This window comes from Petromyzon marinus, chromosome 47, assembly GCF_048934315.1.
Source record: "Petromyzon marinus isolate PM22_M1 ecotype Great Lakes invasive population chromosome 47, UKy_Petmar_22M1.pri1.0, whole genome shotgun sequence".
NCBI classification, from domain to species: Eukaryota; Metazoa; Chordata; class Hyperoartia; order Petromyzontiformes; family Petromyzontidae; genus Petromyzon; species Petromyzon marinus.
In genome coordinates, this window is record NC_133713.1 from 2,139,681 (window position 1) to 2,200,628 (window position 60,948).

At 49.6% G+C, this 60,948-nt stretch overlaps 2 protein-coding genes across 4 annotated transcripts in view; both read right to left on the reverse strand.

The window, feature by feature from the left end:
• The window catches only part of LOC116952576 (SLIT and NTRK-like protein 2), a 14,104-nt gene extending 13,467 nt beyond the window's left edge, over positions 1-637 (reverse strand). The window contains exon 1 of one of the 2 annotated variants that reach the window (XM_032972051.2): positions 1-637. This exon is cut by the window's left edge and continues 8,377 nt beyond it. The gene's annotated coding sequence lies outside the window, so the exon portion shown is untranslated. The other variant, XM_032972052.2, reaches the window with a different exon arrangement.
• Positions 638-11,969: 11,332 nt separating this feature from the next.
• Positions 11,970-56,067, reverse strand: LOC142931035 (uncharacterized). 2 transcript variants are annotated; one of them, XM_076074285.1, is made up of 3 exons: positions 55,435-56,067; positions 49,429-53,316; positions 11,970-12,170 (listed from the first exon to the last, which is right to left on the reverse strand). In XM_076074285.1, exons 1-2 carry the CDS (start codon positions 55,580-55,582, stop codon positions 52,112-52,114), a joined length of 1,353 nt encoding a protein of 450 aa, XP_075930400.1. In that variant the 5' UTR covers positions 55,583-56,067; the 3' UTR covers positions 11,970-12,170; positions 49,429-52,111. The 2 variants fall into 2 exon arrangements, with proteins under 2 accessions (XP_075930400.1, XP_075930399.1); XM_076074284.1 differs by lacking the exon at positions 11,970-12,170 and adding an exon at positions 16,746-18,231.
• Positions 56,068-60,948: the final 4,881 nt, after the last annotated feature.

Consider the following 60,948-nt stretch of genomic DNA (forward strand, 5'->3'; position numbering starts at 1 on the left):
AAGGGATGGCTCCCTATTGCTCAACCACGTTATGTATGCCGATGATTTGGTAATAGCTGCTCATTCAGAGGAGGAGTTGGAGACGCTGCTGCTGAGACTGGAGCGTGCCACGAAGAGATGGGGCCTTACCATCAGCCCCACCAAAACTAAGCACCTGCCTGGGTATTTTGTACCATCGGACACTCCACCCCCACAACTCCCAATCGGTGATGGGGCAGTTGTGGAGAGAGTGGAGAGTTTCCCATACCTGGGCAGTGTGCTTATGACCGGCTCCAGTTTAACAGCAGAGGTCTCACTCCGAATCAGTCGAGCGGCAATATCTTTTCATCGGTTACGTAACGCTGTGTGGAAGCTACCTGGCCTGTCGCTCCGCACTAAGCTTCAGGTCTTCTCGGCCACGGTCATTCCCTTCCTTCTCTATGCTTGCGAAACGTGGACCCCCCTAATGGAACATCTTCACCGGTTAGAAACATTTAGGCTGGCCTGCCTATGATCCATCCTGAGTTTAACCAGGCTGGATTGTGTGAGTAGCTCACAAATCCTTGAAAGATCTGGGCAAGGTCCCATTGGTGAGCTCCTCCGGCAGGCAAGGCTGCGTTGGCTGGGTCATGTAGCCCGCATGCCCAGCCACCGCATGCCGAAACAGCTTTTGTTCGGCCGGATCGAGGGGGCTAAACGGGCGCGGCACGGGCTAGAGAAGAGATGGAATGATGTGGTACGGGAGGACGTGGAGCTGAGTGGACTTGCCGATGGCTAGTACCAGCGGTGTCAAGATCGGCCTCTGTGGAGGAGGCTCCTGAAGGACGTTATTGGACAGTTGGAGGCAGTCGCCCTCCAACAACAACGGAGGGCGGAGGAGCGACGCTCACAACAACGGACGGAGCGCCGGGTGGCTAAAGCACAGCAGGTTGGCCTAGTAGGGGGCACAGGTGGTGGACCAGCCAGTCATCTCAGTCAGTCGACCCGTGGCACCTGGGTCTGCCCTGTGACCTCCTGCCCGCGGGCGTTCGACACTTCACGTGGCCTCAAGGTGCACATGGCCTGGCACAAGCGTCGTGGTGACGTCACCGCCACTTAGTGGCGAATGGCGGTTGTTGTTGTTGTGGTTGAGTGAGTCCGTGTGAGTGAGTTCTGTGTGTTTGAGTGGGTGTGTGTGTGGTTGAGCGAGTCCGTGTGAGTGAGTTGTGGGCGTGTGTGGTTGAGTGAGTCCGTGTGAGTGAGTTGTGGGTGTGTGTGGTTGAGCGAGTCCGTGTGAGTGAGTTGTGGGTGTGTGAGTGGGTGTGTGTGGTTGAGTGAGTCCGTGTGAGTGAGTTGTGGGTGTGTGAGTGGGTGTGTGTGGTTGAGCGAGTCCGTGTGAGTGAGTTGTGGGTGTGTGAGTGGGTGTGTGTGGTTGAGTGAGTCCGTGTGAGTGAGTTGTCGGTGTGTGAGTGGGTGTGTGGTTGAGTGAGTCCGTGTGAGTGAGTTGTGGGTGTGTGTGGTTGAGTGAGTCCGTGTGAGTGAGTTGTGGGTGTGTGTGGTTGAGCGAGTCTGTGCGAGTGTGAGTGGGTGAGCGAGCGAGCAAATGAGTGTGCGGCTCGAGTGAGCACGCAGCCGATGACAAGAGAATGCCCGCGCTCGACTTATTCCGGTGTGAAACCTCCGCTGCTTAAAACCCGGAGCTGGTCATGAGGGGGATGGAGGGGGAACTCATCCACGCTCTCTCCACAATTGCCCCCTTACACTCACATGCACATTATAAAACGAGGTCAACCGTGGAGGTCACGTGACCAGGATGGGGGTTGGGGCTGCAGGAGAGTGGGGGAGGCAGTGACCCCCCCAACCCCACGCAACTCGGTTATTGATTTTCTCCCTGCTTGGGTAGAATTCTCGGCGATTAAACACAGAGATTTAATGCCAATGGGGGAGGTGTCAGTCAGCGAGTCCGTCACTGCCCCCAACACACGCACGCCAAAAGCAAAGGGTCCCCCTCCCGGCGTAGCCTTGCACAGGATGTTGGGGCAAGTGCTGATTGCTGCTCGTGCTGCGGCGCGCTTTGCAGGTCAGCGAGGCGCAGGGTCGAGTGGGTGGTGTCGCTCAAAACCGCCGTGCCCGGCCGCCTTTGTCTCCCCAGTGCCGATGTTTACACCCAGCCCCAGCTGTTGGTTGCAGTGTGCAAGGGTGATTCGAGAGAGCGGAAATCGGACTCGCTAACCACTGCGCCACCGCTCGACGCTCACAACAACAACAATCGCTACCGCCCACCCCAAAGTGGCGGTGACGTCACCACATCGCTTGTGCCATGCTAGGTGCACGACGACGCTCATACACGCGAGTGCGTGGGCCCGTGTTTAAAACACACACACACACATCCAGAGGCACAGAGAGACACACACATCGAGTAGCGGCTACACTACAGCTCCCCACACACACACACATGCTCGCACACATTGATAGACACACTCGTACACACGCTGGAGGGCGACTGCCTCCAACTGCCCAGTAGCAGCGTCCTTCACGAGCCTCCTCCACAGAGGCCGATCTTGACACCGCTAGTACCAGTCATCGGCAAGTCCACTCACCTCCACGTCCTCCTGTACCACATCACTCCATCTCTTCTCTAGCCCGTGCCGCGCCCGTTTAGCCCCCTCTATCCGGCCGAACAAAAGCTGTTTAGGCATGCGGTGGCTGGGCATGCGGGCTACATGACCCAGCCAACGCAGCCTTGCCCGCCGGAGGAGCTCACCGATGGGACCTTGCCCAGATCTTTCAAGGATTTGTGAGCTCCTCACAATCCAGTCTGGTTAAACCTAGGATGGGTCGTAGGCAGGCCAGCTTAAATGTTTAGGCTGCCTTAAACACGCACACACACTCACGCTCACACACACGCTCATACACACACACGCTCATACACACACGCGCTCACACACACGCTCATACACACACGCTCACACACACACATGCTCACACGCACACACGCTCACACACACACGCTCTCACACACACGCTCATACACACACGCTCCCACACGCGCTCACACACACACGCTCATACACACACACGCGATCACACACACGCTCACTCACACACACGCTCACACACAAACAAACACGCTCATACACACACACGCACGCACACGCACACACACACGCTCATACACACACGCTCGCTCACACACACTCAGGCACATACACACGCTCATACACACTTGCTCACACACACACACGCTCACACACACACGCACGCACACGCACACACACACACGCTCTCACACACACGCTCACACACACACGCTCACACACACACACGCTCATACACACACACGCTCGCTCACACACACTCAGGCACATACACACGCTCATACACACTCACGCTCGCTCACACACACTCAGGCACATACACACGCTCATACACACTTGCTCACACACACGCTCACACACACGCACACACACACACGCACGCTCACTCACACACACGCTCACACACACGCACGCTCACACACACGCTCACTCACACACACGCTCACTCACACACACGCTCACACGCACGCTCACTCACACACACGCTCACACGCACGCTCACTCACACACACGCTCACACACACACGCTCACACGCACGCTCACTCACACACACGCTCACACGCACGCTCACTCACACACACGCTCACACACACACGCTCACACACACGCACACACGGCGCGCGCTGTACCCGCCGCTGGGACGCGTAGTGCCAGCTGCAGCTGCTCACGAGACTCGCGGGGAGCAGCAGCAAGAGACGCGGGGCTCCCGGCCTCCCCGCGTCTCTCTCTCTGCGTGTCCCTCTATTTCGGTGTCTCCCTGTCTGTGCGTGTGTCTGTGAGTTTGTCTTTGTGTCTCGCTCTCGCTGTGTCTGTACTCTGTACGTATTTACGTGTGTCTGTGTGTGTCTCTTTCGGTGTGTGTCCGCGTGTGCCTTTCTGTGTCTGTTTCAGAGAGACAGCACTAGGGAGACAAAGGCGGTTGGCCGTGGTGTTGGCCAACCACCCTCTCGTGTGGCGTGCCGCCCTTCGTAGGTGCGTGCTAACAGCACTTGTCCCAACAGTCTGTTAAAGGGTATATGGGGAATCTTTGTCTTTGTGTGCCTCTGCAGCTCTGTGCGTGTCTGTATGCTGTGTCTGTCTCAGTGCGTGTCTGCGTCTCTCTGTGTGCCTCTGTTTCGTAAAAGGAGAACATGTAATACGTGACGTTTTGGGCAATGTCTCTTCTTCGTAGCACATACACAGAGAGGCGGGTGGAGATTCAGCGTGGATCAGAGTTTCAGACTGACCAGCTAATCAATAGGCGTGTGAATAGCTACACTAATAAGAGCTAGTGGATAACAAAACACCTTTCAATAATAATGAGAAAGTATGCATCGCCAAATAAACTAATTCATATGCAAAGGAGAAACATATAAAATGTTGCTGGTACATTGCATTGCGGGCAGAGCTATTGCGGTGAGGTCAAAGGGGACCGCATTAGCATCATCCACTCGGCGCCGCGTTCATTACGGAGCCTCAAGAGGGTTCTCGAGAAGTGTCAGGGTCGGAGCGGCGTTCTTTATTGATCAGTGTTCTTTATTGATCAGTGCTCTTTATTGAGCAGTGTTCTCTGTTGATCAGTGTTCTTCATTGCCCATTGCTCTTTATTTATCAGTGTTCTTTATTGCGCATTGTACTTTATTGATCAGTTGTTCTTTATTGATCAGTGTTCTTTATTGATCAGTGTTCTCTAATGATCAGTATTCCTCATTGCCCATTGTTCTTTATTTATCAGTGTTCTTTATTGCGCATTGTTCATTATTGATCGGTGTTTTTCAGTGCCCAGTGTTTTTTATTGATCAGTGATCTTTATTGATCATTGTTCTTCATTGTCCAGTGTTATTGATCAGAGTTCTTCATTGGTCACTGTTCTTCATTGTCCAGTGTTATTTATTGATCGGTGTTTTTCATTGACGGTGTTCTTTATTGATCAGTGTTCTTCATTGCCAGTGTTCTTCATTGATCAGTGTTCTGCATTGATCACTGTTCTTCATTGCCCAGTGTTCTTCATTGGCCAGTGATCTTCATTGATCAGTGATCTTCATTGCCAGTGTTCTTCATTGATCAGTGTTCTGCATTAATAACTTCTTCATTGCCCAGTGATCTTTATTTCCCAGTGTTCTTCATTGATTAGTGTTCTTCATTGCCCACTGTTCGTCATTGATCGGTGTTCTTCATTGCCCAGTGTTCTTCATTGCCCAGTGTTCTTCATTGCCCAGTGTTCTTCATTGCCCAGTGTTCTTCATTGATCAGTGATCTTCATTGCCCAGTGTTCTTCATGGCCCAGTGTTTTTCATTGATCAGTGTTCTTCATTGCCCAGTGTTCTTCATTGCCCAGTGTTCTTCATTGATCAGTGTTCTTCATTGCCCAGTGTTATTGATCAGTGTTCTTCATTTGCCCACTGTTCTTAATTGATCAGTGTTCTTCATTGATCAGTGTTTTTCATTGCCCAGTGTTCTTCATTGCCCAGTGTTCTTCATTGCCCAGTGTTCTTCATTGATCAGTGTTCTTCATTGATCAGTGTTCTTCATTGATCAGTGTTCTTCATTGCTCAATGTTCTTCATTGATCAGTGTTCTTCATTGCCCGGTGTTATTGATCAGTGTTCTTCATTTGCCCACTGTTCTTAATTGATCTTTTTTCTTAATTTATCAGTGTTCTTCATTGCCCATTGTTCTTCATTGATCCGTGTTCTTCATTGATCAGTGTTCTTCATTGATCAGTGTTTTTCATTGCCCAGTGTTCTTCATTGATCAGTGTTCTTCATTGCCCAGTGTTCTTCATTGATAAGTGTTCTTCATTGCCCAGTGTTATTGATCAGTGTTCTTCATGTGCCCACTGTTCTTAATTGATCAGTGTTCTTAATTGATCATGTTCTTCATTGCCCAGTGTTCTTCATTGATCAGTGATCTTCATTGATCATTGTTCTTCATTGATCACTGTTCTTCCTTGCCCATTGTTATTGATCAGTGTTATTCATTTGCCCACTGTTCTTAATTGATCAGTGTTCTTCATTGCCCAGTGTTCTTCATTCATCAGTGTTCTTCATTTGCCCACTGTTCTTAATTGATCAGTGTTCTTCATTGATCAGTGTTCTTCATTGCCCATTGTTCTTCATTACCCACTGTTCTGCATTGCCCAGTGTTCTTCATTGCCCAGTGTTCTGCATTGCCCAGTGTTCTTCATTGTGCAGTCTTCTTCATTGATCAGTGTTCTGCATTGATCAGTGATCTTCATTGATCAGTGTTCTTCATTGCCCAGTGTTCTTCATTGCTCAGTGTTCTTCATTGATCAGTGTTCTTCATTGCCCAGTGTTATTGATCAGTGTTCTTCATTGCCCAGTGTTCTTTATTGATCAGTGTTTTCTAATGATCAGTGTCCTTCATTGCCAGTGTTCTTCATTGATCAGTGTTCTGCATTGATCAGTGTTCTTCATTGCCCAGTGTTCTTCATTGATCAGTGATTTTAATTGCCCAGTGTTCTTCATTGCCCAGTGTTCTTCATTGATCAGTGTCTTCATTGCCCAGTGTTTTTTCATTGCCCAGTGTTCTTCATTGCCAAGTGTTCTTCATTGATCAGTGTTCTGCATTGATCAGTGTTCTGCATTGATCAGTGTTCTTCATTGATCAGTGATCTTTATTGTCCACTGTTCTTCATTGCCCAGTGTTCTTCATTGATCAGTGTTCTTCATTGCCCAGTGTTCTTTATTGATCAGTGTTCTTCATTGCCCAGTGTTATTTATCAGTGTTCTTCATTTGCCCACTGTTCTTAATTGATCAGTGTTCTTAATTGATCAGTGTTCTTCATTCCCCAGTGTTCTTCATTGATCAGTGATCTTCATTGATCAGGGATATTGATCAGTGTTCTTCATTTGCCCACTGTTCTTAATTGATCCGTGTTCTTCATTGATCAATGTTCTTCATTGCCCAGTGTTCTTCATTGATCAGTGTTCTTCATTGCCCAGTGTTCTTCATTGCTCAGTGTTCTTCATTGATCAGTGTTCTTCATTGCCCAGTGTTATTGATCAGTGTTCTTCATTTGCCCACTGTTCTTAATTGATCTTTGTTCTTCATTGATCAATGTTCTTCATTGCCCAGTGTTCTTCATTGATCAGTGTTCTTCATTGCCCAGTGTTCTTCATTGCTCAGTGTTCTTCATTGATCAGTGTTCTTCATTGCCCAGTGTTATTGATCAGTGTTCTTCATTTGCCCACTGTTCTTAATTGATCTTTGTTCTTAATTTATCAGTGTTCTTCATTGCCCAGTGTTCTTCATTGCCCAGTGTTCTTCATTGATCAGTGTTCTTCATTGCCCAGTGTTCTTCATTGATCAGTGTTCTTCATTGCCCAGTGTTCTTTATTGATCAGTGTTCTCTAATGATCAGTGTTCTTCATTGATCAGTGTTCTTCATTGCCCAGTGTTCTTTATTGATCAGTGTTCTTCATTGCCCAGTGTTATTTATCAGTGTTCTTCATTTGCCCACTGTTCTTAATTGATCAGTGTTCTTAATTGATCAGTGTTCTTCATTCCCCAGTGTTCTTCATTGATCAGTGATCTTCATTGATCAGGGATATTGATCAGTGTTCTTCATTTGCCCACTGTTCTTAATTGATCCGTGTTCTTCATTGATCAATGTTCTTCATTGCCCAGTGTTCTTCATTGATCAGTGTTCTTCATTGCCCAGTGTTCTTCATTGCTCAGTGTTCTTCATTGATCAGTGTTCTTCATTGCCCAGTGTTATTGATCAGTGTTCTTCATTTGCCCACTGTTCTTAATTGATCTTTGTTCTTAATTTATCAGTGTTCTTCATTGCCCAGTGTTCTTCATTGCCCAGTGTTCTTCATTGATCAGTGTTCTTCATTGCCCAGTGTTCTTCATTGATCAGTGTTCTTCATTGCCCAGTGTTCTTTATTGATCAGTGTTCTCTAATGATCAGTGTTCTTCATTGATCAGTGTTCTTCATTGCCCAGTGTTCTTCATTGATCAGTGTTCTTCATTGATCAGTGTTCTGCATTGATCATTGTTCTTCATTGCCCAGTGTTCTTCATTGATCAGTGATTTTAATTGCCCAATGTTCTTCATTTGCCCCGGGTTCTTCACTGCCCAGTGTTCTTCATTGATCAGTGATCTTCATTGCCCAGTGTTCTTCATTGATCAGTGTCTTCATTGCCCAGTGTTTTTTCATTGCCCAGTGTTCTTCATTGCCAAGTGTTCTTCATTGGTCAGTGTTCTGCATTGATCAGTGTTCTGCATTGATCAGTGTTCTTCATTGATCAGTGTACATCATTGTCCACTGTTCTTCATTGCCCAGTGATCTTCATTGCCCAGTGTTTTTCATTGCCCAGTGTTCTTCATTGATCAGTGTTCTTCATTGCCCAGTGTTCTTCATTGATCAGTGTTCTTCATTGCCCAGTGTTACTGATCAGTGTTCTTCATTTACCCACTGTTCTTAATTGATCAGTGTTCTTAATTGATCAGTGTTCTTCATTGCCCAGTGTTCTTCATTGATCAGTGATCTTCATTGATCAGTGTTCTTCATTTATCACTGTTCTTCATTGCCCAGTGTTATTGATCAGTGTTTTTCATTTGCCCACTGTTCTTAATTGATCAATGTTCTTCATTTCCCAGTGTTCTTCATTGATCAGTGTTCTTCATTGCCCAGTGCTCTTCATTGATCAGTGTTCTTCATTGCCCAGTGTCCTTCATTGATCAGTGTTCTTTATTTGCCCACTGTTCTTAATTGATCAGTGTTCTTCATTGATCAGTGTTCTTCATTGCCCATTGTTCTTCATTACCCACTGTTCTTCATTGCCCAGTGTTCTTCATTGATCAGTGTTCTGCATTGATCAGTAATCTTCATTGATCAGTGTTCTTCATTGCCCAGTGTTCTTCATTGCTCAGTGTTCTTCATTGATCAGTGTTCTTCATTGCCGAGTGTTATTGATCAGTGTTCTTCATTGCCCAGTGTTCTTTATTGATCAGTGTTCTCTAATGATCAGTGTCTTTCATTGCCAGTGTTCTTCATTGATCAGTGTTCTGCATTGATCAGTGTTCTTCATTGCCCAGTGTTCTTCATTGCCCAGTGTTCTTCATTGCCCACTGTTCTGCATTGCCCAGTGTTGTTCATTGATCAGTGTTCTTCATTGATCAGTGTTCTTCATTGCCCAGTGATCTTCATTGATCAGTGTTCTTCATTGCCCAGTGTTCTTCATTGATCAGTGTTCTGCATTGATCAGTGATCTTCATTGATCAGTGTTCTTCATTGCTCAGTGATCTTCATTGATCAGTGTTCTTCATTGCCCAGTGTTCTTCATTGCTCAGTGTTCTTCATTGATCAGTGTTCTTCATTGCCCAGTGTTATTGATCAGTGTTCTTCATTTGCCCACTGTTCTTAATTGATCTTTGTTATTAATTTATCAGTGTTCTTCATTGCCCAGTGTTCTTTATTGCCCAGTGTTCTTCATTGATCAGTGTTCTTCATTGCCCAGTGTTCTTTATTGATCAGTGTTCTCTAATGATCAGTGTCTTTCATTGCCAGTGTTCTTCATTGATCAGTGTTCTGCATTGATCAGTGTTCTTCATTGCCCAGTGTTCTTCATTGCCCCGGGTTCTTCACTGCCCAGTGTTCTTCATTGATCAGTGTTCTTCATTGATCAGTGTTCTTCATTGCCCAGTGTTCTTCATTCATCAGTGATCTTCATTGTCCACTGTTCTTCATTGATCAGTGTCCTTCATTGCCCAGTGTTATTGATCAGTGTTCTTCATTTGCCCACTGTTCTTAATTGATCAGTGTTCTTAATTGATCAGTGTTCTTCATTGCGCAGTGTTCTTCATTGATCAGTGATCTTCATTGATCAGTGTTCTTCATTGATCACTGTTCTTCATTGCCCAGTGTTATTGATCAGTGTTCTTCATTTGACCACTGTTCTTAATTGATCATTGTTCTTCATTGCCCAGTGCTCTTCATTGATCAGTGTTCTTCATTGCCCAGTGTTCTTTATTGATCAGTGTTCTTCATTGCCCAGTGTTCTTCATTGATCAATGTTCTTCATTTGCCAACTGTTCTTTATTGATCAGTGTTCTTCATTGATCAGTGTTCTTCATTGCCCATTGTTCTTCATTACCCACTGTTCTGCATTGCCCAGTGTTCTTCATTGCCCAGTGATCTTCATTGATCAGTGTTCTGCATTGATCAGTAATCTTCATTGATCAGTGTTCTTCATTGCCCAGTGTTCTACATTGCTCAGTGTTCTTCATTGATCAGTGTTCTTCATTGCCCAGTGTTATTGATCAGTGTTCTTCATTTGCCCACTGTTCCTAATTGATCTTTGTTCTTAATTTATCAGTGTTCTTCATTGCCCAGTGTTCTTTATTGATCAGTGTTCTCTAATGATCAGTGTCTTTCATTGCCAGTGTTCTTCATTGATCAGTGTTCTGCATTGATCAGTGTTCTTCAATGCCCAGTGTTCTTCATTGCCCACTGTTCTGCATTGCCCAGTGTTCTTCATTGATCAGTGGTCTGCATTGATCAGTGTTCTTCATTGCCCAGTGATCTTCATTGATCAGTGTTCTTCATTGCCCAGTGTTCTTCATTGATCAGTGTTCTGCATTGATCAGTGATCTTCATTGATCAGTGTTCTTCATTGCTCAGTGTTCTTCATTGATCAGTGTTCTTCATTGCCCAGTGATTTTCATTGATCAGTGTTCTTCATTGCCCAGTGTTCTTCATTGATCAATGTTCTGCATTGATCAATGATCTTCATTGATCAGTGTTCTTCATTGCTCAGTGTTCTTCATTGATCAGTGTTCTTCATTGCTCAGTGTTCTTCATTGATCAGTGTTCTTCATTGCCCAGTGTTCTTCATTGCCCAGTGTTCTGCATTGATCAGTGATCTTCATTGCCCAGTGTTCTTCATTGATCAGTGATCTTCATTGCCCAGTGTTCTGCATTGATCAGTGATCTTCATTGCCCAGTGTTCTTCATTGATCAGTGTTCTTCATTGCCCAGTGTTCTTCATTGCCCAGTGTTCTGCATTGATCAGTGTTCTTCATTGCCCAGTGTTCTTCATTGATCAGTGTTCTTCATTGATCAGTGTTCTTCATTGCCCAGTGTTCTTCATTGATCAGTGTTCTTCATTGCCCAGTGTCTGTCTCTTTGTCTCTGTGTGTCTTTTTGCGTCTATGTGTGTCTGTCTCTGTGTCTGTCTCTGTGTGTCTGTCTCTGTGTCTATGTGTGTCTCTGTTTGTGTGTGTGAGCTGCTAAGCAATGACCCAAAGCGTCACGTAGCCAGACATAAACAGCATTATCAAAGTAATCTCTATCTCCTTGCTCTCCTCCCAATCTCCTCTCCCTCACGTTACGCCCTCTCTCTCCCTCCCTACCTCTCTTCTCCACCATGCTCAGAGTTCGGAAACCTGCGGCTCCGGAGCTCCGTGCGGCTCTTCAAGGACCGCTTCGTGACCATTATTAAGGACCCACCGTCTCGTATTCACCACACAGTGCATTGGCCGCTCTTCAAATATTTTACAGAATGCGAACAAATTGTCGCTTCTTGTTATTTTGGTCTGTGTGTATGTGTAACTTCTTTCGCACCATACGTAGCCCAACCGTGCTAATCGCAGCCCGGGTTGCCGTACCCCTGACCATGACCTCTCGCCTCTTGCCCTCCCGAAAGTCTCCCTCAGCTCCCGCTGTCTCGCCCCCTCGCTCTGCGGGTCACGCTCACACGAAACACGCGCACACACGCGCCGTGCATATGGGATGTGTGAGCCCTGTTGGGGCAAGTGCCGCTAGTAGCGAGTAGCAGCACCTATGAAGGCCGGCACGGCACACGAGTGGATGGGTCGCGAGCTACCACGCCTATAGAACCCCCTATAGCCTTAAAATACTTTTGTGGCAAGTGTCGTTAGCGAGCATCTATGAAGGCCGGCACGGCACACGAGGGGATGGGTGGTCAGCACGATCCCCGAACGCTTTTGTCGCCCCAGTGTTGATGTTTACAGATCGCATCAGGTACTCATCTGAGACTATCTTGACCTAGTGGAGGCCCGGAACAGGTTCAGATATTCGCCACTGTTGTTAGTCGTGAGCGGGAATCGAAATGGAGTCGCTGGGCTCGTAGCGCAGCACGCTAACTGTTACATTCCAAACACGCACACACACAAAGACAAATATCCCCCGTCAGGGATACCCGGACTGTTAGGACAAGTGGAGTTCGTGAGCACATCTTGAGGCCGGAACGGCGCACAACGGGGTTGATGTTTACACGCCTTTGGTACTCAGGCGTGTGCTAACTACGATACCACCGCTCCCTTTACATAAAGACAATGGTCATCCGTATAGCATGTAACAGACTGTTGAGGAAAGTGCTGTTAGCACTCACCGATGAAGGCCGATACGGCACACGAGGGGTTGGGTGGCCAACACCACGCCCGTCTGCCTTTGTCTCCCCAGTGCTGATGTTGGCACGCCCTACCAGGCAGTCATTTAAGGCTGAGTCGACCTAGGAGAAACCCAGGACCTGTTCAAATATTTGAACTCAGGTCGCCGGGTTAGCTAACCACTGCGCCACCGCTCCCCCCCACACACAAACACACACGGACGATGTAATCTCTTAAGTGTACTCCGCTTGACGCATTGACGTCCTGTCGCTTTATAGCAGCGCAGACTCCTATAATGGATAAACACTGATTGAGTTGGGCACGCATCCAAATGTAGGACTGTAGAGCTCGGGAAATTAACCATTGAGGCGTTGAGTATTACTGCCCCTCGGACGCGTGCGTTTTTTTCCGGGTACTCCGGTTTCTCTCCCACGTGTATAATAATAATCATGAACACTCCACGAATGGAGATGAACGCACAGACCGAGGTCGGACCACCAGAGCTCGGGAATTTTTTTTCAAAGCGTCGGTTCTGGCTGCCTTGCTTCCCAAGCGCTCATCTCTGATTATCGCCTCCGCCCCCCCCAACAGCCTCCGTGCGAAAAATTCGCGCCACGTTAAAAATCCCGCACCTCCGATTAGCACGGTTGGCTACGTGCGGTGCGAAAGAAGTTCAACGTGCATCCTGCGGCGGGAGTTTAATCAGCACTCCGCACGCATGAAGCCGTAATGTGAAAACAAGACGTGGGTATTGGTGTTGCTTAAAGTGCACTCGGAGAGAGAGAGAGAGATCGAGCGTCCCAGGCACGCGTGCGGTGCTGGCGTCATCGCGAGATGAGCACGGGAGAGACGGAATGCATTCGGCAGGCTTAGGACTGTAAACAATAGAACTCAAAACATTGACCAATAGCACACCGTGTGCGTTTGTGTGCACGGCTTTAAAGGGAAACAAATTTATAATCGGAGCCGTTTCAGGCAAGGGCCCTTCTTCATGTTAAGAGAAAGCTGAAGATTCCGCCTGTTATGTGTCTTTTATCTTAAGAAAAACTGTTGGGGCAAGTGCTGTTAGCGAGCACCTATGAAGGCCGCCACGACACTCGAGGGGGCGGGTGGCCAACACCATGCCCGGCCGCCTTTGTCTCCCCAGTGGCGGTGTTTACACCCCGCACCAGGTACTCATTTGAGGCCGAGTCCACCTAGGGGAGGCCTCAGGAACGGTTCAGATAACCGTCACTGGTGTTGGCCGTGAGCGGGAATCGAACTCGGGACGCCGGGTTCGTAGCGTTTTACGCGAACCGCTCCACTACCGCTTCCCCACCTGTCACGTTGATGCCACGTACACACGCGCAGTTTTGTCATTGACACGGAACGAGTTGAGTTGCTTTTTGTTAGCTGTGTTTGTGCACCACCGCCATTGCAACAGCAGCGGCAGCGGCATCACCAACGCAATTTGTTCAGGATTCTCGTGACTCTGCTGTGATGCCCCAGGGTTAACGCGCGTTAAGGATTACTCGGGTTCAGTAGTAATGCCCCATAGCGTTAATCCAACAGCTGGTCTCACTTGTTTGATAATAATAACGATGTGTATATAAAAAAATATATATAGAATGATATCGTCATTCTCCAAAGCACGAATTCAAAATGAAGCAGTCATTGTGATCGATGAATCAACACTCGCCGATTCACTCGCTCATTCAAAACGAAAACTATGAAACTAAACTATTTGTATTTTACCAGGTTAGGCCCACTGAGCTATATAGCTCTTTTTTAGAAGCGCCCTGGCCACAGATGATAGCTCAACGAAGTGGCTTATCATCATGTGGAGATTTTGTAGTAGCCGAATACTCTAAACGTATGTTTTAAATGTGGTCGGAAAAACCGGAGGACCCGGAGAAAAATCCAAGGGACCACACGGAGACCATGCAAATTACAAACATACAGCAGGCGTCATGGTTGGGATCGATGCCATGACCTCCTGTATACCAGTCGAGGTAGTTCACATTTCACCACCGCGGCGCCCAGTCGCATGGATTTTTCTCCCAGTCCTCCGGTTTTTCCCACCACATTTAGAAATGTGCGTATTTGGCTGCTATACATTTCCTCGTGATATGCCACTTCGTTGAGCTATCATGTGTGTCAGGTCGCTTCTGAAAAAGAGCTACATAGCTCAGTGGGCCCGACCTGGTAAAATAAAAATAGTTTAGTCAAGTATTGTTCTCGTAAATTCCTCCGCTCATGTTGAAGACTCAGTCTATGCCAGACACTGACTGTCTCGTCTCATCCACCACTGCACGACAGGTCACAACTACTCACTCACCCCCGTATAGCTTTAACAAACTGTTGTGGAAAGTGCTGTTAGTGAGCACCTATGAAGGCCGTCACAGAGCACGAGTGGGTGGGTGGCCAGAAACACGCCCGGCCGCCTTTGTCTCCTCAGTGGCGATGTTTACACACCGCACCAGGTACTCATTTGAGGCTGAGCCAACCGAGGGAAGGCCCAAGATCGGTTCAGATAATCGTCACTGGTGTTGGCCGTGAGCGGGAATCGAACTCGGTGGGCCGAGTTCGTAGCGCAACACACTTCCCACGACACTACCGCTCCCACTTACCCACCCACTCACCAACTCACCCACCCACTCACCCACCCACCAAAGCACTCACTCACCCACCCACTTACCAATTCACTGACCCACTCACTCACCCAGCCACTCACACACTGACCCACACACTCACTCACCACACTGCGTTTCTTCCTTCGCACTGTTGCACTTTATCATTCCCTCCTTCCATCACCATCGTCTTTTTGCACCCCAAGCTTTCACAATAACAATAATAGCCTCGCTCAATCAATGACAGCCGTAAACTCTTATCTATTACAGCTATCATAACGGTGCTATTTGTTGCCGGCTGCTTGACGTTTTTGACCTTTGCTTAGCAACGGTGTTAACCTCGACAGCAAACAGCAGCGGCAGCAGCATAGTAGGGGTGTGATCACCACCATCACCGATAGTATAATCATCAGCAGCAGCATCATCATCGAAGCTCAGCACCACCCATAATATATAATCACCATCATGGGCTGGGGGGGGGGGGGAAGGAGTGGTGAGGGGGTTGGTGAGGAGGGTAGGGGGTCTGGTGCGGAGGGTGAGGACGCTGGCTGTAAGCCTGAGTGATGTTTCAGAACAGCACTGATCGGGGAAGCAGAGGAGATCGAACGGCTGAGTTGTGAGCGTGTAGCGGTTCGCGCTACGAACCTGGCGACCCGAGTTCGATTCCCGCTCACGACCACACCGGTGACGATTATCTGCACTGGTTCTAGGCCTTCCCTAGGTCTACTCAGCCTCAAATGAGTACCTGGTGCGGTGCGTAAAAACATCGCCACTAGGGGAGACAAAGGCGGCTGGGCGAGGTGTTGGCCACCCACTCCCCGTTCTGGCAAGCATAGGTGCTCGCTAACAGCACCTGCCCCAAAAGTATCTGAAGGCTATAACGGGGATCTTTGTGTGTTTGTTGTTGTGCATGTGAGTCATCTCAGTCAGTCAATCCATGGAACCTGTATCTTTCCCGTGACTGGCCAGCGGGCGTTCTACACTTCACGTGGCCTTAAAGTGCACAGATTATGGCGGCAAGTGCTGTTAGCGAGCACCTATAAAGGCCGGCACTGCACAAGAGGGGGTGGGTGGCCAGCACCACGCCCGGCCGCATTTGTCTCCCCAGTGGTGATGTTTACACACCACACCGGGTACTCATTTCAGACTGAATCGACCTAGGGGAGGCTCAGGACCGGTTCAGATAATGGTCACTGATGTTGGCCGTGAGCGGGAATCGAACTTGGGTTGCCAGGTTTGTAGCGTAGCGCGCTAGCCACTACACTACCGCTCCCCACTCACGCACCCACGGACTTGATTTGCACGTGTCCCGATTTCACCCGGACAGTGCGGGGATTGGCATCAGGAATTGATTTGTACCAACATCTGGCACCCGTCTTGTGTTGAACTTTAGTTTACCGCGTGGTTGAGACTACAGACGGAGAGTGACTGAGAAATGTATGCGGGCGTTGTTTCTGTGGGGAAAAGGTGCCGACCAGAGCTAGGGCATCTCACTCCATGGCGTGCAAAGATTACACGATTTAACATAATTTTTGGTCCTGGGTAGTAAGTGTTATTTCCTAATTGCTTATGCCTCAAAAGTACAGAAAATGGCTATTATTCCCCACAACCTTTGCTTTTGGGATCAGAACATTGATATTTTGAGATGTATCTATTTCAATGAGAAAACAGGCACATTTGTGTATTTTCGTTCATATAAACTCAGAAAAAAACATGTGAATCAAAATGAACATGTATTTATACTAAAGTAATACAAAAATTACTACAAAAGATTTAGAAGTGAGTAGTTTTTTTATATATATTTACGATTATACTGTAAATCACTTTCACGAATCAGCCCCCAAATGTAGTCTCCCACATTGTTCGCGTTATACTGTCCTTGATAGCGGCGTTGAAAGTATAAGTATATCCTGATGGAAGTGCTCGCCTTGCTCCTCCGAGTACGCTTCCATGTTCTCAATTTATCAAGATGAGCATCAAGAATGTGGACTTTGAGGGACATATTACAGCCCATTGTGCCTTAGTTCTTCACCAGTGTCAACCAGCTCCACATAGTTTTAGACCTTGTGATTGCCCAGGTTTACCACGAACCACTGCGACAAAGCTGTCCCAAGCCACTTTGTGAGCTTCTTAGGGAATTAATCGCACTCCAGGATCTTCTTTATCTGTGGTTCGACCTTTGCCTCAGACAGCTTAGGGAAGAAGTCTTGAAGGTACTTGAAGGCTGCCGACTCCTTATCTACAGCTTTGACAAATTGCTTCATAAGACCCAATTTGGTGTGCAGTGGTGGCATCAGTACCTTCCGGGGATCCATCAGTGGCTCCCACTTGACGTTGTTCCTTCCCACACAGAACTCGGCCCGCTGTGGCCAGTCCCACCTGTGGCAGGGCGCCTTCGTGTCCCTGCTGTCCCAAAGGCAAAGATAGCAGGGAAACTTGATAAAAAACGCCTTGGAGACCCATCAAGAATTCCACCATTTTGAAGTCTCCGATGACCTCCCAGTCGTACTCATCATACTTCAAGGCATCCAGCAAGGTCTTGATGCTGATGTAATCCTCCTTGAGGTGCACCGCGCGAGCCAGTGGAAGTGACGGGTACTTGTTACCATTATGGAGCAGCACGGATTTGAGGCTCCTGGATGAGCTGTCAATGAAGAGGCGCCACTCATTCTGGTTACAGGCGATTCCGATTGCCTCGAACAGACTGGTCACATTGTGGCAGAAGCAGAGCCCATCTTGACGGGTGAAGAAGCTGCAAAAAGGTCGGTGACGCTTCCTCTGATCTGCGACTTGCACACTTTCATCCAACAAGTTCCACTGCTTGAGTTTAGACGTCAAAAGCTCGGCATTGGACTTGATCAAGTCGTTGAGGTATTTTTGGTTGGGGTAGTATGGGTTTCTCTCCTCAGCTCCACCTCTAAGATTATCATCTGGATCTACGTCTTCCTCGCTCTCTGACTTGCTGCTTTCTTCTAAAGATGGCTGCTCTCTCTCCGGAGGAGTGGGTACGGGGAGCTCATGGCAGTGTGGCACCGGGGCGATGGATGAAGGAAGGTCCGGATACGTGATAGCAGGTGCATTCTTGCCAGTCCAACGTTTGGAAGGGTCCACCATGCAGAAGTAGCAGTTGCTTGAGTGGTCAGTGGGTTCCCGCCAAATTCTTGGGATAGCGAACTTCATGGCTCTCTTTTCGCCTCTGTACCATCCTACAAAAATACATTTATTTCACCCATGACTAATGTGTAAGAGATACTCGCAACATTTTTAATATATGATATCTTTTTTCAATAACAGTGAAAATTGTAAAACATTTTAATATAAAAATTTTTGACAATTTTAAAATGTTAACTAATTTTATAACATAAAATTCCAAACAACAATTGTCCATCTTACCTTCCAGAGTTTTTTTTGCATTGCTCACAGGTGAAATGAGGTTCCCAGGGTTAGTCTTGATCCCTGACAGGCATGCCGAAATATGCCTTATAGGCCTCACACATCTTAGCAGATGCTTCCACAGAGTACTTTTTCGCTCTTGTCTTGATAAATTGGCCGCAGACATAGCAAAATGCACCTGCCGGATGCTTGCATCCTCTTGATGCCATCTCAGAAAAATGCAGATATGTATTCACTTAGGCAGCTGGAACTAAGCTGAACTGGTGGGCTTAAGGTCCCTTTATTTATACTACTATTTATATTACTAGAATGTTCGAGAAGTTGCTCCAATTTTACTTAGCACTGAATCTATCTGGAATGTTCTGGAAAATAGGTAAATTTCAAAATATCACTGTCCTGGTCACAATAGCAAAGTTTTTGGGGAATAATAGCCATTTTCTGTACTTTTGAGGCATAAACAATTCGGAAATAACACTTACTACCCAGGAACAAAATGTTTTGTTACACAGTGATTATTCAACATCACGTTGCCAAGGAAGCATGATGAGAGAAGCTTTACAGAGTCCCCAGAGCAGTTTCAGGCAGGGGCGGTCCTGCGCGGATGCCATATTCTCCGTCCGTCTGCTGCAGGAGAGGTGCGGGGAATTCCAACAGGGACTTTCACCTCTGATTTATTTCCCTGTCAAGGGCGACGATACCATCGCGGGGCAGGAGCTGAGGGCTATTCTTCATTCCTTCAGAGTCTCCGACTGCGGTCAAAGCCGTTCCCACAGACCAACCCCTGCACACGCGCGTGTCTCAGTCGGCACGAGGTCTGTCGAAACTGTGCGGCATCCCGCATTGAAGTTCAACCCAAATAACGGGCGCCAGATCTCGTGCACAAATACATCCTTGCTACCACCCGAACACAGATGCTAATTTCCCCGACTGTACCGGGTCAACCCTAGGCACTTGGCAACCCTATGGGGTGAGTGGGTGAGTGACTCGAGGAATTAACGAATGAATGAATGAGCGAGCGGGTCTGTGGGTGAGTAATAAAAAACTGTGCAGGTATTTAAAACTGTGCAGGAGCCTGCAATAAAGTTCAACGATGTCGGCACCAGATCTCGATACAAATCCACTCCAGCCACCCGAACACAGATGCCAATTCTCGGATTGTACTGGGTAGAACCCGGAGAGATGACCACCCTATCTCGACCAGCCGCTCATGATAATTAAGGGCCTTCATGATGGTGTGGAGGCCCAGGTTAAGCTGCGTGGCCCCGGGAGTCTGCGCCGTTTAATGTTTTTTGTTTGCATGTTCACCACAAGTTGACATGGTTAATGCAGACATGATTCCTTGTAAAAGGTTTCTGTTTGGTGTTTTAACATCTTAACATCTATTTTGTTGCCAGAAAGGGTAGACCCTATTCTCATAAGTTTTGCTGATGTCCCAGTCTGGATGGCTTCACAATATTCAAAGCAAGTGGTGAATGTTGATGCAAGTGTGGAGTGTGTTTTCTGTGTGGCTGTGGTCAACAGTGGACGAACATGCCATGAGGCGTTGCGGCAGAGTTATTGCGTGTATGTGTCTATTGAGTTGGGGATGTCGTTGTCGAGGGAGCTCGTGGAGTCCAAGTTGATACCTGGAGATTGTAAGGCGATTTGAGGAACCGAAGGTGGAGCTCGCCGTATTTCTTTCGGGGTAGTGACGCCGTTGTAAGATGCTGCCTGGCGCCTTGGAAAAGAGCCACGGATTTTGTTTTCAGGATTTAATGAGCAGGGATTTGACCAAAATCAGTGCTGGACGGCAGACGCACAATTGTCGAGGTTGACCGGGCCTTGAGTGGAGGTTAGTGAAGAGTATGATTGAGTGTGATCGGTGTAGGTGCCGTTGTGACATGATTATACTAAAAGTAAACTTTTTTTTTTACCAGGTAAGGCCCACTGACCTATGTAGCTCTTTTCTCGAAGCGACCGGGCCACAAATGATAGCTCAACGAAGTGGCTTATCATGTGGAAATTTATAGCAGCCAAATATTCTAAATGTGGAGAAAAGCCCACGCGACCACGGGGCGGGAGAGACATGCAAACACGAAATATACAGGCGTCAGGGTCGGAATCGAACCCACGACCTCCTGTATACCAGGCGAGGTAGTTAACATCTCGCCACCGTGGCATCCAATTAGGGAGAGATGTAGGCTGAAGACAGTAAAGGACCCAGGGATAGATCCCTGGGGGACACCCTGCAGTGGATGTGATGACTGTGGTTGAGGGCCTGCCGACCTTGCCGTAGGACCTTTTTGTCAGAGATGGATGACAAAAGCCACTGCACAGCTGTGCCGCTGATGGCGAAATCGGATTCTAAGGCACTTCAATAAAAAAAATCTTGAGGTTTAATGTGTCCACGGTGGCACGTATGTCGAGGCAAACCGAAGCAATGATGGAACTGGAGTCGATAAAGGCTGTGATGTCGTCGGTGATCTTGACGGGTGCAGTCTCGGTGGAGTGAGCTGCGCCATAGGCAGACTGAAGGGGGCAGAAATTAGAGGATTAAGTGAAGTGATCTTTGATCCTGACAAGGATGAGGTGCACCAGGATCTTGGATATTATTAATAAGCTGGTAATAGGGCGGTAATTCGCAAGTTTTCCATGGTTAGGGTCGGGTTTATTCAATAAAGGAGTCAATGGGCCCAAATTAAGTGATGTATAAAATAGACCCGACTGAAAGATGATATCAGCAACATGGAAAACTATGATCGCAATGTCGACGGCACAATTCTCGAAAGTACTCGCTGGTAGGAGATCCAGGGAACCGGTTTTTTTAGTTTCAAAATGAGTTTAAGAACCTTTTGAAGGTGTAACAGGTTCGGAGGGAGAAGTGCAGAGAATGGGGGTGAGAGAAGAAAGGGGGTTGGTCCATGACAGGCCATAATAGATGGACTGATGGTGGAGGCGATGCTGCTAAAGTTGTCGCTCAAAAATCGATTGAATTCTAGAGCAGCTGAAGAGTCGGAAAAGGTCACGAGTGAAGTGCCGGCCAGGTGACCGCGCAGCATCATCTCCTGGTTGTAATGGAGGGCACTGAGTGTGGTTCAGGGTTGAATCTGGTGGTTAGCTACAAAGATTGTGTTCGTATGTGTATTATTATTATTGTTGGCACGCATGTTAGATTGTATTGAGCTTGTTGGTGGCTTCACAGGTACAAGTATATGGTTTCCAGACGGTGTATGCTGAACCCTGATGCAACAGCTGCTACCAACAACTGCACAGGAATACTTATTCTAGTGCTCAGGATGCACTCTTGGTAAACAGATCACTATACGGAGCAGTATTATAGGAGGTCACTATAACATGGTTCCAATGGAGATATGTTACTGACAACACTATACGGAACAGCGCTATAGGAGGCCACTATAACACGGTTCCAATGGAGATGCGTTACTGACAGCACTATGGGAAACAGCGCTATAGGAGGTCAATGATAACACGATTCCAATGGAGATGCGTTACTGACAGCGCTATAGGAAACATCGCAATAGGAGATAACTGTAACACAGTTCCAATGGAGATGCGTTACCGACAGCGCTATAAGAAACAGCGCTAGGAGGTCACTATTACAAGGTTCCAATGGAGATTAATTACCAACAGCGCTATAGGAAACAGCGCTGTAGGACGTCACTATAACGTGGTTCCAATGGCGATGCGTTGCTGACAGCGCTATAGGAAACAGCGCTATAAGAGGTTACCATAACACGATTCCAATGGAGATGCGTTATTGATAGTGCTAATTCTTACCTGTGAGGGCTTCATTGTGGTATCAGTAACATCCTCAATGATACGATACACATGATAAATGTGTTAAAACATTCATGAATAAAAAATATGAACTTTTAATGATAATGGCGTGTGAAAAAAACACAATAAACTTACATACTCGCCAGTGCATTCGGCCAGAGCTTGCGTTAGATTAACCACCGTCTGCCATGAAATGGCGCATGTTGCGCGGGCAGGGTCTGAGATTGGCGGGCCGGAGTCGGGGTGAGGGGGCGGCCAATTGCCTCGGCGTCACTGAGCCAATCGGCCGCCCTCACTCGGTCGGGCGCCCGCACGCGCCTCGGGTGAGAGAAGAGAGGGGGGGAGTGACGCTCACCGCATGTCCGACCCCGTCGCAGTGATTTCCGAACAGCACAGAAATCTGAACTGAACGGGGGAATCTCCCGTGCAGGGATTTTGCCTCCGGGACAAAGCGAGCATGATGAGGAAATGGCAATATACATACGCTAGACTTTTTCATTTTACCAGGTGAGGCCCACTGAGCTATGTACCTCTTTTCCAGAAGCGACCTGGCCACAAAAGATAGCTCAACGAAGTGGCTTAAGTGGAAATGTATGGCAGCCAAATACTCTAAACACGTAACGTTGACTCTAAATGTGGAGGGAAAACCCGGAGGGCCCAGAGAAAAATCCACGCAACCACAGGCATCAGGGTCGGGATCGAACCCACGTCCTCCTGTATACCAGGCGAGGTAGTTAACATCTCGCCACCGTGGCAGCCCAGCACTGTAAGAGGGTACCGCGCCTGTACTCTTGACAGGCGATGTTTGGTAACATTGTCTGCCGTCGGTAGGTTGTAGGAGGTGGTGACGTCACTGAGGCAAGCGAACAAACTCAGAGTTTGCGGAGCTGGATAAATTCAAATTGTCAGCGATGATGAAGCCAACGATCGCTGCATAGGCGGGTTCTACGAGGTTGGACAATCTCAGGTCTGGTGGGCGGTACAGAATGTGTAATGAGAGACATCTGGAACCGGAGACGAACTAGCAGACTTGAAGCTCGAATGAGCTGGGACTGAGCGACAGTGCTGTATACAATTCTGACAAGATCGGCCTCTGTGGATGAAGCTTCTGAAGGACGCTGCTGGGGGGTTGGAGGCAGTCGCCCTCCAAGAACAAGGCAGGGAGGTAGAGACGACGCTCACAAGAACGAGCGGAGTACCAGACGACTAAAACACGGCGAGTTGGCACAGTGAGAAGCACAGGTCGTACATTTGACAGTCATCTCAGTCAGCCAAGCCATGGCACCTGGATGTGCCCCGTGACCTCCTGCCTAGTTGCGAGCCTTCCGCACTCAACATGATGACCTTGAGTGCACCTAGCCTGACTTAAATCTTTCGTGAATGCAGGAATTCATATTCTTTCGTTCTTTTGGTAAAATCACGTAGATAGAAAATAATGTAATAAATAATACAAAAAAATGAAATTAATAAAAACCAATAACTCACGACGTTTCGATCGCGACACAAGCGGTCGTCTCTGCCTGGTGACGACCGCTTGTGTTGCTAGCGCATCGTCATGAGTTTTTTTTATTAATTTAATTTGTTATTATTTTTATTTTATTATTTTCTATCTACGTGACTTCACCGAAAGAACCAAGAATATGTAGTGTGTGCGTACGAGAGTGCAATTGTGAGTACCGGAATGGATGCGTGAATGTGTACGAGAGTGTGTACGTGTGTGTGTATGCGTGTTCTTTTAAAGAGAGCTGCTAATGTAGATGATCCGTCACGCAGTCTCATAGATTCGTGAAGTTAACAAAGCCACAGACTCGCTCTCTCTCACTCACGCTCTCTCTCACGGTGCCTCTCTCATACTCTCTCTCTCACTCACGCTCCCTCTCACGGTGTCTCTCTCATGCTCTCTCTCTCACTCACTCTCTCTCACGGTGTCTCTCTCATGCTCTCTCTCTCACTCACGCTCTCTCTCACGGTGTCTCTCTCATGCTCTCTCTCTCACTCACGCTCTCTCTCACGGTGTCTCTCTCATGCTCTCTCACTCACGCTCTCTCTCACGGTGTCTCTCTCATGCTCTCTCTCTCACTCACGCTCTCTCTCACGGTGTCTCTCTCATGCCCTCTCACTCACGCTCTCTCTCACGGTGTCTCTCTCATGCTCTCTCTCTCACTCACGCTCTCTCTCACGGTGTCTCTCTCATGCTCTCTCTCACTCACGCTCTCTCTCACGGTGTCTCTCTCATGCTCTCTCTCTCACTCACGCTCTCTCTCACGGTGCCTCTCTCATACTCTCTCTGTCACTCACGCTCTCTCTCACGGTGTCTCTCTCATGCTCTCTCTCTCACTCACGCTATCTCTCACGGTGTCTCTCTCATGCCCTCTCACTCACGATCTCTCTCACGGTGTCTCTCTCATGCTCTCTCTCACTCACGCTCTCTCTCACGGTGTCTCTCTCATGCTCTCTCTCTCTCACTCACGCTCTCTCTCACGGTGTCTCTCTCATTCTCTCTCTCTCACTCACGCTCTCTCTCTCACGGTGTCTCTCTCATGCTCTCTCTCTCACTCACGCCCTCTCTCACGGTGTCTCTCTCATGCTCTCTCTCACTCACGCTCTCTCTCACGGTGTCTCTCTCATGCTCTCTCTCTCTCACTCACGCTCTCTCTCACGGTGTCTCTCTCATGCTCTCTCTCTCACTCACGCTCTCTCTCTCACGGTGTCTCTCTCATGCTCTCTCTCACTCACGCTCTCTCTCACGGTGTCTCTCTCATGCTCTCTCTCTCACTCACGCTCTCTCTCACGGTGTCTCTCTCATGCTCTCTCTCTCACTCACGCTCTCTCTCTCACGGTGTCTCTCTCATGCTCTCTCACTCACGCTCTCTCTCACGGTGTCTCTCTCATGCTCTCTCTCACACTCACGCTCTCTCTCACGGTGTCTCTCTCATGCTCTCTCTCTCACTCACGCTCTCTCTCTCTCACGGTGTCTCTCTCATGCTCTCTCTCACTCACGCTCTCTCTCACGGTGTCTCTCTCATGCTCTCTCACTCACGCTCTGTCTCACGCTGCTCTCGCTCTCTCTCTCTCATGCTCTCTCGCTCACGCTCTCTCACTCTCATGATCTCTCTCTCACGCTCGCTCGCTCTGCTCTGCGCCGTGAAGGAACTGCGCCTGAAGCTGGAGACGCCGGGGGACGGTAGCGGCCCTCCACCCCCCTCCTCCTCCTTCCCGGAGTTGTGCTGCTCCTGTGCGTAGCCCCCCTCGCCACAGCGACTCCGGCAAGCTACTGAAGCTCCGAGGCTGCAGGAACGTGCCCCTGAAGAGTGCCCCGAACAAAGCGCTCTACACGTGGCTGTGTCAAGGGGCTGCATTCCCGGGACCTGGCCGACCTACCGGACACAAAACGGAGAGACCATTTCTCTCCTCTCATTGCGGCCGCCCCCCAGTGGAAACAAATGTACAAGTCTCTCGTAGCCAAACGCTGCGGTGACCTCCAGTGGAGATTGGTACACTGCACGTTGCCATCGGCCGTGTGGCTCAGCCGAATCTCGCCGGGAGTAACAGACTTGTGCATTTCCTGCGGTGCCAGGGAGGATGTGCCCCACCAGTACTTATGCTGCCAGCGCCTCAAACCAATGTTCCGCCTTTTGGGGGACATCTTCAGGAAACTGGGGGTGCCCTTCTACAACAGCAGCTTCGTATATGGGGTGCCTTACCGGGCTATCAAGCGCCATGACTTCGCCAACTTCGCCTGTGCTCAGGCGAAGATGGTGGTGTACAGAACGAGGAAAAAGATGATGAGGAAAAAGATGTTGGAAGGTGACACTGACGGCTGCTCTGTGCTTCCAGTGTTCAGGGGCCTGCTCAAGGCACGCCTCCGGCTGGAGCACGCATACCACACACATGCTGGTAATGTGCGCGTATTTGTCGAACGCTGGGGGGCTGGAAAAACCCTCTGTACCAGCATGGACGGCACCCTCATGTTCACCTTCTGAAACGCTTGCTCGTCACCGTGCCACGCGCGATGACCACCACCAAGTGACTTTTATTTTCTGTTGTGCGTGCCGCATTTATCGCCACAGCGCATGGATTTATAGTGTTTGTTATTTGTTTTCTGGTGACTGTACAGTGAGGGAAAAAAAAATTTGATCCCCTGCTGATTTTGTACGTATGCCCACTGACAAAGAAATGATCAGTCTATAATTTTAATGGTAGGTTTATTTGAACAGTGAGAGACAGAATAACAATAAAAAATCCAGAAAAACGCATGTCGAAAATGTTATGAATTGACTGGCATTTTAATGAGGGAAATAAGTATTTGACCCCTCTGCAAAACATGACAAAACCCTTGTTGGCAATCACAGAGGTCAGACGTTTCTTGTAGTTGGCCACCAGGTTTGCACACATCTCAGGAGGGATTTTGTTCCACTCCTCTTTGCAGATCTTATCCAAGTCATTAAGGTTTCGAGGCTGACGTTGGCAACTCGAACCTTCAGCTCCCTCCACAGATTTTCTATGGGATTAAGGTCTGGAGACTGGCTAGGCCACTCCAGGATCTTAATGTGCTTCTTCTTGAGTCACTCCTTTGTTGCCTTGGCCGTGTGCAAGTCTTCTTCGAACACTGGGGAGCCGGAAAAGCCCTCTGTACCAGCGTGGACGGCACCCTCATGTTCACCTTCTGAAGCGCTCGCTCGTCACCGTAGGGTGCGCGTTGAACACCACCACCAATCAACTTTTCTTTCGTGTTGTGCGCGGTGCATTTAGCGCCACAGCGCGTGGATTTATAGCAGTTGTTTTGTGTTGCTGGTGACTTTGTGTATTTCGTATCAAAATCGCCTCCAGTGCTGTTGCTGCTGGCAGCAATAAAAGTTGTTTAAATGTCAAAAAAGTATCTCACGCTCTCTCTCACTCACGCTGTCTCGTGCTCTCTCACTCACGCTGTCTCACGCTCTCTCTCTCGCCCACACTCTCTCTGTGTCCCCTAAGTCTTTCACGATCTCATTCACACGCTCTCTCCCACATACAACCTCTCTCTCTCTGACTCTTTCACGCCCTCTCTATCTTTCAATCTTTTCACACTTATCAACTCTCACTCTCCTTGACAGCCTCTCACTCACTGTCTGTGGCTGCTCTCTCCCATCTCTCATGCTGCTTGCAGTTATCTTTCAGAACACGTTTACAGATTCATCGTTTTTTACTAAATATAAACTTTTTTTTACTACGCTATATAGCTATTTTTCGGAAGCGACCTGGTCACAAATGACAGCTCAACGAAGTGGCTTATCATGTGGACATTTATAGCAGCCAAATACTCTAAACGCACGTTCCTAAATGTGGAGGGAAAAACCGGAGGGGCTGGAGAAAATTCCACGCAGTCACCATGGGGAGAGAGAGACGCAAACTCCAAGTTTTCAGTAGGCGTCACGGTCGGGAACGAACCCGCGACCAGGCAACGTGGTTAACTTCTCACCACCGTCGAAACTTCCAAACGTCAAGCAGCCAGCACCAAACAGCACTATCAACGCTGCAAATAAATACGAAATTGTCGCACTTTCGTTACGTTCAGTTTTCATAGGTGGTCACCGACACGCTCTGTATAATGTACAGATGAACTCCACACCTATCTGCCGGCCTCCAAGATACTTTTTTTTTAAACAATAACGAAATATCGAAATTTCACGCGTGTGCTAGGTGATTCCCTCCACCGGTATGACTGGTCCTCCTCCTGTCATTCTTCTAGTGATACGGCAACAACCAAAGCTGCTTGCAGACGGTCACAACCAAGAGAGCTCATGGCACTGCGTGAAACGCCAGGGTCCAACCATGCCCCGAAATAACGGAAGAACAGGATCAACGGAACGCGAATATCCTACCCTGCCCCAAAGGGCACGTTTAATATATATTTAGTATAGACATGACATTCACCCTTGCCCCCCTACGCCACTACCCACGTTTGTCTTTCTCCCGCTGCCAATGTCATTCGGATACCTTATGCACAAATGGAAAATTAATAACTCTCTGGTCGCGGTGCGACTGTGGTCATCCAGAACAGACCACACACATGTATAGCAGAGCGATTTCCCCAATCCACAAATACGGAAATAACACAGCAACGATGCTACACTCCGCTGGCTCCTGACGCCATTCTCTGGCTTGACCACCTGAATGTGAGATTGCAGTTGTAGCTCTGCATCTGCATCAGCAGTCGTACAGAAGAAGAAAAAAAATACCAGCATAACTCATCCTCTGCCATTTTCGCAGTGACACGAAAACAACCAAAGCCACTTGCAGACGGCCACAACCAAGAGAGCTCATGGCAATGCGAGTAACGCCAGGGTCCGACCACGACCCGAAATAACGAAAGAACAGAATCAACGGAACGCGAAGATGCTACCCAACCCTAAAGGGCACGTTATATATACTGACATGCTATTCACCCTTGTCCCTCCCACTTCTACTCACACCCATTTGTATTTCTCCCGCTGGCAATGTCATTCAAGGCGAGACATGTTTCAAGGGTAGGCAGGAGGGATGCGGAGCGTGTAAGGTGACCCCTATGAAAACCAGATTTAACGTGAGCGCTGAGATCTGGCTTGCGGTCACTGACGCGCTCCAGGTGAGGTACAGATGAACGTGTGCCTGAGCTTTGGCGGAAGTGGGGGGGGGGGCTTCAGTGTCTACAGTGGGCCTCATGCTGGATTTCACTTCACGGCAAGATCCAGAACTTCGTAGTCACCGTGTGACCTGACCTCGCTTCATTGACCGCACAGGAACAAACCCATCGCATTAAAAAAAACTAGATATCAACCACTGGCAGTTGATGCTTATTTCATTCATATGTATCCGGATCAATGATTGTCATAATATGTGCATGAGTCGCTATAACTACTCATGCATGTGGCTAGGCTGTAGCAGGATATAAATCGTTCCATTAAGCAAAGCGTCAAGCTACGTACTAATTAGATGTTGCTTCGAGTGTTTGCGGTCACATAAATAAAGAAATCAGCCCGTATATTTTATTTATTTTTCAGATAATCTGGAATAAGCTGCACGTACGGAGAAACGTGACTTGTACATGGACACACATTGATGAATGCCAGTGGTGGTGACATCCAGAGATTCAAAGTCAGAATATGTATTTACACTGGAGGAATCCGATGAGCTTTAAAGCTCTTTTGTCACAGATGTCCAGTAGGGGCGGGTAGGAACGTTACAACAACAAACAATACAAAAAACATGATAGTATTGCAAAGTACAAGAAAGATAAACAATTCACCCAAACACATACAAATAAAAACTAAACAATCCCCATCCTATCTGGCAAATCCCACTGAGGCATTAACTTATTTTTCAGAAGCGATCTGGCCACAATTGATACCTCAACAAGTGCCTTATTATTTGGACATTTATAGCAGAAAAAAATATATATAAATAATCTCAATGCATGTTTCTAAATGTGGAGGTAAAACCGGAGGTCATGGAGAAAAAAATCCACGCAACCACGCGGAAAACATGCATACTCCAAATATACTGGTGTCAAGGTGGGGTTCGAACCCCTGACCTCCTGCATACCAGGCGAGGAAAATAACACACCACCTTAAATAAAGAAATAATCTGTATTCTAATTGCATTCTCAATTCCCAAATTTCGGGAATTCGAAGAGGCCGATTGGCACAGAGGTCAGAGCGCCGTGATGGCGCTGCTGAAATCCTGGGTTCAGATCCAGGTTTGTCGCCGTCCATGACCCTAAACTGGGTTCCTCCAGTGTAGCAAGTTTACGGCATCAGCCCGGTCACCAGTAAATCACTCAGAGACCCATAGACTTACACAGAGATCCATAAACTTACATAGAGGTCAATAGACGTATACAGAGATCTATAGACGCACATAGAGATCCATAAACGTACACAGAGATCAATAGACTTACACAGAGACCCATAGACTTACACAGAGGTCCATAAACTTACACATAAATCAATAGACGTGTACAGAGATCCATTGACTCATATAGAGATCTATAGACTCACACCGAGATCAATAGACTTATGCAGAGATCCATTGACTGAAACAGAGATCCATAAACTCACGCAGAGATCCATAGACTTACACAGAGATGAATCGACTTACACAGAGATCCATAGACTGACACAGATATCCATAGGCTGACACAGGGACCCATAGATTTACACAAAGACCCATAGACTTACGCAGAGACCTGTAGACTCACGCAGAGGCCCATACACATCCATGAACTCACATTGACTGGCCTTTTCTAAAACCAGGTTATTTTTTTACTGGACATCTGTGAAAAAAAGCTTCGCAGCTCATCGGATTTCTCCAAGATAAATAAATATTCTGTGTCCTGCAGTGGGCTGATAGTCTCAGCCCAGACACTTCGTGAATGCACAACAAAAATCCCTGATCACGTAATTTTGTATATGCGCTTATTTAGAGCTCCTTTTGACTGAAATGCCACGAACATTATTAACCGTCGCAGGGAGGGTGGATTAGAGATCAATTGAAAAGGAATCTTAGAGGCAGCTTTGTGGTATCTGATTGCTCTCGTTGGCGCAATACCGACAGCAGAATCGGTTAAACTGGGGGATTCTTGTTTGTACCAGGCTACGTGTACTTTTAAGCCACAAAATAGCCAAGTCTCGCTTACATGATGCAATGGGGCAGTCCCAGGTGTATGGCTTAAATGATTATCGAAGGCACCAACCAGCACTCCCCACTATGCTAACTCCCCCCCCCTCCCCCCTGGTTTTATCTGCTTATCCCAAGCAATCTCTGGGCATGTGGGCTACATGACCCAGCCAGTGCAGCCTCCTAGCCTGCCAGAGGAGCTCACCAATGGGACTGTATCCAGGTCACTTGCTGTGATGTCACAGATTTGCCTGATAATTCTGAAAACCATCCTGAACAAAAGGCATATATTCCCCTTGTAGCCTCCACAAGCTGTTGAGGCAAGTGCTGTTAGCGAGTAGCACCGATGAAGGTCGGGGTGGTGCACTATGCTTATGTGGCTAGGACGAAACCCGGCCGCCTTTGTCTCTCCAATGTTGATGTTTACACACCGCACTAAGGTACTCGTGTAGGGCTGAGTCGACTTACCACTCACACTCACCTACCACTCACCATTCACCTTCACCACTCGACTTTGCGCACCACTCACCTTCACTCACCTTCACTCACCACTTACTCTCACTGCTCGCTCCCACATTTGTATGTACGTATGTTGGACTTCTTTCGCACCGTGCGTAGCCAACCATGCTATTCGGATATGCGCATTTCACTCTCGCACGCCACTGACTCGCCACTCACCCTCAATCACCACCCTCACCACCCACCCAACCACCCTCACCAATCACACTCACCACCCAGTGTGCATCTGCTGCTCTCACGTCAGCTCCGACGACGCGGCGGGGATCTCCACACAACCCCAGATATCGCTCGACCCCCCTCCCAACCCACACAGGCTTTTTGGGCCACCGTCCTCTATCTGCTGCTACACACAACCTCGACCAAAACCTTTCCAGCACTACAGCAAAATTCGCGCATTCGTCACCCCTGGGTCGCCACCGTTTCCACCAGGGACGAAATCCAGGCAACGTTCTCCCCGGTCGAGTTCAATGAAGCCATCGATGGCAGTGCCAGAGAACTCGGTGAAAAAGTGACTTGCGGGATTGCCACCCAAACACCGCAAGCACCAATTCCCGGTACTGCCCCCCGTGTCGAACCCGGACGAGGGGGAAAACCCTTCTGATTGGCCACCTCGAGCAAGGGGATAGTGGTCACCGAGTGGCCCAAAGGTCTCGCGATGGCCATGCCATTAAGACCGATGAGGAAGCTGTTTTTTTTCGAATCTGGGGGGGGGGGGGGGGCAGCACGTAGTGAGGCTACGCGCGACCAATATCACTCACAGTGAAGTCTTTGTGTCATCGGGTCAGATCGCGCGGGTATAAATGTGTCGTTAACACACCGCCACCCGATACAGCCAATTAGTAAGGTTTGTCAGTAAACAAAACGTGCCGATTCGTTACTACTTCACTCTCCAACATACCGGTTTGCTGAAGTTGATCTATTTTACCAGGTAAGGCACACTGAGCTATGAAGCTCTTTTTACAGACGCGAACTGGCAACAAACGATAGTTCAATGAAGTGGCTTATCACGCGGAAATATAAAGCAGCCAAATACTCTAAACACGTGACGTTGACTCTAAATGGAGGGAAAACCCGAAGGACTCGGAGAAAAATTCAATCGAAGACAGGGAGAGAGAGACACGCAAACTACAAATATACAGCAGCCCTGAGGGTCGGCATCCAACCCCACGACCTCCTGTATACCAGGCGAAGTAGTTAACATCTAGTCACCGTGGCCTCTCCCTCCACCACCCGCCCCTGTCTGAGATGGTTTCTGTTTGCGTTGACTGTTCACAGTCTGACCGCGCACAGGAGACCAGACTCAATGATGCAAGAACCGACCCGCGTGATGCAGAGCTGCCCGCGTGCGTTGATATTTTGTCACTCGAGCGTCCGTGGGTCAGACGTTCAAGAGGTGGCGCTGCCTCTTTTTGTGCTTACTATTTGCGATGACTCGAAGGTCACGGAGGCCCTTGGGAGCGTGCATCGGGATTTGTGCCTAACGGGTCATTCGGAATATTAATTTAAAAAAGAATGAAAGATGATTTTACTTCCTTTTAAGCTGAACAGAATAATTCAATATTTGTTGGTCCTGGCTCTGTGTGTGTGTGTGTGCGCACACGGGTGAACTGTATGAGGACGAAGTGTGTATGCGTCTACTGCTACACGTGTGGCATAATAACGATGTTTGTGGGCGTGCGGTGGTGATGGGCTGCAAACGCGAAGGCGACGATCGGCTCTCCGCACGAGTGCCACTCACGCATGCGAGCGAGTGCAGCACGGGGCACCAACTACCGACGCTCGAGTCTCGAGTATATTCCGTCTGCCCACGTTCCACTGCTATTACTCTGGGGAATTGAATTCTGAGTGCACCAACCCACTCGAGCCCCACCCAATCTCAATGAGCACCAAATCCAGCCACCCAGCCACGCGCCTGGACAACCAGCCAGCCACCCAGCCACCCACGGAGCTATCCACCCAGCCATGGACCCACCCATGCACCCAACCAGCCACCCACCCAGCAAACCACCCCTCCAGTCACCCAGACACCCACCTAGCTACCCACCCAGCCAGCCACTGAACGACGCACGCAAACTGCCACCCACCCAGCCACTAAGCCACGCACCCAGCCAGCCAACAAGACACCCAGCTATGCAGACAGCCACCCACCCCACCCATGCACCGAACCACCCAGTGACCCAAGCACACACGCACCCCACCGGCCACCCGCGCATGCACCCAGCCAGCCAGCCACAAAGCTAACTAGCTAGCCCATCAGCCACCCTGCCCCCCCAACCACCCACCCAGCCATGCACTCAGCCACCCAGCCACACACCCAGCCAGCCAGCCAAATACCCAACCAGCCACCCAGTCAACCACTTACCTTGCAAGCCAGCCACACAGCCACCCTGCCTTCCCAACCACCTACCCACCCAGCCACCCAGCCAGCCATCCAATCACCCATGCACCTTGCTCCCCAATCAAACAGCCACCCAGCAAGCCATCCAACCACCCACCCTTAACCTAGCCACCCAGCTACTCAGATATCCACCCAGCCATCCAGCTACTTACCCACCCCAGTGAATATAAATACGTCCCAATCTCTGTATGTAACACATCGATCATTCGCATCGCTGTGGCGAATAAAAGAAAAACGATAACTAAGGAGACAATTCGCCTCCTCCACATATCTCGTTTCTCCACGTGGCAATTAATTTTAAAATGTACACATCCCATTAGCCACACCATTCTTCTGGGAGTGCACAATTTCCGCAGCATTAGTTCAACAAAAACTATAAACTAAACTTTTTATTCAACCAGGTGTGGCCCACTGAACTGGCCACGAATGATAGTTTAACAAAGTGGCTTATCACGTGGACATTTATAGCAGCCAACTGAGCCGCAGACGTGATCTTGGGAGCAATACTATTTATTACACATTAACACACAACACAACACGATCTACACTCGAGTCTCGAATGCCCATCTAGCCACGCTACGGCAGAACTAGACACGGTTCGCTAACCCGGTCCGGACCACAAACGGGGTCCTGGACCGCGTGGCTGGAGACTTCTTCTCCCCGACGTGGATCTTCGTAACACCGGCACACGAAGAACCTCGAGCTCCTCACGGGGCCCTCGTTATATGCCCCCCGGGCTGGGGCTGGCTCCAACCTTCGCCCCGCCCACCTTCCAGGTCTCTCAAGCTCCTTCTCGAAGGTTCCTGAGAGCTCCTTTGGACCACGTGACCGCCCCACGGACCCCGTCCACCGGTGCCCCCCCCCCCTCCAATATCGTCGGGTCACGTGACAGCAAGTCAACGAGCGTATCATGCCCCACCGTAACCCTGGCTGGCTGACGCTCCCTATCGCTCCCTCACCGGGAGCCTGCACCGCACACTGTACGCGGTGCCTTCGCGCTAACCAGCACTCACCCAAGCCCCGCTAGGGCTGGTACTACATCCCGTAACCCGGGCTGCCCGTCATGACAACACATTACCGGCCGTGGCTTCGCAAGCCCCGGCACCATAGTGACAAGCACAGTCACTACAGACGTGTGAGATTGATTCTAAATGAGGAGGGAAAAACTGGAGGAACTGGAGAAAAATCCACACGACCACGGGGAGAATATGCAAACTCCAAATATATGAGGCATCAGGGTCGGGATCCAACCCCACGACCCCCGACATATCAATTAACACCGTTGCTTCACGGCGCCCCAAACAGGAACTCTGGACCGGTTTTGTCATTCCCTATTCCATTGGCAAAGTCAAAGCTGTTTGAACTTGTTTCCAGATGTCTATAGGCAAGGTCCCCTCGTCTGTCTTAGATACGGGTCCTAGTTCAATGCAAACCTCTACAATACACAACACCGAATAATCACTATGACGTTATATATCATGTCGAGAATGACAGAGCTCATTTAGCAGTATAGGGGATGTTGGCGAGCTCCTAACAACAACCGCCATTCGCCACTAAGTAGCGGTGATGTCACCACGACGCTTGTGCCAGGCTATGTGCACCTTGAGGCCACGTGAAGTGTCGAACGCCCGCTGGCAGGAGGGCACGGGGCAGACGCAGATGCCACGGGTCGACTGACTGAGACGACTGGCTGATACACCACCTGTGCCCCCTACTGTACCAACTGATCCATTCACTCGTACACACGCACGCACAGAGACAAAGATCCCCCATATAGAGGACGCAAAGGTGCTTGGCCAAGTGCTGTTAGCGAGCACCTGTGAAGTTCAGCACGGAACACGAGGGGGTGGGTGGCCGCCACCATGTGCGGCCACCTTTGTCTCCCCAGTGCTGATTTTACACACCGTACCATGTACTGTATTTACTTAAGGCTGAGTAAACCTAGGGCAGGCCCAGGACCAGCTGAAGTATCCGCCACTGTTATTAGTCATATGCGGTAATCAGACTCTAGACGCTGGGTTCGTAGCACAGCGCACTCACCGCTGCGCCACAGCTCCCCACTGCACTGACACACATACTTAATATGGGCAATTCCCCGACAATATAATTACAGCGTTGGACAGCATGGACGATAATCACAGAATTTATATCGTGGGCATCACCGAGTACTGTTGTACTTTATAAGTGTCTATGCACAGTAATTTGGAGCAACACAGAGGGAGAGAGAGAGAGAAAGGCGATTTCACCAGCCCACTCCTAACTATACTATTTATTATTTGATCAGGTAAAGCCCATTATGCTATGTAGCTCTTGCTCAGAAGCGACCTGGCCACAAATTATAGCTCAACGAAGTGGCTTATCTCGTGGAAATTGATAGCAGCTAAACACTCTAACCGCAAGTTTCTAAATGTGGAGGGAGAAACCTGAGGCATCAGGTCGGGATCGAACTCACGACCTCCTGCATACCAGGCGAGGAAGTTAACAGCTCACCACCGCGGCACTCCCTCTGTAGGCCCCAATCTATAGAATTTCCCATGTCGCCTTCATCATCATCATCCAGATCGCCATCGTCAATCCACTGCTGGATTGAGACCTCCATAATTTGTCCTAGCCACCTGCACACATCCTCCAGGGAATGTTTTCCACCAATTGGCTGTCACTTCATCATGAGTGTTGAACCATCGTCCATCCATCCCTTCTAGCCATGATGTGACCTGTCAAATCCCACTCTCATTCACAGTTTGAATGATGTTAACCTGCATACGCTCTGCAATCCAGGCGTTCATATTCGGGTCTCTCAATGTAATGACCAGCCCGCGTCTCTCCATGCTTCTCTGTGCATTTCAACTTTCATCGTCAGTGTCCGGGTTTCCCATTCTGCGAGTCGCAGTGGGCACGACGATTTGAAACGGCATATGAACTCGTTTGGCAGTTGCATACAAACACACAAAATGACAAAAAAAATAACTCGACACATTTGTCAAATAACTCCCAGTGGCCACACACTTGCTGGACGACTGCCTCGCAGAGAATGTCCCCGTGGATCCTACTTACACTTTTCAACAGTGAAAACCGGAAAACGAAGCTTTTCCAGATTGCAGAAAAGAACTATGCTGATATTCAACACCGGTCTTGCAGGTCAGAGTCCATGACCCCAGGATATTCCTCAAAGTTCCGCGTGTCCTCTATCATATACCTTCCCGGATTTTACGTTTCGGAATTAAACATATGTATTAATTTGCAGGTATATTTTACATGCATTGTATTGAACTTTATCACAGTACGCAGCACAGTTCTGATACTAGACCTAGTGCTGACTGGGGAAAATATGCGGGTTTGGTTGACAGTGGAAAAGGTGGCAACTCTACCAATCACTCACCTGTTCACTCACCCACACACTCATTTACTCATGAATTCACTCATCCATTACCAAAGTCACTCAGCAACTCACTCAGTCTCTCACTCACCCATATACCCACCAACCCACCCACTAAATCATTCACTCATTTATTTGGCAAATTACTCAGTAACCGGAATGTGTGGAAACTACAGAGGAATATCATTGATGAGTCACGCCATGAAACTCTGGGAAAGGACCATAGAAAGGAGACTGATGAAGCTGATGGATATTGGCGAGAGTCAGTTTGGATTCAGACAGGAACGGTCAACAATTGATGCAAACTTTGCACTGAGAGTAGTGATGAAGAAGTTTAGAGAGAAGGAACGGGACCTGCATATGGTGTTTATTGATCGAGAGAAAGTGTATGACAGGGTGCTTAAGTAGCCCATCTGGTGGTGTATGAGAAGAAGAGGTATTCCTGAGGTATATGTCTGGCTTATCCAGGATATGTATGAAGGAGGGAAAATGCATGTGGGGAGCAGTTGTGGAGTGTCGGAGAGCTTTCAAGTCAAAGTGGGAGTGAAGCAAGGCTCCACCCTGAGCCCTTTCCTGTTCATTCTGGTGCTGGACACACGAGAGATATGCAGCACAATGTCGTCTGCTGTTTGCAAACGACTTTGTGCTATGTGGTGTTAGCAGAGGGGTAGTGGAAGATCATTTGAAGATCTGGGTGCAAAAGATTGAAGGGAATGGGTTAAGGATCAGTCGGACAAAGACTGAGTATAAGTGATGGTGACGTGACCACGGCGCATGTGCCAGGCTAGGCACACCTTGAGGCCACGTGAAGTGTTGAAGGCTCACTGACATGAGATCACGGGACATGCCCAGGTGCCATGGGTTGGCTGAGATGACTGACAGATGCACCAGCTGTGCCTCCTACTTTGCCAACTTGCCTGATTGTATCTGCTCAGTGCTTCGCTCGTTGTTGTGAGCGTCACTCCTCTGCTCTCCGTTGTTGTTAGAGGGCGACTGCCTCAAACTGTGATAATAGATTTTACCCCTTTTTTCTGGCAACAAAACAGGTGTTAAGATGTTAAAACACCGTTTGAAACCTTTTACAAGGAATCATGTCGGCATTAACCACAATGCTTGTGGTCAGAATGCAAACAAAAAACATACTCCTTGAAACTGATTGGTCCACACCAGAGACAGCTTTCTTTTGAGTCTCGTCTCAAACGGTGTTAGGCCAGAGGACGCCAAAAGGTCTCAAACTGACCAATAGCGTCCTTCACTTGCCTCCTCCACAGTGGCCGATCTTGACACCGCTGGAACCAGTCATTGGAAAGTCCAGCTCCACAACCTTCCGTACCGCATCAATACATCTCTTCTCCAGTCCGTGTCGTGCCCATCTAGCCCCCTTTATCTGGCCAAACAGAAGCTGCTTGGGCATGCATTGTCCGGGAATTCTGGCTACATGATCCATACAAACACACAGACATACACACCCCTTACTCACTTCCTCCTCATCTCTGCCACAACACACTCACCCCTATTCACAGTCACTAAAGCCTCACCACACACACACCCCATAATCACCTCTCTTCACTCAGGTCAACTTCACCACGCTCATCCTCACACTACACTATGCCTTACGCTCGTATATTATGCGAAACACTACACTATATACTACACTTATCATAATGAATTACACCAGACTACAATATTTTTCATACACTACTGTACACTAGACTATATGCCACACCAAACTTTACCCATCTACACCCTACTGTACACGACTGTAGTGTACAGTACCCCACATTACATATAACACTCACATACACAAATATGCACACAAACACACACATAAAAACGCACAAAATACGACTACACAACCACATTGTGATATTCTTGGGTCTTTCAGAAAAGTCACGTAGATAGGTTCAAAGAAAATAACAAAAAATAACACATTGTGATAGTAAAAAAGCAGGTTAATACGAGCTCATAAAACACACACAAGCAAACTCATTAAAACTAAACAAACGCTTAAAAAAAGACTGAAAATAAAATTGTACTTGTAGGAACCTCCGGGTTACACAAGCCCACAGGGGATTATTGTGTCCGCCCGTCCGTCGTGCATCCAAAAATGGTAGGGGTGGGGCTGGGTGGAGAGGGGAGGGTGGGGAGGGGCTCGGTGGGGAGGGTGGGGAGGGGCTGGGTGGGGGGTGGGAGGGGTGGGGCTGGGTGGGGAGGGGCTGGTCACCCCGTGGTGCCCTTATAAAACTCAACGTTTAACCTACTCACGCCGGCTTGTGCCCGCCCTCACAGTCTGGCATATTTGCGGAATACACCACGCCGCTGTTGACCCTGGCCATTGACCGAGCAACCCAGTGTTCCTACCAGCTCTCTCCGCAGGAATGTGTTAAGTGCTCATTAAGGCTGCCGGTCAAAACAAAAGACTAACCAATACCCATACTCGCCATTCACCACTAAGTGGTGGTGACGTCACCACAGCGCGCTGCCAAGCCAGGTGCACTTTGAGGCCAAGTGAAGTGTCGAAGGCTCGCTGACAGGAGGTCATGGAACACACTCAGGTGCCATGGGTTTACTAACTCTGAGGTGGCCCCCCCGACTGTACCAACTTGCTGTGTTTTAAGACGCCCGGCGCGCCACTTGTTGTTGTGAGCGTCACTCCTCTGCCCCGTTGTCAAGGATTTGTCAGCTCCTCACACAATCCAGACTGGTTAAATCCACAATGGATTGTAGGCATGCCAACCTGCAAGTTTCTAAATGGCGCAGACATTCCATTAGAGCTGCCCTCTTTTCATAAGCATAGAGAAGGGAGGGAAAGACTGTGGCCGAGAAGACCCGACGCTTCATGCGGAGCGACTGACTAGGTAGCTTCTACACAGTATTGTGCAGCTGATGAAAAAAAATGCCGCCCGACTGATTCGGAGTGAGACCTCTACTGTCAAACCGGAGCTGGTCAAAAGCACACTGCCGAGGTATGGGAAACTCTCCAACTGCTTCATCACCAATGGAGAGCTGAGGGGTGGAGTGTTTGGTGGCACAAAATACCCAGGCAGGTGCTTAGTTTTGGTGGGGCTGATGGTAAGACCCCACCTCTTAGAGGCACACTCCCGGTGCAGCAGCAGCGCCTCCAACTCCTCCTCTGAGTGAGCAGCAATCACCAGATCGGCATACATAACATGGTTGACCAATAGGGAGCCATCCCTTGCCCGCATCCGGGCATAGATCAACTTCCCGTGGTATCTGTACCAGATGAAAATTCCTAACACAGACACATACACAAACACCTATCAGACGTTCCCTAAAGGCAGTAGGCGGTCTGGTTTTGGGTTCAGCTGTTGCACAATCAACGGCTGTTGTAGTCCAGTTAGAGTGTCAATCTTAGACCAACTAATGAAAGTGTCCAACTCGAAGTAAATCCCAGTTTGGCTCAACATCTTTAAGAAATACATAACATAACACTCTTTTAAAGTAAGAATAATAATTTAATTAGGAATAATCAAGTTAATAAATAACACGATTTTAAACGTAACTTTCAACTCTAACTTACATAACTAAATCTATCTATTCTTAGCTTTACTTACAAAGCTACTTGAAATAGGACGTCAGCTCTCAGATGTCACTCTCTTAACCAAACAAAAACACAAAGTGTCGGTGACATCACAACGGCGCCTGTCCCAGGCTAGGCGCAGGCCGAGGCCACGTGAAGTGTCGAAGGCTCGCTGATAGGTCACGGGACAGACCCAGGTACCATGGGTTTGCTGAGTGAGATGACTGGTAGATGCACCAGTTGTACCCCCTACTGTCTCAACTGACTGCGTTTTAATCCACCTGGCGCTCCGCTCTGCTGAGAGCGTCGCTCCTACACACACACTGTGACACACACTGACACACACAGTGGCACGCAGTGGCACACAGTGATATACATAACCTCCGTCCGACACACACAAAGACAAAGACCCCCGTATAGCCTCAGACTGTTGAGGCAAGTGCTGATAGCGAGCACCTAGGCAGACCGGCATGGCACACAAAGGTGGCCACGCCAGGCTGCCTTCGTCTCCCTAGTGGTGATGTTTACGCATCACACCATGTCCTCGTTTGAGGCTCAGTCGACTGACGGGAGGGCCCAGGACTGGTTCAGATGTTGGGGAACCCCAGGACCGATTCAGCAGGAATCAAACTCGCTCGGCTCTTAGCCTTAAAAGACTGTTGGGGCAAGTGCTGTTAGCGAGCACCTATGAAGGCCGGCACGGCACACCAGTGGCGATGGTTATGCACCGCACCAGGTACTCATTTGAGGCTGAGTCGACCAAGGGGAGGGCCCAGGACCTATTCAGATAAACGCCAATGGTGTTGGCCATGAGCGTGAATCGAGCTCGGGTCGCCGGCTTTGCAGCGTAGTGCGCGAATGGCTGCACTCCCTAACCACACACTCACACTCGCACGCGCGTGAACGTGGCTCGTTACCACCACACGTGGCTGGGATTAAAACATGACAGCCGAGTTCTTGTAGCTTAAGATCAGAGCGCCCGTGCAAAGCCACGCACCTCGTGAATACTCTGAATATCCATTCATCTTGAGAGCTTGGTGTACGTGTTTCAATTCACTGGCTAGATGATGATGGTCGGAAATACATCGAGCTCTATGGTGTAGAGTTTTGATGAGGGAATGCTTCTGGGAAGATGGTGGTGGGAGTCAGGTTTTAGATATGCATCCGTATGGGTGGCTTTCCTGTAGACAGAGTGTCCCATCGAAATAAACATCCAAGAATGGCAGCTTGCCATCCTTTTCCAGGCATCCACTCTATTTCCGTCCTTGTGGAAGAGGTACGTAGATGACACGTTTGGCATCTGGCCACATGGCCGACCAGCTCTGAACCAATTCCTCAACCACATCAATTCCATACACCCAGTCATCAAATTCACCATGGAGGTGGAAAAGGATGGCAAGCTACCATTCTTGGATGTTTTAATCGAAAGGAGACCAGATGGCTCAATGGGACACTCTGTCTACAGGAAAGCCACCCATACGGAAGCATATCTAAAACATGCCTCCCACCACCATGCTTCCCAGAAGAATTCCCTCATCAAAACTCTACACCATAGAGCTCGATGTATTTCCGACCATCATCACCTAGCCAGTGAACTGAAACACGTACACCAAGCTCTCAAGATGAATGGATATTTAGACGACACAATCCGTAAAGCTATCACCTTAACCGTTGGGAAAGAACCATCTGAGGACCCAATCAAAACCATCACATTGCCATAGCAGGGGTCACCAAAAAGATCTCCAAAATCATGAGCAAACACAAGATCCAGGTTCGATTTAACACAATAATAGTATAGTTGTTATTAGATTTACACATCGCAAACTGCATCTTACAATCACTAAAAAACACAGATGAGTTTGAAGGAAACAGCCATCCCATATGGGTTTCCATGAGTTTATATTTAGGTCTCTGTTATGATGTTTTAGTTTTCTATAGAGAATCGTCATCATTCTTGCAAATTGAAACTCTCACGGTCGCTGAGCAACCACAGACACGAGCAGGATGGCAGCAGCAGCCGTCAGGCGGTTAGCCATATCCACCAACATTTTCCGAAGCTCTGCAGTCTTATATAATTATTAATATGATATCAGCCAATCAATGAGTGTTTCTACATGTGTTTATTTTGGTCTCTATGTGTCTCTCTTGGTTGGTATGAGTATCTGGGGCTCTATAAATCTTTGGGAGTCTCTGGATCTTTACGGGTGTCTATGGGTCTCTATAATAAGGTTCAGTTTTCACAAAGAGCATCATTGTCGTTCATGTAAATTGCATCTCTCACGGTCGCCGAGGAACCACAAAAACGGGAAGGCAGCAACAGCAGCCGGGCAGTGAGCCAGCGCAGCCAACAATGGCGCATGCTCTGCGGTCCCCTATGTACGAAGAGAGGTCTTCAGCCACTTGCCAAGTGTGTTTATACATGTGGGAAGGAACGCAGAGAAAAACCCAACGTGTGCGAGAGGGGCAACACTCTATCCCATACAGATGGAACAGATGAAGATTGGTCCGCACTTTGCAGTACCGCTGTCTGCTGGCGAGCCAGGATATGGCTCCTGCTTGAGTCCCACGGGAGAGAAGGGAGTATTCCAACGTCCACCAACCCTCGCTGCTGCCTCCAAAGTGCTGACTTACAGGGCACGTGCATAGCAGCATCCACCGACACCGCACGGCAAGATGCAGGGTAGAAATTGGTTATTGCAGGTACCTAACCGGGAATCTAACATAAATGTTTATTCATAGAACGCCTTCACTCAAGGCTACATGGAATGCTGTAGTTGACAGGGGCGCACTGCAAGGGTTTATGAATGAGTGACAGCGATAGAGGGGTGCTTAGGGATCACGAAAGGTCTGTAGGGGAAGGACGGGAAGGAGTGGAGGGGCAAGGGGAGGAAAAAGGAAGGGGATGGGCGATAGAGAAGAGGCGAGGCTTTAAGAGAGGAACAGAAGGAGGTTAAGGAGGAGGGCTGCCTTAATATCCAGGGGAAGTTTATTCCAGTGGATGAGTTATAGGCTTGGGCTGAGAGGTGGCGAAGAGATGTCAATGCAATGGTTAATTCTTGAATCTATCTGTGAGGAGTTGTAAGTGTTACCACCTGGTGTGTGGACTGGGTTTTTTCTGGGTTCTCTGATTTCCTAATGCACGAAGCCAAACTCTAAGTACTTGTAGTAGGAACCACCTGATTAATTATTGAAACTCAGCGAGGTTTAACAAAGAGTCACAGGGACTCACAGAGATATAAAGACCCACATTGAGACCCATAACCTCACAAAGAACTCATGGACTCGAATAGAGATGCAAATTCTCACGTAGAAATCAATAGACTCAAATAGAGGCCCATAGCTGTAAATAGAACCACAGCCTCGCATAGAAATCTATAAACGCACAAAGATACCCATTAGACTCACATATAGATCCATAGATTCCCATAGATGCCCATAGGCTAACAGAGACCCATAGCTTCACATAAAGACCAATAAACTGAGATAGAGACCCCTAGGCTAACATAGAAACACTTTGACGTACATAGGTAGCTGATAAAATACAGTGAAGGAAAAAAGTATTTGATCCCCTGCTGATTTTGTACGTTTGCCCACTGATGAAGAAATTATCAGTCTATTATTTTAATGGTAGGTTTATTTGAAAAGTGAGAGACAGAATAACAACAACAAAATCCAGAAAAACGCATGTCAAAAATGTTACAAATTTATTTGCATTTTAATGAGGGAAATAAGTATTGGACCCATTTGCAAAACATGACTTAGTACTTGGTGGCAAAACCCTTGTTGGCAATCACAGAGGTCAGACGTTTCTTGTAGTTGGCCAGCAGTTTGCACACATCTCAGGAGGGATTTTGTCCTACTGCTCTTTGCATATCTTCTCCAAGTCATTAAGGTTTCGAGGCTGACATTTGGCAACTCGAACCATCAGCTCCGTCCACAGATTTTTATGGGATTAAAGTCTGGAGACTGGCTAGGCCACTCCAGGACCTTAATGTGCTTCTTCTTGAGCCACTCCTTTGTTGCCTTGGCCGTGTGTTTTGGGTCATTGTCATGCTGGAATACCCATCCACGACCCATTCTCAATGCCCTGGTGGAGGGAAGGTGGTTCTCACTCAAGATTTGACGGTACATGGCCCCGTCCATCGTCCCTTCGATGCGTTGAAGTTGTCCTGTCCGCTTAGCATAAAACACCCCCCAAAGCATAATGTTTCCACCTCCATGTTTGACGGTGGGGATGGTCTTCTTTGGTTCTTTCGGTAAAGTCACGTAGCAGCATTCCTCCTCCAAACACGGCGAGTTGAGTTGATCCAAAGAGCTCCATTTTGGTCCCATCTGACCACAACACTTTCACCCAGTTGTCCTCTGAATCATTCAGATGTTCATTGGCAAACTTCAGACGGGCATGTATATGTCCTTTCTTGAGCAGGGGGACCTTGCGGGCGCTGCAAGCTTTCAGTCCTTCACCGCGTAGTGTGTTGCCAATTGTTTTCTTGGTGACTATGGTCTCAGCTGCCTTGAGATCATTGAAAAGATCCTCCCGTGTAGTTCTGAGCTGATTTCTCACCGTTCTCATGATCATTGCAACTCCACGAGGTGAGATCTTGCATGGAGCCCCAGGCCGAGGGAGATTGACAGTTTTTTTGTGTTTCTTCCATTTGCAAATAATCGCACCAACTGTTCTTACCTTCTCACCAAGCTGCTTGGCAATGGTCTTGTAGCCCATTCCAGCCTTGTGTAGGTCTACAATCTTTTCCCTGACATCCTTGGAGAGCTCTTTGGTCTTGGCCATGGTGGAGAGTTTGGAATCTGATTGATTGATTGATTGCTTCGGTGAACAGGTGTCATTTATACAGGTAACAATCTGAGATTAGGAGCACTCCCTTTAAGAGTGTGCTCCTAATCTCAGCTCGTTACCTGTATAAAAGACACCTGGGAGCCAGAAATCTTCCGATTGAGAGGGGGTCAAATACTTATTTCCCTCATTAAAATGCAAATCAATTTATAACATTTTTGACATGCGTTTTTCTGGATTTTTGTGTTATTCTGTCTCTCACTGTTCAAATAAACCTACCATTAAAATTATAGACTGATCATTTCGTTGTCAGTGGGTAAACGTACAAAATCAGCAGGGGATCAAATACTTTTTTCCCTCACTGTAGAGACCCACATCCTAATATAGAGACCCATAGCTTCAAGTAAAGAACCATACATTCAAACGAAGACCCATATACACAAATGTAGACCCATAGGTTCACAAAAAACTCATATAGACAATCATATCCTCATGCAGATAACCAAAAACTCACACAGACTCATAGACTTACATAGAGACCCACAAATTCACTGTGACGACCACAGCCTCACATAGAGATCCGTTCACTCACACAATGACCCATAGCATCGCATAAAGACTCATAGACTTACATAGATACCCGTAGACTCACATAGCGAAACTATAGACACACATAGACAACCGGAGATGCACATAGAGATCCATAGAAGCACAACGTCACCTATATATTTACAGAGACCCATAGACTTCCACATGGACCGATAGTTTCACATAAAGACCAAAGAACTCACAGGAACATACATTGACTCGAACAGAGACATAGAGACTCACATAGAGATACATACACTTTCATAGAGACCCATAGTGGCACATGGAGATATATACACTCACAGAGAGATTAATATAATCACATTAAGACCCATATACTCACACAGAGACCCATAGCCTCACATGCCGACCCATACACTCACATAATAATTAATAGACTCATAGAGAGACATAGACTTCCATAATAGAGACCCACAGTCTCACACGGAGAGCCACAGACTCACCTAGAGACCCACAGACTCACATAACTTCACAAGAAGCCAACTCTTACTATTGGCCAAACATCAAATGTATATATGTATGTTGAACTTCTTTCTCACCGTACATAGCCAACCATGCTAATCGGAGGTGATGTAGCAGCACCTTCTCGCTCACGTGGCTGTTTTTTTTTTCTTTCTGGGCACTTGTTTAAAAACACGCAATGATCGGCTGATAAACATATTCGTATATATAGAGGAATGCAGAGCTTGGGTAATTGTTGCAATCGCCGGCTCCTCGCCATCTGGCTGCTGCTGCTACTGCCTTCCAGCTTTGTCTGTTGAGCTTCGGCTATGGCGATCCATACAAATTACATAAACGACGATGCTACCGTATATACCATAGAAACCCATAGAGATCTACGTAGACACAGAGATTCATAGAGCCTCAGAGACTCATATTGACCAATAAAGACCCATAGAGACCGGAACAGACACATGTATAAACGCTCATTGATTGGCTGATATTATCTTTATATATATAGCACGGCAGAGCTTGGACAACTGTTGGTGGAAGTGTCATACCGCCTGACTGCTGCTGCTGCCTTCCTGCTCGTGTCTGTGGTTCCTCAGCGACCGTGAGAGATTACATTTGCATGAACGACAAAGGTTCTCAATATGTGACACTTAACATTATTACAGAGACCCATAGGGTTCCATTGAGATCCCACGGAGATCCATATAGACTCATTGAGCCACATAGACTTGTAGAAACCAACAGAGACCCCCTTGAGACCCATAGGGACCAACAAAGTCCCGAATGAGAAGGCTACTGCCAATATCGTGCACACTGCAGCTGATTTCGGTTTGTTGAACAATGAACCTAGTGTGTGATCTAGGAGGTGCTGGAGTGTGGAGTTGGCAAGGGCGGGAGACAGTGGCGAGGAGAAGAGGAGAAGAAACGCCAGGACAGAAGGAATTGGCAATTATAATGATGATGACATTCATAGCACGCCAGATGTTGCAGACGAGTCAACAACTCAGGGGCGCGGAGCCAATCTTAGGGCTGCTCGAAATCCTGACCCAGACAGACAGAGAGGCCTTTCGACGCTTCTTAAAAGTCAAAGTGCATTTGATTTTGCGGATGTGCAAAGGGATTAGAGTTCCACACCGAGGGGGCGACAGCAGAGAACCGACGTGAGGCTGTAGCAGTATAGTGTCGTGTATAGCGTAGTGTATAGTAGTGTATAGTGTAGTGTATAGTAGGTATAGTATCTTGTATAGTAATGTAGTGTATAGTGAAGTTTAGTGTATAGTAGTGTAGCCCATAGTAGTGCAGTGTATAGTGCAGTGTATATTAGTTGTATGGTGTAGTGTATAGTAGTGTAGTGTATAGGAGTGTATAGTGAAGTGTATAGTGACGTGAGGCTGTAACAGTTCGAGACCCCCTTTGGTGTCCGAAGCAGATTTTGAGTGACGCTGCTGCTGCTGCGTAGGATTCCTACCGTGAGCGTTCAGTGCAAGGCGAGAGCAAGTGAGGCGAGCTATGGTGGAGAACCGGTACAGAGCATTGGCAAATGTTGACCGTGATGCCCGCCCTCAACGGCCTACTCATTGCGAATGACCTCACACGAGATCTGGGACGTCAGCTGTGAGTGAAGCAGATAGCGTGTGGTAGTTTGTTTCACGTCGACGCACAACAGACAGCGCAGTGTTTGCCGGGGCGACGGCCAGCAATTAAAACCGTGAACATCTGCGGCCAGCGCCGAACGTGCTCCCACTTGCGCTGCGTCACCGGATGTAATAGGAGCAGGAGGTAGTGATGGGTGGGACACGCGGTGTGTAGGGTGGTGGAAGGCGGGGACTGCAGTGGCAGCCAGAGGTGGGCGACCGAAGGGGGAGAGATGACCTAAAGCCACAGTAGGGGAGGTGAGGAAGATGAGACTCAATAGGTGCTCGCTAACAGCACTTGCTTAAACAGTCTACATGCCTAAACAATGGGAGATTTCACCGTCCTCGTCCTGACCAATGTATCACCGCTACCTCGACCATCAGAGTGATTAATACCTCACCACTATCATGATAATGAACATCTTCATCATGGACACAATACACTGCCACACAGTCACCATCACCATAACCACCACAACCACCGCAACTACCACCACCACAGACAAAGCTTTCCCGTATAGCCTCAACAGACTATTGGGGCAAGTGCTGTTAGCGAGCACCTATGAAGGCCGGCACGGCACACAAAGGGTGTGAGAAGTTAGCACCACGCCCGACCGCCTTTGTCTTCCTAGTGGCGATATTTACACAACGCACCATGTACTCGTTTGAGGCTGAGTCGACCTAGGAGATGAGGCCCAGGACCGGGTTCACTGGTGTTGGCCGTGAGCGGGAATCGAACTCGGGTTGCCGGGTTCGTAGCGCAGCGCGCTCACGGCTACACTACCGCCCCCTACAATAACCACCACCACCACAACCACCACAACCACCACGATCATCTCCTATGCATCGTTGCTGCAGCCTCACCCCTCGTGCTGCTCGTCGCGAGTCCGGTGGCGGCTGGGAGAGGGAGCGCTTCATCCAGCAGTGCATTGAGCACGGCTGCTGGTGATGATTTAAGTAGCTGCGGGAGTGTCTGTGTCTCTGTATAGGTTTCTGTCTTGCTTTGTGTCTAAGAGTGTCTCCCCGCGGCTCCCCATGTCTCCCCGTAACCCCGTGTCTCCTCGTGTCTCCCCATGTCCCGCATGGATCTCCGTGTCCCGTGTCTCCCCGTGCCTCCATGTCTCCCCGTGTCTCGACGTGTCTCCCCGTGTCCCCCCGTGTCCCCCCGTGTCTTCAAGTGTCTTTCTGTGTCCCGTGTCTCTCAGTGTCCCCGTGTCTCTCCGTGTACCCCCCCCCCCCCCCCCCGTGTCTTCAAGTGTCTCTCCGTGTCGCCGTACCAGCCGGCGGCCAGCGCGCCTCGTCTCCCCACGTCTCGGTATCGAACTTTGGCGGTGCGAGCTCCGGGCTCCATGTCTCCGCTTCCCGCCTGCCGCTGCCCCACCTCGCGAGTCTGCGAGCTCCTCTCCCGCTGCTGAGAGCGTCCACGGGCAGAGCGCGAGAGAGGGAGAGAGAGCGGGGAGAATCAGAGCAGAGAGAGAGGAGACGGCGGGGAGTCAGCCGAGAGTGGAGGAATGAGAGAGAGAGAGAGTGGGGAGGAGAGGGAGAGGAGGGAGGTGAAAAGGGAGGGTGATGGAAGGAGGGGGAGGGAGAGAGGGAGTCTGGAAACGAGAGATGAGAATGGAGAGCGTAGCGAGAAAATTAGAGGGAGGCGATCAATGGGATGCAGGAGAGGAGAAGCGAAAGTAGAAAAATAGAGAGGGGAGAGGGAGAGAGTGCAGCCGTTAGAGGAGGAGGCGAGAATGTGGAGGCATCAATAGAGGAGATTCGAGGAAGAGAGACGAGAAAGAGTAGGCGATTGAGACAGAGCAGAACGAAAGTAGGGAGCTAGTGCAAAGACAAAGATCCCCCGTATAGGCTGTAACAGAATGTTGGGGCAAGTGTTGTTAGCGAGCACCTATGACGGTCAACACGGCACACGATGGGGTGGGCGGGCCGACACCACGCCCGGCCGCCTTTGTCTCCCTCGTGGCGATGTTTACACACCGCACCAGATACTCATGTGAGGCTGAGTCGACTTAGGGGAGGCCCAGCGCCGGTTCAGATAATCGTCACAGGTGTTGGCCGCGAACGGGAATCGAACTCGGTGCGCCAGGTCCGTAGCGCAGCGCGCAATCCGCTACGCCACCGCTCCCCAGAGTACATTAACATCTCTACGCGCACGTGATGAAGACAACGATCTTCCATATAGCCTGAACAGACTGTCGGTGCAAGTGCTGTTCGCGAGTAGCGCCTATGAAGGTCGGAACGGCGCATGACGGGGTGGAGTGGCTAGCACCACACCCGGCCGCCTTTGTCTCCCTGATGTTTACACACTGCACTCAGGTACACATTGAAGGCTGAGTCTACCTAGGGGAGGCCCAGGAACGGTTCGATTTTCACACACACACTCACACACTCTCTCACACACACACACTCTGACAAATCAACAACCGCCATTCGCCACTAAGTGGCGGTGACGTCACCACGACGCTTGTGCCAGGACACGTGCACCTTGAGGCCACGTGAATTGTCGAAGGCCCGCTGGCAGGAGGTCACGGGGCAGACCCAAGTGCCACGGGTTGACTGACTGAGATAACTGGCTGATGCACCACCTGTGCCCCCTACTGTGCCAACTTGCTGTGCTTTAGCCACCCGGCGCTCCGCTCGTTGTTGTTGGAGGGCGACTGCCTCCAACTGCCCAGTATCGTCCTTCACGAGCCTCCTCCACTGAGGCCGATCTTGACACCGCTGGTACCAGTCATCGGCAAGTCTACTCAGCTCCACGTCCTCCTGTATCACATCACTCCATCTCTTCTCTAGCCCGTGCCGCGCCCGTTTAGCCCCCTCGATCCGGCCGAACAAAAGCTGTTTCGGCATGCGGTGGCTGGGCATGACCCAGCCAACGCAGCCTTGCCTGCCGGTGGAGCTCACCGATGGGACTTGCCCAGATCTTTCAAGTATTTGTGAGCTCCTCACACAATCCAGCCTGGTTAAACCCAGGATGAATCGTAGGCAGGCCAGCTTAAATGTTTCTAATCGGCGAAGATGCTCCATTAGGGGGGTCCACGTTTCGCAAGCATAGGGAAGAGAGGGAATGACCGTGGCTGAGAAGACACACACACTCTCTCATACTCACACACACAATCATTCTCACACACTCACTCACTCTCACACACACTCACTCTCACACACTCACTCACTCTCACACACACTCACTCTCACACATTCACTCACTCTCACACACACTCACTCTCTCACACTCACTCTCACACACACTCATTCTCACACACTCACTCACACACACACTCACTCTCACACAAACTCACTCTCACACAAACTCACTCTCACACACACTCACTCTCACACACTCACTCACACACACACTCACTCTCTCACTCTCACACACACACTCACTCTCACATACTCTCACACACACTCTCACACTCACTCACACACACTCTCACACACACTCACTCTCACACACTCACTCTCACACACTCACTCTCACACACACACTCACTCTCACACACACTCACTCTCACACATTCACTCACTCTCACACACACTCAGTCTCACACTCTCACACTCACTCTCACACACACTCATTCTCACACACTCACTCACACACACACTCACTCTCATACACACTCACTCTCACACAAACTCACTCTCACACAAACTCACTCTCACACACACTCACTCTCACACACTCACTCACACACACACTCACTCTCTCACACACACACTCACTCTCACATACCCTCACACACACCCTCACACTCACTCACACACACTCTCACACACACTCACTCTCACACACTCACTCTCACACACTCACTCTCACACACACACTCACTCTCACACACACACTCACTCACACACACTCTCTCACTCTCACACTCTCACACACACTCACATCACACACACTCACTCTCACACTCTCACACACACTCTCACACACACTCTCTCACACTCACACTCTCACACACTCCCACACACACTCACTCTCACACTCTCACACACACTCACAGTCACTCTCCCTATCGCACACAGAGACTCGCGCGGCATGCCTCGGCTGTGGAGCGGGGGAACTCTCCAGGGGTAGAGTTCTCGTTGGGGGAACTCTCCAGGGGTAGAGTCCGCGTTGGGGGAACTCTCCACGGAGAGAGTTCTCGTTGGGGGGAACTCTCCAGGGGAGAGTTCGCGTTGGGGGAACTCTCCACGGGGGAAGTCCGCGTTGGGGGAACTCTCCACGGGTAGAGTTCTCGTTGGGGGGAACTCTCCAGGGGAGAGTTCGCGTTGGGGGAACTCTCCACGGGGGAAGTCCGCGTTGGGGGAACTCTCCACGGGTAGAGTTCGCGTTGGGGGAACTCTCCAGGGGGAGAGTCCGCGTTGGGGAACTCCACGGGGGAAGTCCGCGTTGGGGGAACTCTCCACGGAGAGAGTTCGTGTTGGGGGAACTCTCCACGGGTGGAGTCCGCGTTGGGGGAACTCTCCACGGGTAGAGTTCGCGTTGGGGGAACTCTCCAGGGGAGAGTTCGCGTTGGGGGAACTCTCCACGGAGAGAGTCCGCGTTGGGGGAACTCTCCAGGGGTAGAGTCCGCGTTGGGGGAACTCTCCAGGGGAGAGTTCGCGTTGGGGGAACTCTCCACGGGGGAAGTCCGCGTTGGGGGAACTCTCCACGGGTAGAGTTCGCGTTGGGGGAACTCTCCAGGAGGAGAGTTCGCGTTGGGGGAACTCTCCACGGGGGAAGTCCGCGTTGGGGGAACTCTCCACGGGTAGAGTTCGCGTTGGGGGAACTCTCCAGGAGGAGAGTTCGCGTTGGGGGAACTCTCCAGGGGTAGAGTCCGCGTTGGGGGAACTCTCCAGGGGAGAGTTCGCGTTGGGGGAACTCTCCAGGGGTAGAGTCCGCGTTGGGGGAACTCTCCAGGGGTAGAGTCCGCGTTGGGGGAACTCTCCAGGGGAGAGTTCGCGTTGGGGGAACTCTCCAGGGGTAGAGTCCGCGTTGGGGGAACTCTCCAGGGTAGAGTCCGCGTTGGGGGAACTCTCCAGGGGAGAGTCCGCGTTGGGGGAACTCTCCACGGGTAGAGTTCTCGTTGGGGGAACTCTCCAGGGGGAGAGTTTGCGTTGGGGAACTCTCCAGGTGAGAGTTCGCGTTGGGTTCCCACGGCGGCGCCGACTCTCATCTGGATCACACAGAGAGATGGAAAGAGGGAGCGCGTGCGTGTGTGTGAGAAAGGGAATGTGAGGGTGCCCGTGTGTGTGAGAGGGTGCGTTGTGTGTGTGTGAGAGAGCGAGAGAATGACACGGTGTGTGTGCGCGCGAGAGGAAGACTGTAACAGAGAGTGTGTGTGTGGCAGTGCGAGAGAGTGTGTGTGTGTGGTAGTGCAAGAGTGTGAGTGTGTGTGGCAGTGCAGGAGTGTGAGTGTGTGTGGCAGTGCGAGAGTGTGTGTGTGTGTGTGACAGTGTGTGAGTGTGTGTGGCAGTGCCAGAGTGTGTGTGTGTGTGACAGTGTGTGAGTGTGTGTGGCAGTGCCAGAGTGTGTGTGTGTGACAGTGCGAGAGTGTGTGTGTGTGACAGTGTGTGAGTGTGTGTGGCAGTGCCAGAGTGTGTGTGTGTGTGACAGTGCGAGAGTGTGTGTGTGTGGCAGTGCGAGAGTGTGTGAGTGTGTGTGTGTGTGACAGTGTGTGAGTGTGTGACAGTGCGAGAGTGTGTGTGTGACAGTGTGTGAGTGTGTGTGTGGCAGTGCGAGAGTGTGTGTGTGTGGCAGTGTGTGAGTGTGTGTGGCAGTGCGAGAGTGTGAGTGTGTGTGTGGCAGTGTGTGAGTGTGTGTGGCAGTGCGAGTGTGTGAGTGTATGTGGCAGTGCGAGCGTGTGTGTGTGTGTGGCAGTGCGAGTGTGTGTGTGTGGCAGTGCGAGTGTGTGTGTGACAGTGCGAGAGAGTGTGTGTGTGTGTGGCAGTGTGTGAGTGTGTGTGTGACAGTGCGAGCGTGTGAGTGTGTGTGGCAGTGCGAGTGTGTGTGTGTGGCAGTGCGAGTGTGTGTTTGTGGCAGTGCAAGAGTGTGTGTGTGGCAATGTGTGAGTGTGTGTGTGTGGCAGTGCGAGAGTGTGTGTGTGCGTGTGAGCGCGAAAGACAGTGACAGGGTGTGTGTGTGAGAGTGAGAGAGGCTATGTGAGAGTGAGAGTGTGTGTGTGTGTGAGAGAGAGGGTGTGTGTGGGTGTGAGACGGAGATAAGCTGTGTGTGTGCGTGCGCGAAAGACAGTGACAGGGTGTGTGTGTGAGAGACAGACGGTGTGTGCGTGTGTGAGAGAGCGTGAGTTTGTGTGTGAGACGGAGAAGGTGTGTGTGTGTAAGAAAAGGTGTGTGTATGTGTGTGAGAGAAGTTGTGTGTGTGCGTGAGACAAGGTGTATGTGTGTGAGACGGAGAAGTTGTGTGTGTGTGTAAGAGAAGGTGTATGTGTGTGAGACAGAAGTTGTGTGTGTGCGTGAGAGAGCGTGAGTGTGTGTGACGGAGAAGTTGCGTGTGTGTGTGTAAGAGAAAGTGTATTGTGTGTGAGAGAAGTTGTGTGTGTGTGTGAGAAAGAGAGAGTGAAGGAGGGAGGCTGTGTTTGTGAGAGAGAGAGAGAGCGGGTGTGTGTGTGTGCATGACAGTGTGAGACTGTGATAAGCTTTGTGTGTGTGTGCTAGAGGGACAGCGTGGGAGCCAGGGAGGCTGTGTGTGTGTCTGTTCTCGTGTGTGCGATGGGACCTCCATAGGTTCTCGCTAACAGCACTTGCCCTAACAGTCTGCTGAAGGCTATACGGGGAAATCTTTGTTTTTTGTATGTACGTGTATGTGTGTATGTATGTATTTGTGTGTATGTACGTGTGTACACGTGTATGATTATGTGTGCTTCCACGTGCAAGTGTGTGTGTACACGTGTGTGTGTACACGTGTGTGTACACGTGTGTGTGTACACGTGTGTGTGTGTACACGTGTGCGTGTGTGTGTACACGTGTGTGTGTACACGTGTGTGTGTATACACGTTTGCGTGTGTGTACACGTGTGTGTGTACACGTGTGTGTGTGTACACGTGTGTATGTACACGTGTGTGTATACACGTGTGTGTGTACACGTGTGTGTATACACTGTGTGTGTACACGTGTGTGTACACGTGTGTGTGTACACGTGTGTGTGTACACGTGTGTGTGTATACACTGTGTGTGTACACGTGTGTGTATACACGTGTGTGTACACGTGTGTGTGTATACACTGTGTGTGTATACACGTGTGTGTGTACACGTGTGCGTGTGTGAAGCCTCACGTGAGTGTGAGGCTCCCCTCTCTCTGTGGCCCGAGTCCGCTGCTGTCGTGGCAGCAGCCGCCGTAGCAGCCGCTCCGTCCCGCGCCTCCTCCGACTCGCTCCTCCTCCTCGAGTCGGAGGAGCGACGGAGCCGTCGTCGCTGGGACATTCCATTTCGGATGGGACCGGTGGGGGAGTGCGACGGGGCTGGGATCGCGCGTGTAAATCGCTCAGCCGAGAATGACGCGCAGCACGCGCCGGATGATTGCTCAACACGGCGCTGCCTCTCGTAATGCGGGCGGAGGCCGCGCGCGTGTTTGCGCGTGTCGCTCGGGAGACAAAGGCGGCCGGGCGTGGTGTTGGCCACCCACCCCGTGGTGTGCCGGCCTTCACAGGTGCTCGCTAACAGCACTTCTACCAACAATCTGTTTTCTATATCTGTGTATGGGGGAGGGGAGCGGTGGCGCAATGATTAGCGCACTGCACTACGAACCCAGCAAGCTGCCTGAGTTCGATTGACGCTCACGGCCAACATCAGTGACGAATATGGGAACCAGTGCTCGGCTTCACCTAGGTAGACTCAGCCTCAAACGAGCACCTACTGCGGCGTGAAAACATTGCCACGAGCGTGAATCAAAGGCGGTCGGGTGTGGTGCTTCGGCCACCCAAACCCCCCTTGTCTGCCGTTCCCACGTGTAATAGGTACTCGCTATAACAGCACTTTCCCCAGCAGTCTGTTGAAGGCTCTACGGGGGGTGGGGGGGGTTGATGTTTGTCTTTGCATCGGTGGCAAAATTCGTGCGCGTGCTGGCGCCACCTCGAGACGAGAGCTCGAGACTCGCGCGAAGCGTTGTACCGAGGAAACGCGGAAAAAATCGCAAATTGGGGAGTAATGCGGAGGTGTGGGTTCGATTTCATCTCATCACACCTACCCCGCTTTCTCACCCACACACTTAGCCCTTCTCACCCACTCACTCACCCACCCACTCACTTACCCACTCACCCAGCCACTCACACACTCACCCACTCAGCCACTCACCCAGCCCCTCTCACCGACTCAGTCACTCACTCACCCACCCACTCAGCCACTCACACACTCAGCCACTCACCCAGCCCCGCTCACCGACTCAGTCACTCACCCACCAACTCACTCAACCACTCACCCACCCACTCAGCCACTCACACACTCAGCCACTCACCCAGCCCCGCTCACCGACTCAGTCACTCACCCACCAACTCACTCAACCACTCACCCACCCACTCAGCCACTCACCCACTCAGCCACTCAGCCACTCACCCAGCCCCTCTCACCGACTCAGCCACTCACTCACCCACCCACTCAGCCACTCACACACTCAGCCACTCACCTAGCCCCGCTCACCGACTCAGTCACTCACCCACCAACTCACTCAACCACTCACCCACCCACTCAGCCACTCACCCACTCATCCACTCAGCCACTCACCCAACCCCTCTCACCGACTCAGCCACTCACCCACCCACTCACCCACTGTCTGGACATCTACTGGACATCTGTGAAAAAGAGTTTACAGCTCATCGGATTCCTACAATATGAATACATATTCTGATTCCGATATTCTGTCTGCCAGTGATCTGAGTCAACCCATAACACCTGAGTCTGTCCTGTGACCTGCCAGGGAAGCGTCGACATTTCACGTTACCTCAAGGTGCACCTAGCCTGGCACAAGCGCCGTGGTGACGTCACCACTTCTTAGTGGTGACGACTTAGGCAGTTGTACGATAGATGTTTCTATGCGCGAAGTTGTGTGTGTGTGTCTGCGGGGAGCGGTCGAGTAGTGGCTAGCGCACTGGCATTCAGAGTTCGATACCCGCTCGCGGCCAACACCCAGTGACGATTAACTGAACCGGTGCTGGGCCTCTCTTAAGTCGACTTAGTCTCAAACGACTATCTTCTGCGGTGTGTAGTAAACATCGCCCCTCGGGAGACAAAGGCGGCCGGGCATCGTGCTGGCCACCCACCGCCGTGCCGGCATTTTATATGCGCTCGCTACTAGCACCTGCCCAAACAGTCTGTCCAAAGTTATACGGAGATCTCTGTATTTGTGTGCCCGTGAGAGATGCGCGTGTGGGTGATATTTGTGATATTTAGCCGAACATCGCCACCTCACGCTCATCTTGCCTCACTTCACTCGCCTCCACTCCTCTCGGCTCCTCCTCCCTCCCTCCCTCCTCCCTCCCTCTCAAAGATGAGCACGGTTGGCTACGTACGGTGCGAAATACATTCAACATCCACCCATACACACGAACCATCAACCGCATCAGGACATCAACAGGCCGATGAGCACATTTTATTGATGAATGGAAAATTAAAGACACAAGCCACAGTAGCGCGACTGTTGACACGCAACCCAAACTATAGACCATATACTAAACCCATAGAGACACATAGAGACACAGACAAGCCATAGTAGTGCAATTGGAACCATATAACCCAAATTATGGACCATATCGCAAACCCATAGAGATGCATAACGATGCATAGAGGTTAATAGAGATACAAAGAGACCCATAAAACCCACAGAGACATATAGAGATACATTAAAGAAAATCAACAGTAGCGATATTGTGGCCATGCAACCAAACCCATGGACCCACAGAGTAAACCACTGTTCTGCGCTGCTTCAACAGAGGAGTAACGGCATCACCACACGAACTTAAACATCGTCGTGGTATTATTATTGCTGCTGCTTCTGCAATATGCACTGGAATATAAATCGGCAAAAACTCAGCACATTCGTCAATGTCACCGTGGCCTTAAAAATAGAAGAAAATATATAATAGGCGACATGTATCCTCGTGTGTTTATACATTGATATACAATAGTCAACCTGTGTCTGTTTAACGTTTGTGTAACTCATTCTTATAATTGTGCTGTCATCGGTATGAACATAATCTGCTCGAAGCGGCTCACGCTACGGGGAGTTCGTTAGTTAACGTTGATTTGTGTGTTTGTGTGATATCGGTTTCTCGCGTGGTGGTGGTGGTGATGATGACGACGCAGCAGTCGATTTGGCCCTGTCATTTGAGACGTATCTTGGACTCTTCCCGAGTTCTCACCTCGTCAAATTAGACTACAATCTCGCGTGGGGCAACGGTCCCATCTGCGTAGCACGTAGAGAGTCCAGAGAGACGCAAGTAAGTCCGGAACTTTGTTATCTCGAGCAATTAATCATCAAAGTCCATCGCGGAGCTGATCGTGCCCAGAGTAAGCCAGAAGTCCCCCCCCCCCCAAACTCCAGCACGCGAGGCCCACCACTAACCACGCAGCGTCTGAGCCTCATTTATCAATTTTTACTCCTCGCCGTTCGCATACAAAGTAACCCGGCCCACGCTGCACGCGCCCGATTATTGTTAACGTGACGCGCCAAGCAATTAACGCTGTCCGCGTCGCTTGCACAAGCAGGGAGCACGCGGGGGACGCTGCTCACACACCGGCCGCTCACTCCCCATCGGTTCCATTCACCGCAAGGCGGCGTGAATTACTCGGCGCGCCAAGCGGGTCCGCGTTTTTGACGATTGTCGGGCGCGCGCAGCGTGGAAGGAGTTAACTTGCGCATTTTTAATTGGGAGAAATACATTGAGGGCGGATGTGGGACGTGGAAAGATAACTGAGCGTCATCCGGGCGAGGTGTGGGTGGGTGGAGTTTGGAGAACCCTGCATGCTCTTTGGAATAACAACAACAACAACGTAACGTTAAGTCGATTGCGAAACTGGCTCAAACTTGAGGAGCATCTGCCGCCGGTAACCGGGTCCAGGTTCTGCGTGGCTCAGAAACCTCGGTTATATTTAACTAACGAACTTTTTATTTTACCAGGTGAGGCCCACTGAGCTGTATAGCTCTATTTCAGAAGCGACCTGGCCACAAACGATAGCTCAACGAAGTGGCCTATCACGTGGACATTTATAGCAGGCAAATGTTCTAAGCGCGTGATGTTTGTTTCGAATATGAAGGGGAAACCCGGTGGGCCCGAAGAAAATCCACACAACCACGGGGAGAGAGACACGCAGACTCCAAATAAACAGCAGGTGTCAGGGTCGCGATCGAACCCACGACCTCCTGTACACTAGCGAGGTAGTTAACATCTCCTAGCCACTGCGGCGCTGGCTGACCGCACGAGGTTTTTGCATCGGAGACGGCGGGAATTCGTTGCTTGGGGAGATAAAGACGGAGCGGTTTGGTGCCAGACTCTTGAAGACGAGCGCACGAGACGCCGGGGAATGGGAGTCGGAGACGCCGCTATTCACAGGTGCCTACACCCCGACAGATACGGGCACATGGGCGCACCCACGAGTGGACATTGGTGGGGCGAAACGGGGCGAACCTATCCGGTGAAGTATGATCGGATAACCTCCAAGAGCCAGACATGGCGTGGGGAAAGGGCTGCGCGCATACGGATCCCGACCGCCTTTGTCTCCCCAGTGGTGATGTTTACGCACCGCACCAGGTATTCGACCTAGGGTAGGGGTCGGCAAACTGCGGCTCCAGAGCCGCATGCGGCTCTTTAAGGACCGCTCCATGACGTTATGTGTTAAGGTCAACCGTCTCGTACCACACAGTGCATTGATGCATTGATGTATTTTGTTACCAAATTCGACAAATGGCTCTTTTTGTTATTTTGGTTTCCGACCCCTGACCTGGGGGGAAGCCCAGAACCCGGCCCAGATGTCACAGCTGTTGTTTGTCCATAAGCGGAAATAAACACCCAGGTTTCCGGGTCCACTGCGCACGCATTGACATTCACACAAGTACACACAAAGACAAATATCCCCTACGTAGCATTTAACAGTCTGTTTGGGCAAGTGCTGTTCGCGAGCACCTATGAGGACCGGCACGGCACGCGTGTGGGTACATGGCCAGCGCCAGTGGTGATGTTAACAAACCGCACCACGTACTCCTTCAAGGCTGATTCGACCTAGACGAGGCACAGGACAGGCTCAATTAATCCCAGCCAATGTCATTGGTCGTGAGCGAGAATGGAACGGATGGCCTGATTCGTAGAGCATTGCGCTAACCACTGAGCCACCGCTCCTTACACTACAAAGACAAAGCTCTTCCATTTAGCCTTCACATAATTTTGGGGCAAGTGCAGTTCGTGAGTAGCGATGAAGGGCGGCACGGCACCGGCTAACACACGCACGCACACACGCCGACACAGATGCGCATGCATTGCGACAAGAACATACACATTGACATTCTCTCATTGAGACACCAACAAAGATGATTACATAATCTGATATTCATACACATATAGCCATGGTGACCCACGCGTTGACGCACACACACACACATTGGCATTCAGACGCACGGATACAACCAAGGTGACACGCGCACACTGATGCACACACATTGAAATGCACACAGACGCACGCGTACCTACACGCATTGACACGCAAACACAAAGGCAAAGGTCCCCCGCATAACCTTAACAGGCTGTTGGGGCAAGTGCAAATACAGCCTCTCGCTGAGACAAAGTTCCCCCGTAAAGATTTAA

Bases quoted from the DNA above. Each gene is read 5' to 3' on its own strand.
- LOC142931035 (XM_076074285.1), bottom strand. From the start codon at position 55,582: ATGTCCCAGCGACGACGGCTCCGTCGCTCCTCCGACTCGAGGAGGAGG. The intron at 53,317-55,434 runs GTGAGGCTTCAC...TGTGTGATCCAG, and splicing joins GAGGGGAGCCTCACACTCAC to ATGAGAGTCGGCGCCGCCGT.